Source organism: Sciurus carolinensis, chromosome 6 (assembly GCF_902686445.1).
Source record: "Sciurus carolinensis chromosome 6, mSciCar1.2, whole genome shotgun sequence".
NCBI lineage: Eukaryota > Metazoa > Chordata > Mammalia > Rodentia > Sciuridae > Sciurus > Sciurus carolinensis.
In genome coordinates this window covers 141,870,253-141,942,341 of record NC_062218.1, presented here as the reverse complement: position 1 = coordinate 141,942,341, position 72,089 = coordinate 141,870,253, and positions in this window count along the sequence as shown.

Below are 72,089 nucleotides of genomic sequence, written 5' to 3'. Positions count from 1 at the left end.
CTAAGAATAAATAAGATAACTAGTACCTGTGGGAAATCCTCAATAGTATGGAAAGAGTAGTAATTTCATATCACATTCAGGGGAGAGTTAGGGAAGTCTTCACAGAGGAGGGCAATTCTGCACCTTGTCTTCTACTCAGACAAGGGGGCTGTGAAGGGGTGTTGTCCTGCTGGGGACTGCTCCGTGACTATGCTGTTATTGAAGACAGTGACACAACACAAGGTGCCTTTAAGGAGATAGAGAACAAAATCAGGTACAGGTGGGAAGGAACCACACTGTGGAGGTTTCTGAATGTCCATGAAAATGGAATTTTGTTTTTGGGCAATGGAGGGTCATAGAAGGTGCAGAAACCATAGCTGAGCATCATGGAGAGCGTGGAAAGACAGTGCCTGAGTTGGTGTCCATGAGAACAAAGCCCTTGCCACTAGAAACCTCAGTTTACTCACTTGTGAATTAGTGATAATTTGTATTGTTATTGTAAGTTGCAAACTAATGTGAAGCTCTATGCACAGTGCTTGGCATATAGTAAATTTTCTTTAAATGTTTTATTAGTGCATTGTAGTTGTACATAATAGTTGGGTTCATTTTAACCTCCTCATACATACTTGGAATTTAATTTGTTCCATTTCCCTCCACTCCTCCCTCCCTCACTCCCCCTTCCTCTACTCTACTAGTGTATTTATTTATTTTGCTGGTTTCATACATATATAATATATATATTATTTATAATTATATTATGTATTATATATATTATACAAAATGTGTAATGGTGGAATTCACTTTGGAATATATGTATACATGTACATAGTGTAATTTTGTCAAATTCATTCTGTATTTATTCCCCTTTCCCATCCCTTCTCCTTCCCCCTAAATCTCCTTCCACTTCATTGACCTGATGGGGACAATGACCTGAGTGCAGGAAGATAACCCTGGTTATTGAGGTGCAATGCAATGGGATTGAAGAGATGGAATTTCAAGGAAGTACAAAGACTATGAGCATCCTTCTCATGTCTGGGCTCACAGGAGCCTTGATACTGCCATTCATGAACCTCAAATTTAATGGTTAGCAGAAATAGTTTTGCATTCTTCTTGTGATATATCTTCCCCAAGGACTCATTAGATGTGGCCACATGATCGAGTTCAGATTTAAGTGATGAAATCTGTTTCATTACATTAAGAAAACAAGCTATATATTTATAACCTCAGGAACTCTGAATTCATGGTAATGATAGCTTACAGAGCACGTGGATTTAGATGTAGAGGGCTATTTTCCTAAGAATTAAGCAGAAACAGAAGGAAATTTCTGGAGTGAATTGAGACAACCACCCTGAGGATTCTACAGAGATACTTCCTGGTGTCAAAATCTCAGTGTTTCCTAGCTGGGGTTTGGATGGTGTTAGGTTAGTCTTCCACACAAGCAGAACTGTGTTAAGCACTGAGGTTGTTTTCATCCTCTGTATACGCATTGAAAGCTAGAATCACTTTTGATTCACCCCTATTTTTTTTTTTTTTTTTGTGGTACCAGGATTGAACCCAGAGGCACTCAAAAACTGAGCCACATCCCTTGCCTTTTTTTTTTTTTTTTTTAAATCTACATTTAGAGACAGGGTCTCACCAAGTGGTTTAGGGCCTTGCTAAGTTGCTAAGGTCAGCAGTGAACTCAAGATTCTCCTGCCTCAGCCTTCTAAACCACTGGGATTAGAGGTGTGCACAACTATTCCTGGAACTTCTGAGCCCTTTTAATGACCAAATGCAAAACCCTGCTGTACACCCACTGCAGCACCAACACAGATCACATTTCCAAACCTTCCTAAAGGGTAGCAGGTAGTTGTACCCCAAATTGAGAACTATAATGAAGATGCCACCTATTAAAGAAAAGGCTAGTTGGGTGTCAGTGCTACCAAGCCAAGGCTTAATAGGTAAAGGATGAAGCTTACCAGTGCAACCTTGAATCAGAAAGTTACACATTCTGATACTTAGTCTCCTTTTCTACAAAATGAAAAACTACTGAACACAAATGTACTGAGCTATTACCAGGTAGGGGGAAATCACAGTGTTACCTGTTTGAATTTATCTGAGGACTGGCACTGTGGCATCATCTCTGCTGCTATGTAAGTGCTCAAAAGTAGCACTTTTTTTTTTTCCCACTATAATGTAGTTCGAGATTCGGATATTGCCCAGTGCCCCATCACTTTATATACACTATGGGAGAAAAAAAAAAAAAAAAAAAACATGCTGCTCATTAAATGGTGACCCTCTTGCCATGCAGAATTCCATGTGGAATATCCAGATAACTTTCTTTTGCTTTTTTGTGGTGCTGGGCATCAAACCCAGGGCCTTAAATACTAAGTGCTTGCTCTACCACTGAGCTCTGTCCCCAGAACTATCTTTATATATAATTCAAATTCACTGTAGAGACATTCTTATCCTATATTATTTTTATGCACATATGGACAACAAATATGAAACATATAAATTAAACTTTTCCTAAAACTTCCCGTTCCAAAACCAACCCTAATGAGTCACATTTCACTTCGTCACAAACACCCATTTTTACTAAATGTGAATATTCCTCTGCCACCAAGGGCAAATTTTTAAAAATATATACAGGAGTAAGAGCCATAGGTTCTAGACTTTGGCAGCAACCTTCTGATCATAGGGAACAAATCTTCACACAAGGATGACTTCAAGGACGCTTCACTCCTCGATCCCTTAGCCAAGTGTTTCTGTGGCTTAAAGAATGTGACTGCGGCCCTGAGGATTTTCTTCTAGGTCATTGATGCTCATTCTGCCATTCTGATGCTCAATTTTGATGTTTCCACATGTCCTGGCAATGAGAACTTCAGTGCAAGTGTGGCCTGGCTTGGCTAAGCACATCTTGATTTCAGGGATCTTAAAAGACACAAAGTTTCACTCCTGAAAAGCCCAAAACTGTGGCACTAAAAATGCATTGTTTTAGTCCAAGAAAATTACATTTGTCTGTAAAATAATCTCATTGTGTATCCTCCTTCAAGTGAGAATTCGCTGTATAATTCCGTTATTCATAGCATCATTCACAATACTGGGAACTTGTTAGAAAGGTAGATTCTGGATCTCTATCACAGATGACTAAATGAGAGTCTACATTTTGAAAAGATCTCAAATTAATTGTTAATGTGCATCCAAAAATACTGGTCTTATTAACTATATCAAATGTAATACTTGGCTGCTTGGATTTAAGGGGAGTTTCCCTGAATCAATAGGAAGCACTCCCCACTCCAGTCCTGCTGTACTTATTCAGGTCACACTGAGAACCATGCTAGAAGGTCTTTTTCTAGTTTCTTCCTGCCCAAAGAGCTGCCCTTTTTATCTTTTTTTTAATTTACTTACTTATTTATTTATTTATTTACTTATCAGTGATCACAAACCTGTTCCATACTCAAATCCTAAAGATGCTGGAACCTGGAACTATCCCTTCCTGGTCCGACTTTTTAAAACTCAATAGTTGAGTTGGCTTCTAAAACCTGAAGTTTGGGAAGGAGCTCAAAGGATCTGCAGAGCAATGCCTAGAGGCATCATTCCAGAAAGAACCTATGTCTCCACCTCATTTAGCACCTTGTGTTGGAGAGTCACTATCTGCCCAGAAAACAGAGCACAGCCTCAGCTTTTGCTCCTGTTCCTGCCTCAAGGCCAGACTTTAGCTATATTAATAGAATCAGAAGATTCAAAACTTACATATTGAATAGACATAGTGTCAGCTAGTGACCCACTAAAAAAAGGTTCACCACAGATGGGACCAGAAAGAGGCTTTGTTTGGGGGTGGAGGGAACAGTCTCAGCTTCTGTGTTTCCCTGTGGGTCTATCTGTCTGAGTCTAAAACATTGACCCTGAGATGTTGATCTTATGATGACATTTCTAGCATTACCAACTTTGACTTTGCTAGAAAATCATTCTCTCCTTTTGCTGGTTCCATTGGAACCCTGCTCCTGTGCCTCTGCCATTTACCACCTCGAGACTTCTTCATCTTATTCTTTCAGTCATTCACCTTATTCTTGGCACCCAAGTACCTCTTAGCACCTAGCACTGGGTCTGCAGAGAATGAGGGTGTTTGGACTAATGACACGTTAACTAACTCAGGCTGACTCCTTACTCCCTGGCGAGTGAGCAAGATCAAGGCTCAAAGGCGGTTTCAAAGATTCATGACAATAAATCCGACCACTGTCAGGGATTGGTTAACAACAGTTCCACGAACATGAGCTCGTGCTTGCCCTATAGTCCTATGGGACTCTCGCCTGCGTGAACCTCCCATGCCTTGCTGACCTTTAAGCTGATTGGTTCCCGCCTAGCCCCCACCCCACATAAAAGCTGTGTGATGTCGCCGCCTGGGGCAACAATTGCGCGGGTATTTATTGGAGGTGAACTGGGAATTAACTACTTTTCCAATATTCACTAATTTATAGAGGAAGAGATACTTTGAGAGAAAGATAGGCCTTGCTTATAGAGAAAGTTTTAGAGAAAGAGAGACGTGCTATGCTTATCAGAGATCTATTTCTTCTTAGAGTTCTGCTGCTTCTTCTTAGAGGTAGGTTCCACATCCTGTGAACTAAAGGTGCATACTAGTGGTGCGTGCTAAAGGTGCTATCTATCTACGGCCTAAAGGTGTGTTCTCAGTTCTCCACACTACGACCGCCTTCTGCTGCTGCCTGCTGCTGTTTACTGCTTGCTGCTGCTTCTCTCTGCTAGCTGCTTCTTTTTTCCTTCTACCTACTGCCCACTTATATTCCCTCCAGGAGGCGGAGGACAGGGCCACGCCAGTTGAGATCAGGCGAGGAGCCAGCTGCCCTATCACGGCAAAGGTTGAAATGAGCAGGCCCGAGCAGGAGCACTCAGGAACACCCGTGCACGTGTTGTGTGCAAAGACTCATTTGAATATGGCCAATGATAAAGCACCTGAGTGTGTTTGCTAACTGACTTCCTCACTGCCGATGTGATCAAAACAACTTCTGGCTGGCTGCCAGACGCCATCTTGGTGTAGTCCGCATGGCATAGCCCCCAACAGTGTGACTTTCTCAATAAATGAGTTCCTGCTGTTACTGGTCTCCCTGACTCCTCTGATTGTCCTCGGCCCGGAGGGCTGGGAGTGGGCGGTCAGTTGGCCCTACCTATCCCGGTCTGACCTTGGTGGGGAGTGTCCCCTTCCTTTGTTGCTGGTTGAGAAGAGCAAGGGGGCTTAAGACCCTGACATGAGGGTAACTGAGCTCTGACCCTCAAGGGTTAGTAATCAAAGATGATAATAAAGGAAGCAGGCAGAAGAAACTACACACGGAATTTGGTGAACATAGGACTTCCATGATGTCATAAGTGCACCCAATGTAAATATTTAAAAGGGAAGAATAATTGTTCAAAGATATGGAACAGAACTGAGAAGCATTTAAAGATACAGGAATATTAATGTGGGCTGCCCCTCTCGACATGTACAAATGCTACAAGAATTTTCATTTCTGTGGTTCCTGACCCCTACATGCCAGGAGATGACCCCTTCTTTGTAACCTGCTCCTAGGTGGAAGGGAAGGCTTCTAGGGAAACATGATTCCAGCTGAGAACTGGAGGGTAAAGGGCAGCTCCAGAAGAAAGTTGCAAGGAGCAGGAAGAATGACCGGGAACCAATGATTGAAAGGAAGGGAGAAAATTCCACAGTCATTTTCAAAAACTGCCACTAGCATGATATTCTCCAATTTCATCCATTTGGCTGCAAATGCCATAATTTTATTATTCTTTATGGCTGAGTAATAGTCTGATAAGCGGATGATGATACATAATGGGGGGTGGGAGGGAGGCAAGAATGGAGGAAGGAGGGACTGAATAGAGGGAAAAGAGAGGTGGGAAGGGTAGAGGGGAAGGAGAAATAACAGAATGAATCAAACACCATTACTCTGTGTAAATGTATGATTACACAAATGGTATGCCTCTACTTCATGTACAACCAGAGATACAAGTTGTACCCCATTTGTTTGCAATAAAAAAAAAATACCAATGGTAAGAATCAAAAAAAAAAAAAACCAAAAAACCTGCCGCTAGCAGCAGTTTAAATTGCAATCGACAGGCACCTTGGTATCTGCAGGCGCCACCACAAACTGAATAACTTATAACAGAAACTTTTACTCATTGTAATGAATGTCTGAAGACCCAAATCTGGCTCCCTCTCCCAGCTCCTGGTTTTACTCTCAGCCCTTAGCTTTTCCTGGCTTGCAGCTGTATAACTCCTGTCTCTGCCTCTCATCACCTGCCATCTTCCTTCTGCATGTCCATGTCATCTTGTGACATTCTCCTTTCTGTGTGTGTCTGTCTCAACTCTCATAAAGACACAAACCCTATAGGATTAAGGACTCATCTTACTCCAGGATGACCTTATCTTTTGTCTGAAAAGGCCCTCTTTCAAAACCAGGTCATGTTCACAGGACCAGGGTTTAGAATTTCTACTTCTGGGGGACACAGTTCTACCACAACCTTAAGCTTCTGCTTAGACCTCGTAGGTCAGTAGTTCTGCTAAGGACTCAGGGATGACGTCAGTATTAGGCACATGACCTGTGCTTAAAAAGAGGTAGGAGAAAGTGTAATGAGAGTTCAAATAAATCAATCCAGCACTTGCCAGCTGTATCTCCTCAGGCCTGTCACTTGACTCTGTGCCCTAATTTCATCCTAAGTAAAATGGAAATAACACCACCTGTCTCCTATCTGAGAGTCTCATAATCCAACACAAAGATAATTACAAATGTTTAGCTCACCATTTGGTGCTCTGTAAACATTCTGATCATTGGTAATTTATTAGTTTTACTATAGACACTCATGCCTTTCCCTGGATCTCAGTTTCCTCATTTGAAGAGAAGTTTATTAAATCTCCTCTAGGTGAGCAAAGTGCTCCAAGATAGATGCTAGAATGCCCAGGAAGAGGAATATCACATGACCCTGGCTTGTGAATTTTAGAGCCAAAAGGAAAATAGGAGAAAGTAGACACTGGACAGAGTGACAACATTCCTATTGCTATTTCCAAGGATTATACCTGCTAGATAGGACTAGAAGAAATCAAGGTGATTTGCTGTTCCCAAACATGGCTGTAGGTAATGTTAAACTACCCAGTAATGTCAAGGCTGATTATCATTCTGGACACCCCTGGATATATACTGGAAATTGGCAAGAACAGGACACCAATGGTTCAACCTCAAACTGATTTATCAGAAACTCATTTTGCAAAAACAAACTAGTAAATAAAAACTTAAGAAGCAAAGGAGATAGCTTAGACAGGGTGTGCAGGACGAGTAGTGGTGGGATTATTGCAGTTATGGCTTGGGGGACTTTTCAGTTTACTTGTGGGTTCCCTGGGGTTGACTGCCATCCCAGTGATGCTTCAGGATGTTCTCAGTTCCCTTTAATTAGTGAGTAGAAGTACTTCCTGCCTTAGTCAAACACCTGTGAACATAAAGTGCCTCCGAAATGGTGGTCTTCGAAAGGAAGGGCTCTGAACCCAGAAAGCAAAGGCACAGTCCATGGTAGAGATGGAAGTGAAGCTTAGCTGTCAAAGAAACCTTGGAATCCTAGACTCCTGGAGTTAGGTGCGTAGAGACAATAAGTACTATATTGTAAAAAACAAAATTTGAGGTGCTCCATTGACAACTTTGAGCCTTAAGGAACCCTAGAGACCTAGCTTTCTGGGTTCCTCTCTTCTCATCAGCTATGTCCCCACCTAGGTATGAGCCATGCTAGCCAGCACCCCACCTGGTCCTCAGCCCCCTGCAAAGTTATCCCAACAAGGCAGTTGGATCCTCCCACAGGAACCAGGGGCCACCTCATCCTGTCACCGTAAGGTCCCCTCTAGCTCACCATGCTCCTGAGTACAGTCCCCTGTGGCACTGCATGGTGTGTGGTGTCTTCCTCCCCTGGGCTGCTGCGTATGTGACTAATAGGCTGCAGTTCATCTCATCTGTCCAGTGACAGGTGTTACCTTCTGCCACTCCCAGAATTCTGGGACAAGACTCTTCAACAGCGAGTTAAAGAAGAGGTGAAAAAACTACCTTCACCTTCCTGCTTTAGAAGTTGAAATTGAGGGGCAGGAGGGATTTGGCCAAGATCTTTATAGTGAGGATGGTGCTAACATAAGAAATTACAACTAACACACCTATTCGGTACTAAGCAGTATTTTAAGCATTTGCTGTACATGTATTTAGTTTAATAGGTACAATAAACCTGATAGAACCCACATCGTTATTAATATTGTGATAAAAATCAACAGAGAAGCCCTGTGTGAAGGTCAAACAGCTGGTACTTTAATCAAATTCAAATTTAGTGCCTGGGATGACTTAACAATATCTTTAGCACTATGATAAATTCCTTATGTGGATCATCACTTGAAAGATGTTTATCTCATTCTACAAATCCTGGTCTCACTATCTTGGTCAAGATTACGAAGATAGTAAATTATGAACTTTAGCTTCAATTCAAGCACCCTAATATCTATGTCCATCTTTTTAACTACCCTACTCTAGAATCCAACGTCTCTCACTCTCAATCTGTTCTTTTAAACATGCTATGGTTAGATGAGTACTATATGGATTAAATGGAAAGAGAGAGTGGAATGCATTTGGTTGGACAGTAAAAGGAGTTATGATTTTGCCGCCCTTTTCCTTTCCTCCCTTTCATGTGCATGGTTTTCAAGGTTAAAGGCTCTATCCACACCTATGCTTATGTTTTACCATACTATTTTATACAATAAGTATTGTATCTATACCAGACGCAGTGCTTCATATTTTATGAAAGCTCTTATCCCCTTTTCCAGATATGGAAATGGGTATCATAAGCTCTTTATCAAATCTGGCAAAAATAATTTGCTACAGTATTTTAAGGCTCCAAATTTTAGTTAAGAAAAACTGTTTTAAATCTGGACTCTGACAGCAAGTTTATACTTGAACTCCTATTTTTAACCCTTCTGAGGTCATTTCATACAGATGGTGACAAATAACAATAGTAGCCATCTGAAAGGATAGTTGGGAAGATTGCATGAGAAACTAATTGTAAGCATTTCAGTAATGCCTGATGTGCAATGTATACTTGAAAATTGATGGCCATAGTTCCTGGCTCTTTGGAGATAGGTGGAACCTTTAAGGACCATTCATTTCAATTTTATTTTCTAGATCTCAGTAGAAAAGAAACTGGTTCATAGTCCTGCAGCAACTAGGTATTGCAATCTAGACTGTGCAGAGTTGATCTCAGGTGTGGTAGACATCTTGATTTAGAGCAATTAATACTTTTTTTCATTTTAAATTATGTAGAAGTAGTGAAGTGAAAAGACTGAGTCAGAGTCTTAGTTGACAGTCACCTTTAAGTTATGGCCAGAAGTTATGGGTTTTCTGTCTCTAGGAAAGAATAATTCTAGTCTTTAAAGAAGGATGATTAACCCAGCAATTCTGGAGGCTGAAGCAGGAGGATCACAAGTTCAAGGCCAGTCTCATAAACTTGGTGAGGCCCTAAGTAACTTGGTGAGACCCTGTCTAAAAATAAAAAAGGGGAGGCCTGGGGGGCTGGGGATGTGGCTCAGTGGTAAAGCATCCAGTACTGAAAAACAAAATTAGTGATTAAGAATTACACCAGGAGGAACCAATGAACTTAAGAATAGGAGTCCTAACACTTTTAGATAAACCTGTTTGACAAACTATATGTCTATTAAGAGCTATTGAGAATATTTCAATAATGTCACTAATACTTATGGAGGAGGTGATAACATATTGGAATGGGACTTTGTATTTTATCTGGAGCATTTCTACTCATTATGTTATTTAAGACACTGGTTCTTATATTCGGATTTCAGGAATGAAATTTTAAAAAGAAATCTCTGATGTGCAAAAATCAAATATCATCCACTCAATTAACATTTCAAACAACAGGAGCAAAACATACTAGCATCTGCAATCACTGCGATTTTAGAAGGGAAATGATATTTGAACGCCACAAATGTAGGAAGTACATGAACTCAGAATGGAAGGTATTGATTTAAAGGGAACATTTTGTTTTATGAAAAAGTCTGCCATTATTTTTCTAGCTTTCCTCTTGGTTGTGAAAGTGAGAGAAATAACCAACACCGTCCCAGATTAACCTTTAGGAACCAATAGACTAGAATTCGGAGTCTCAGCAGGCATGGGTGAGGTTTGCATGCCCCAATCCCAGGGGAGTGTTTTACAGTACTCTGGGAGCTTTTCCCTAAGACATATATACCCCTTCTTCCTTGGAGGTCCTACTATGTATGCTTCCTTGCTTTTCCGTCTATCTATATTCTATAAATCTCATGCCTTAGGTGAACTACTGTAACTGATAGGAATGTGTCAAATCTCCAGAGTAACATGTTACAGGGAAAACAAAACTCCAGAATAAATCTGTTGCCAATCTAATCGGGTGTTTCAGATGAAAGTTCATCCCAATGGCATCAATGATTTCTTTTCCCTAGAATTTACCTGGCATATTTGTTTGCTATTCTAATGGGAGCAGAGTGACAGGTGGGGAAGAAAAGCATCAGGATTCCTCTGCAGCCTTCCTCCCATGGACTTGCTGCTTCTCCATCTTCAGGAACTAGGCAGAATCACGGACTCTGGCTATTGTGACTTACTGAGTAGATGTTTGTGCCAAATGCTGTGCTAGGCACGTCCTGTGTGCTCTGCTTGAGTACCTACTGTCCAGCTCCCTCTCCCACATGAGCACCAAGGCTGTGACAGGCTCAGTGCTGGTGTCAGCCAGCAGCCACAGCATGTTCTTGGCCTGCATTTTTCCTGTGGGGATGTTTTGTGTTCCTGGGACCATTTTAGCATCTCACTGTGTGTCTTTTGTTTGTGCTCAGGTCTGTTCATTCTTTCAAAATGACACTTCCTCCCAATTCTATAATAAATGCATAGCACCGTGGTGGCAAGCTTAGACCCATATCACAGTGGTTGATGAGGAAGGTTCTGGAGTGACCTGTCTCTCTGCCCTCATTTCCTGACTGTAAAATGAGCGCGATAATAGCACCTAGCTCACAGTTTTCTTGTGAAGCAAAACAAGGATAAGCCCTGTTCATAACTTGAGAGCATCTTTAGAGTTCTTAGGGTTATTCTTATAATACAAACTTACCTAATAATTTATATATTTATAAATTAATTTAATATGCTTATTTGTTACATATCACATATTACTTCTCAAATGCATACAGCAGCCTGTCATCCAGTCACCTAGGAGATAACGAGGTGTTGACCTGGTCTGGGCTTGTGTGCTCATTATCCCACAGGATGGCCCAGCCCCTTTGTTCTTGTCATTCTTTGTCTATAGTAGAAACCTTCAGACCCAGTCTTTACCCTAGGACTTAAGGTGAATCAAAAACATACCTTTACTCCATGTACAGAGAAACAACATGTATCCCATTTGTTTACAAAAAAAAAAAAAAAAAACCAAAACAACAACAACAAAAAAACATTCCCATTAACCGCAGGTCTTAGGCTGGATGGCAAATATTTGCCATTAATTACCATGTAAACTGTGACCTAAAGAAGAAAGTGAACTGATTTTCTGGACCTTAACTTACCTGAAACTTCTGGAAGCATGTGCTATTGAGTTTCCCCTTCCACTTTCTGTGTCACATGGAGATTTTGTAGCTGAGAACACAGTTTGTGTGGGACCAGTCTGAGTGATTTCATGGCTTTCCTTAGATGTGGTTCTGGTCCAGCTGCAGAGGACAGAGGCAAAGAAGGGCATGGGGCACATGGCTTCCACACTGGGAATCTGCAGTTCTTCAGTGCCTTGGGAGGGAACAGTCACTTGTCTTTTGTGGAATGAATGGTTGGAAAAAGATGGTCATTCATGAAGATGTCCGGTTCAGTGCATTTTAAGCAAATATGTGCAACACGACATTTCTATTAGAACATATTATGGTTTGTTGGTTAAACTGTTTAATGAGTGAATTAAGGCAGCCAGGAGCATGGTACCACTCTCTTTATATTCAGGGTAGCAAAAGGTAGCAGATTCTTGGGATTTCTTTTCACTCTATACATAAATATTGCTTCTTCCACTTAAAGCAATACATGCTTGTGTAAATGAGATATTATAGAAAACATATTTGTACCTGTCTAAACCACTTTCATTGGCTGATCTTTCAAGATCATGGAAGCTCTTTTGTTTTACTCCACAGCCTCCAAAATAGATCTGGGCTCACCTTAACACATTTGTACCTTAATGCATTATGTAACTTAACACATGAATACAGGGAATTTTTTAAAAGTGACTGTCCAACTGAGAGACTGCATCAAATTCATGAAAACTGAATAATATTCCATTGTGTATATAGACCACAGTTTCTTTATCCATTCATTTATGGAAGGGCATCTAGGTTAGTTCCACAATCTAGCTATTGTGAATTGAGCTGCTATAAACATTGAGGTGACTGTGTTACTGTAGTATGCTAATTTTAAGTCCTTTGGATATAAACTGAGTGTTTTCCCTGCTAAGTGGATGATGATATATAATGGGGGAGGGGGCTGGGGGTGAGAGAAAATTGGAAGAATTTTAGATTGCGTAGAGGGAAATGAGAGGGATGGGGGTATGAAAAATGGTGGAATGAGACAGACATCATGACCCTATGTACATATATGATTACACAAATGGTATGAATCCACATCATGCACAACCATAGAAACAAAAAGATGTACCCCATTTGTGTATAATGAATCAAAATGTAGACTGTAAAATTAAAAAAAAAAAAAATTAAAAATTTCATGAAAACTGCAGGCTTTGGATGATAGGACAGAAGTTCTTGTCTGATGGTGGTGATTGTGATTATGAGCAAATTAACTCTGTAAGGGTATTTGGCCTCATTTATATGGGATATGAAGATTATTTAAAGTACTAGTACAAAGCCAGACACTAGTAAAATCTAACTACTCAAGAGCAGCTGGTTAAAAAGGTATTTGCCCATCTTGTAGATAAAGTCTTGTTCCTCTGAATACATAACCATGAATAGTGACATTTAATGAGTCTTAGCTCATCCTGTCTGAACTAGAGGCTTTAATGCTTAATGGCCCACAAATCTTGTAGGAATACTTTAGACAAAATGTAGTATTATGCAGAAGAGTGAAGTTAATTTGGAAATAATTTAGAAGTGTATCCCAAATCACACTTCTATGTGACATTTATTCTGTATCAATGTAAAAATCTCAAAATTCCTTTCTTAGCTGTAAATTCATTTTGACTATATCCTTATTAGATGGAAATTAAGTTAAATGAAGGCACAGAAACTAGGAAAGACAGAAAATAGGTTTCTAGAACTGATGTTCATTGGCAAAAACATTTGGGTTTGGTTTAAAATTGGCAGAAGAGGTTTTTTTTTTGGATTGTGTAACATTGCTAATGGCTGTATCATATGAATGGATGAGTAAAAAGAGTTTTGCTGAGCTTGGACCACTCGAGGTCTCTTCCAAATATGAGAAACAAAGAATCTATAAGTCTCAATTTTTCTCCTTAAAATATTTATTTAAATAACTGTAAAAAAATGTATGTCAAGAGAAGAAGAAAAAAACGTGATTAACTTTCCTTCCTCTGAAAGGCAGGGGTGATGTTTTTCCCCTTACACCTGAAAGAAAAAAAAAAAAGCACACACACACACACACACACACACACACACACAGGGAAAAGAAGTAGATCTCTGCGGGGCAAATTGACTGCACTTTTCTCTGCCAATGCACATTAATCTCCCACAGAGGAACTCTGTGATTTTTCCAGTGGTGTACATTTGCACATTCAGGCTCATGTTTTGCACTCAAGTGCAATGGTGCTCACACCAGCAGTTCATAAAATAGAGCTGGAAAGGACATGTTGCTTCCTGGAACTTTATTCCTGAATTCTTGGCAGTTACTTTCAGGGCTCTCAACCTGTTGCTAAAGAGACACAGAAGAACACTGTGCACATGGCTTACCAAAGGATGCTTATATGTGAAAAAAAAAATGACCCTTGAGATTGTTTCTTATTTTAAGAGATGATTAAATTCAACCCTGTCTTTTGAGTTTTAAATCCCTGTTTGCTGGAACAAGTTAGGATTGAGTTTTCGGTTACTTGCAATCAAAGTTTTCTAACAGAAGTGACATCAATGTGTTGGACCTTGGTTGAGGCTCTAGGTAGTTCACAGAAAGCAACCATGGATGCCTGTTCATATGGAATGGACGATTTAGAGGCACAGCTGCATCAATTTTGAAGTACCTATTACATGTTTCCAAAAGAGATATACTCAGAAAAATGGTGCACAATTTAATGAGAATATATAATGGTTGGGAAGACAGCAGCTTCCAAAAAAAGGTTGTCTGAGTTGAAATTTTAAAGATGTCTAAGAATTAAATTGAATAGAAAAGGTAAAAAAAATTCAAACAAAAGGAACATCTCAGGTGGGAGGAGATGTGATACAAATGTCCTGTGGTAGGAAGAAAATGAGGGAGGCATGCTTGAAAAAGACCTGCACTGTAGTCTATGAGAGTAAAAATGAGGTAGGGGGATGTAGGGTAAAGAGACAAGTAGGACAGATAGAACAGGCCTCAAAGGTCATTTTAAGAACACATCTTTAAGAGTAATTAAGTCATGGAATCCATGCCTTCATACTGTAAGTCACAGACAAATTTTTCTTAGATTTCATATTCTTCTTTGGCAAAGTTGGATCCAGAACCCATGGCTCTGGGTAAACTATAGAGAGAATGTTAGTTACTCAATTTCATTCAGGTCATTCTAACTAGACAGAGACATTAAATGGACATGGAAAATCACACAGTGGACTGCCATGTACATTCTTAACACAAAGTAAACGTCAAGATTCTACACATGAACTTGTTAATCATGCATGTAATGTTACGACTCCTAAAAACCTTCCAACAAAGAGTTCAAAAATACTGCCCTTACCACTTCACACACATTAGGATAGTTATAACAAAAACAAAGTAAGAAAAGAACAAGTGTGGATGAGGATGTGGAGACTTTGCAACTGTCTCTGGTTGGGAATGTAAAATGAGTTACTGGAAACCATGACAATTCCCCCCAAACATGGAACCTGAGACTAGCATCAGATCCATAAATGCCATCTATGTAAGTACCACAGGAACTGAAAGTAGAGATTGTATCTCTACATTTGAATCAGTATTACAGTGGCCAAAAGGTGGAACAACCCAAATGTCCAAAAGTGGACAGACAGGCAGAAGTGCCATATACATACAGTGAGATTATCAGACATATAAAGAAATGGAACTTTGAGGGATCTTGGGAACATAATACCAAGTGAAGTAAGCCAGACACAGAAGGACAGATATTATATGATTCCACTTATTTGAGTAAAGTCATCAAATTCATAGAACCAGGAATAGAATAGTGGTTGGCAGGGGTTCGGGGGTTATTTAATGGACACAACATTTCAGTTTGGGATGAAGATTTCTAGATAGAGACTTTGGGTTGCTCAGCAAGGTGAATGGAATCAATGCCACCAAGCTGCACATGTAAAATTGGTTCAAGTGGTAAATTGTATGTTAGGTATGTTATAACACATAAAAAAATCTTGAAGTAATGTCTTCTGTGAAGTCTCTATTCAGTTCCTTTGCCCATTTATTGATTGGGTTGTTTGTTTTGTGGTGTTAAGTTTTTTGAGTTCTTTATACATCCTGGAGATTAATTCTCTATCCGAGATGTGTGTTGTAAAGATTTTCTCCCACTCCACAGGTTTTCTCTTCACAGTATTGTTTTCTTTGCTGAGAAGAAACCTTTTAGTTTGAATCTATTGCATTTATTGATTCTTGATTTTATTTCTTGGGTTTTAGGGGGCCTGTTAAGGAAGTCAGATCCTAAACTGACATGGGGAAGATGTGGGCCTACTTTTTCTTCTACTAGGTTCAGGGTCTGTTTCTAGTGCCTAAGTCTTTGACCCACTTTGAGTTGAATTTTGTGCAGGGTGAGGGATAGAGTTTGAATTTCATTTTGTTACATATGGATTTCCAGTTTGCCCAGCACACAAACATGAAAAAATGTTCAACATCTCAAGCAATCAGAGAAATGAAAATTAAAACTACACTGAGATTTCATCTCATTCCAGTTGGAATGACAATGATTGAGAATACAGGCAACAATAAGTATTGGCAAGGATGTGGGGAATAAAGCACATTCATTCATTGCTGGTGGGACTGCAAATTGGTGCAACCACTCTGGAGAGCAGTATGGAGATTCCTCAGAAAACTTGGAAGGAACTACCATCTGAACCAGTTATCCCGCTCCTTGGTCTATACCCAAAGGACTTAAAATCAGCATACTACAGTGATGCAACCACACCAATGTTTATAGCAGCTCAATTCACAATAGCTAAACTATGGAACCTAGATGCCCTTCAACAGATGAATGGATAATGAAAATGTGATATATTAATGCAATAGAATATTACTCAATTTTAAAGAATGAAATTATGGCATTTGCAGGTAAATGGATGGAGCTAGAGAATATCATGCTAAGCAAAATAAGTCAGACCCAAGAAACCAAAGGTCAAATGTTTTTTCTGATAAGTGGATCCTGATGCATAATGTGGGGAGGGGTGGGCAGTAGGGAAGAATGAAATAACTTTGGATTGGGCAAGGAGACTGAGGGAAGGGGGTTTAGGGGTGGAAAGGATGGTGGAATAGAAGGACATTATTATCAATATTCATATATATATATATATATATATATATATATGACTACACTACTGATGTGACTCTGCACCATGTACAGCCAGAGAAATGAGAAGTTATGTTCCATTTGTGTACAATGTGTCAAAGTGCATTCTACCATGATGTATAACTAATTATAACAAATTTTGAAAATAATTTAAAATTCACATATAAAATAGAAGTAATGTCATAATATTATTTTTGTATTTTATATGCCTTGTTATAAAGAAACATGATTTGCTATGTTATAAAGAAAATAATTTATTACTTAATAAAAATATAAAGAACAATTATGTATCTTTTTTTCTACAACTTTTCTGTGTGGGATGAGTGTCCTCTTCTGTATGAAAGGCAGTCCTGTTAGAAGGTGTTTGTTAATATCACAATGACTTAAAGGAATGAAATCAGTCATGAATTTCCATTTTATATGTTTAACACAAGTTTTATATACTTACCACAAATTTTATTGCTTCCACAAAAAGTATTTCTGCCCAAAGAATGTTTTTTGGTAGTCCTTTTCATTCTATTCTTTGATCCAGAGTAAGCATATGGTTTAGGATATCCATACTCTGAAATTACCTCTAGACTTAAAACTCAGTCTTTTGTTTGAACTTTCTTGTTCCTCTACTTGAGGGTGGGGCTCTGGAGAGGAATCCACCAGTAGAAGCAGTAACTTGCACCCATTTTATTTCTGGTGGAGTATCTGCCTCAGACACGCCTGCCCTGGGAGATGCTCAGCCAATCACTCTGTTCCTGGAACTCCTGATCCTGTGCTTTCTGCTGTGAGTTCAACGGTTTCTGACAGGACCTAGGCTCCAGGCCTCTCACCACACAGGAAGCCCCAGAGACTCACCTGACCACCAAGCAGCTTGGAAGTAAATGCAATGCTCCCATTATAATTGTGTAAGCCTGGGACACAGGAGGGTCTTGCCTCCTGTGTTCTAATCATTGTTCTCAACATCGCTTTCAGCTTTGTTGAACACCCTTGTCAATTCTGCTTAAAATTCTCACTTAAAAATTTTGATCTTCTCCCTTTCCTGATGAAATTCCTTTTGTGTATGTGTATTTAGGGGAAAAAATTACAAAAATTTTAATGTGGGCTGTAGAGGAAAAGGCTGGGATAATAAAACGATGGTCCCTGGTTTTTAAATCCCTTTTGCCCTCCCTCACTGACACAAGGTTTTTGGCTTCTTTCAGCCTTCATTGCTCTTCCTAATACCCAGCCCATTAAGCGACTGAAAATGTACATTTGAATCAAAATAAAAATACACCTAACGAAGCATTTTCAGAGTTTAATTTTTCCCTCTGGGGGACATTCCACCTCTGTAAGTTAATTCTATGTCTTGAGATTTTTATGTCTGGTAACAAATAGGATGTTTGAGCCAAGTACTTTATCCTCCTTCCCCTCTCCCCTCCTTCCCTTAATAACAGTCATACCCATTATTGTCTCTGGGGACATCTCTCTGATAATAAACACCCAGGGTAATGAAAGGATTATGTAACCTCCCAGAGGAAGACATACAATTTTGAAATTTTGAATGCAAGTATTCATTTGTTTTCACAGACATTATTGCTTAGCCCTCTGCTAGATTTAGCAGTGGGATAGAGCTTCCCAAACTATTCCTGCTCCCAAGTAATAAGTGTCGCTGTTGTGTAACAGCAGTACTGTCCCCAGTTTGTATATGGTTGAACAAGTTCTCTGATGTATATGAGCTCACTAATCCCTGCAATGATTCTTTGCAAACCTTTAGGAATCTGCACCCCCATTTTACAGCTGGTGAATCCTTGCCTTAGAGAAATTAAGTGGCTTGTTGAAGGTTTCACACTAGTATGAATATGAGTTCTAGATCTTTGGACTTCTGGTCTACTGTGGTTTTGGGAATAGTGTTTAATACTTTATTTAAATTTAATACTTTATTTTCTTGATTATAAAAGTACCATGCTTATTGTAGAAAAAAGAGGAAATAGAAATATATAAAAATGAAATTAGAAATGTGTTCATTCTCACCATTCAGGGAATCCTTGCTAATATTTTAGCTTCCAGGTTTGTGTATACATGTATGTGTGGTAATGTGTTAGGCATGTGAATTATCACAAAATTTTTTATTGTGTCACATTACTATTGAAGGAGAACAGGTGGGTGGCAATGATAATGGAACTATCTCAGCATGTGTAGTGTCACCTGGGCCTCATTTTCTTCCCTTATATCTGTTAAGAATGAAAGATTCAAATAGGACCAGAAGAAGGGTCAGCTGTGAGTCAACCCCTATTTATTCCCTTTCTATTTGAGAAAATATATTCTGAGAACTGGAAGCTGAACAGAGAGAAATATCTGAACTATCAGGGTCAAGTAGTTATAATAAAAATCAGACAGATAGACATGGCTTAGGACTGAAATGTCATGGGATGTACTTTCATATAGTCTGCCAGACATCACGGGGTCTCCTGGTCAGCTCAGGAGAAGATCACACAATGCCAGCTGAACCATTGATAGGGAGGTGCAAACAGGAGTATTGTGTGAGGCTTCAACCATTGGTTTTGGAAACAGAAGAGGGTGTGAAGCTCTGGTCTGCAGCTCAACTAGCTACGTCATGTTAGGGGAGTCTTTGATCTAAGTTATCTCCTCTGTACGATGGGGAGGAAGGGATAATTCATGAACACCCCTGTTGTGGTAGTTGGTATACAGAAAGCAAATGAATGCTTTACAAAATTCAGGATCATCGAACTGCCTGGTAATGTGCATGTTCTGACTCTCTTTTGTTGCACTTGGCAGAAGCTTTTCTACAGCCTTGGTTTGTTAGTGAAAGCTCTTTATTCTGGCAGAGCTTGCTCTGATGCACACTCTGCTACCTTGCATTGAGCCTCTGCCCCGACCACTCCCATATCCACCTGGCTAGATCTGCTTATTCAACTCAGAGAAGTTTTATTAGGAGCCTGTGGTGTGTCATCTGCTCTGGCAGGCAGTCTAGGTTTAAAAGGACAAATAAGAACATGGTTCTTCTGCCCCAGAATGCAAGTAGAGAAATAAAAAGACAATATGATCTAGCACCTACGTCTGGTACCATCTCACAAGATCATATGAACACTTAAACCTCATCACACAAGGGGCAGGGATTGGAGCATCCCTTCATATCTCTTCAGAAAGATTTAGAGAAGGGGAAACAGGCATGCCATATATTAGAAACATACCAAATGTCTGCGCATGGTTTTTTCTCTCTGATAAGTTTTTTCTTAAATAAAGTTTAGTCTTGAGCACTCAGAATAGTGCCAACTAGGAAGTGGGGCTAGTGGCATCACTTTAGGATGAGGGTGTGTCTGCAGAATGGCTGCAGGATGCCCCCTCCTGGCTGCTCCTTTTGTCTGTTTTTGCGTTGTTTCTTCCTCCCACATTAGAACTTATATGAAGAAGATTCTGGAGCCACAACACTGCAGGCAGCACACTTCCTGCCCTCATGCAGCTTCCGGTCTGATTAGATATAGAAGAATCAGTACAATCTTGTCTTGATGAAAATAAATACCAAGTCCTATGAGAGAGCACAGAAGGGTCACCACACCCAATTGGTGGGGTTTGTTGGGAGATTCCTGGAAATTAGGAGTGTTAGTCTGTGTTTTGCTGCAGTGACTAAAAGACCTGACAGAAACAATTAGAGGAGTAAAAGTTTATTAGGGGGCTCATGGTTTCAAATGTCACAGTCTATAGACAGCGGGTGCCATTCCTCAGGGTTGGAGGAGAGGCAGAACAAAATGGAGTGTGGGCTGGAAGGGAGCCAAAGGGCGTGCTTGGTATGCCTGGAGAAAAACTGGAAGCTGTTACGATTGGCTACATGTATGCTTGAGCTCGTGATTGCTTGACCTTTAACAGGATTGGGTGGACATATCTGACCGAAATTGCTTATGCATGAGACTGCTTATATATTGAGGGTGAGACTGCTTTTTGGGGGTTGTTGTTTTTGGGATCTGAATAAAGAAGAAGCTCCTTCATGACAATCTGAGGTGCAGGTGTCTTTATGTCCCGCTGGACGGCGACAATGGAGGAAGGGTGTGGTGGAGGGAAGTGGCTCACATCATGATCAGAAAGCAGAGAGAGAGACTCCACTCACCAGATACCAAACACATACCCCAAAGGCAAGCACCCAGGGACCAACCTCCTCCAGCCACACCCTACTCTCCTTCAGCTTCCACTCAGTTAATCCCATGGTGGGGGGATTAATTCGCTGATTGGGTTAAAGCTTTCATAACCCAATCATTTTTCCTCTAAACCTTTTTGAGTTGTCTCACATGAACTTTTGGGGAGCACATCACATCTAAAACATTACAAGACATCTAAGCAGAGGCTGAGCAGTGAGTAGGGTTTACCTGCAGTGGGAGCAGGAAAGAGGTTATCCCAGCCCTAGAGCAGCTTCATTCATGAACCATCAAGGTGGTTGGAGAATGAGATGCTTTCAGCACAGTGGTTTTGGAATGGATGGAGCATGCTCAGATTTGGTTCAGTGCTAGGATCCAGGTGAGATACACATTCAGACTGGTTGTTCTTTACACGGAGAGTATGGCTGACCCCTCCAGTTGTATTAACGTTCCAGTAGAAAATGAGCAGCATCAAGAACAGAAAGAAGAGAGTCCACAGAAAGACTTGGGAATAAACCTCTTTTGGTAAATAAGTATCAGGGGCTTCATTCTTATTCCAATGTGGGCACTTACCTTTCTCTGAAGCTATTAAAAAAAGATATGCCTTGTCTCCATTTCTCTGTGATGGTGAAGAGGAGATTAATTTCTTCATTGGATAGGATTAGTTCCAGATTCAGTGGTGAATTAGCCATTGTGTCTGGAAGCGTGGTTCCAACTTTTGATAGAGTGGACTATGGAGACTGAATCCAGATTATAACCCCATCTGAGAGTGTGACTTGAGACAAGTTATCCAGTCCTCCTGAGCCATTCTGTGAACAGTGACTCCCTCCTTGTCTATAATGCAGGTTTGTTGGGAGGTTTCATGATGGTACATATAGGTGCCTAGAGCAGTGTGAAGTATGTAAGAAGCCCTAGAGAGAGGTTTTTGTGGTGGAGGTGATTATTCAACTCCATTGACTAAAAAATCAAAATAATCAAAATTTCATCAGTGGGAGAATTTATGGGCATGAGGCTTTAGGCTGTTGTGCAATGGAGCATTTGAGGGTCTCAGTCCTCTGATTAAGGGCTGAGGAAGATTTTCTTCTTTTACATGACATTCATTTTCCTCTGTGATTCAAAAATGAAAAGCACCTCCTTGAAGCTGCACAATAAGCGTATCTTGGTCCTTGGAAATCTGTGAAAATCCGCCCCCCATACCGTTTTTAAAAGCAGGGTCTTCCTATCAAGATGCGTAGCCAAGCAGTTTTTAAAGTGTGGTTCCTAATAACACCAAGACTTTGGTGTGTGTGTGTGTGTGTGTTTATTTTAACTATGTTGACAATTGACTAATAGTGCAAAAACAACAAGAATGGGGAAAAATAATTGTTTGCTTAGCACACAATATGCAGCAGGGGCAACGCTGCCCCACTGGTGCACACCCGCAGTGTATTAACAAGGAAAGGAAGTCAGTTAAATGTAAGAATGTCCCACATGAAGCAGTAAAACTTATTAATGTTATTAAATCTAAACCTTGGAGTACACATCTGTGGAACATCCTGTGTGATGGACTGAGAAGTTATTTAAGGCACTACTAAAATGTGATGGCGGCTTCAGGGAAAAGCGTGCATATTCGTGTTTGAAGTATAGGCTGGGTTAGCAGCTTTTGAATGGAATTCCATTTTTTAAGGAAAGAAAAAAAAACTGACAGATAAATTATGGTCATATAAATTTGGGTTGTTGGCCAACATTTTCTGAAAGAAACCAAATATCAAAGTGAGCCTGTCTCTTCAAGGAAAACAACTTGATAGTCTTTGTTGCCACTGATAAAATTTTGAGCTTCAGGCAAAATTTAGAATTTCAGTAAACTCATTTGCCTCTGCAGTGTGCTTAACAGCTTCTCAAAACTCAGACTGTTCTGACAAGATTGGAGGTCATATTAACAAATGTGAATTTCAATATTTTATAATGAAGTATGTTGACATTTGGAAGATCTGCTTCTGTCAGATAAATATTATTTCTTAATGAGTAATGCAGTGCTAGAAAACCATTCATAGATAAGACACAAGTTTCAGATGACCAGTGGATTAATCTTATGTAGTACAAAATTTTTTAATATACGTTTGGATTCCACATTGCAATTATCTCTTAAAAATCTACCACTGCCTAGGAAACGATTTTTTCCATTGAATTTTAGTGTAATAGCAAAGAACATCTATCTTGAAAAGACTATTACAATACTTTCCCTATGCATCTTTGTGAGATGAGATTTTCTTTATATATTTCAACCAAAACACATCACAGAAGATATGGGCTTCAGCTCTTTTTATTAAAACAAATATTAAAGAGATTCATAAAATGTACAATACTGCCACACTGTTACCTTTCTGTCACTGTGACAAAATATGAGGAAAAATCAATTTAAAGGAGGAAAGATTTATTTTGATCACAATTTCAGATATTTCAGGTCAATGGTCACTCGGATCCTGTTTCAGGTCCTGGGAAGATGCAGAACATCATGGCAGAGAGCATGTGGTGCAGCTCACTTCATGGCTACTGAGAAGCAGAGAGAGAAGGAAGGTGTTGGAGACACAATATATTCTTCCTGGGTATAACCCCCCAAGTACCAACTTCTTCCACCCAGGCCCCTCCCATTTCTACCACTTCCCTATAGTACATTATATTATGAATCCATCAATGAATTAGTGCATCGATGTGTCAGAACCTATCACCTCCCAAAGGCCCCCCCTCTGAACACTGTTACTTTGGGGACCAAGTCTTCAACACATGAGTTCTTTGGGGACAAAATCATAACATGCCCTCGCTAACTAATTATTTAGAAGGTTTAAAAATTTTAGTTCAGAAGATCCATTTTAACATAATAGATTCAACATAATTTTAAACAAATTGACACATTTTTTTTTCTGCTTTAATTTCTAATATGGGTATGTTGCTATAGCATACTTCCCTAAACAAAAGACATTTGGAGTCCATAATGACTTTTGAGTGTAAGGTAATTCTGAATAAAAAAGTTTAAAAATTATTTGAGGATCTGTTATGGTTTAGATATTAGATATATCCAAAAAGTTCATGGGTAAGACAATGCAAGAAGGTTTAGAAGTGAAATGATTGGGTTATAAAAAGGTTTAACCTAATCAGTGTATTAATCCCCTTATATGAGTTAACTTGGTGGAGGTGGGTCCCAGGGGAAATGCCTTTGGGAGGGGGGTATCTACTTTGTTGAAAATTGCACACACGTTTTCTCTCTCTCCCTCTCTCCCTCTCTCTCTCTCTCTCTCTCTCTCTCTCTCTCTCTCTCTCTCTCTCTCTGTCTCTCTCTCTCTGTCTCTAGGAGCCATGCCCCACCCCTGCTTTCTTCTGCTGTACCCTTCTACCATGATGTTCTGTCTCACCTCAGGTCCTAAGGAATGGAACCAGCCATCTGTAGATTGAGACCTCTGAAACCATGAGCCCCAAAATAAACTTTTCCCCCTATAATTGTCCTTGTCAGGTCTTTTGGTCACAGCAACAAAAAAGCTGACTAAAACAAGAGCCAAGCTGGGTGGCAGAAGAGTAGTTATTTTTGTTAAAGGCAACAAAGAGAGGACAGGAGAGTTCCTGATAAATTTGTCTGTTCCTTCTTTGAACTTTTAAGTATCCTTCCAAATTTGACACTCTTGCAATTCTAAGTATTTTTCTTTGTACTTAAATGCATAAATCTGTGGAAGAAACAAAAATTGACAGACTTGAAGAGAATGAGTGAGCACTCCTGCATGTTTACATAATAGACTGGAGGGTTTTTATCTTGGGTAAATCGTGTCATTTCCCTGAACAATTTTTTATTTTTAATTTTTAAAGTGGTTTAATGTGAATGTTTATTATTCTCTTCCCTTGCTTCTGAAATTCCTTAGGTTAATGGGATTATTAATCTAAGGAGGAAACCCTAAATGGGATGACCTAATAATTACCTTTGGGAAAATTGGAAAAGAAAAATTTAACACCTATACTAAAGCTTAGAAAAATCCGTTTTTTGTTTATGAGCTTGGACTTAAGCACTTAGTTCACCAGTTAATTTAAAAATTTGATGAGCTTTCCTGTTGAAAGGATCCTTCTTGATAGAATCCTGTCTGAATGAACCAAATGATGTTTTGAACCTCTTAAGAATCCAAACCTGGACAATGGCTGTTTTTATTCTTACGTTTGGGTGGTGTTCTAAACTCTCACATTCAGTGTCCATTCTTGTGCCCATAAAGACTGTTTTGAAGTCCATATGACTGTGTCTTGAAGAGCTTTACCACTCCACATTACACTTGAAGACCCTGTGGTATAGGGGCGTGAGTGATTTGTTCAAGGTCTCAGTGTGGCCTAATAGCCTCTTGAGTTCTGTGTTCCCAGACTTTGTGAGCCTGTATTTTCATTGCAGAAATGAACATTGCACTTAGGAGCCTATTTGACAATATGTCAGAAAAAAATGGAGTATAAAGGACAAACTGCTTATTACTCTCGGAGTTGTCACGTAATTGGTACACATCACTTAACTGCATTCAGGGTTTTTCTTTTCTTTTCATCATTCAATAATTCCATCCCTCAGGTTGAAAGGTAAGAAAATAAAAGGCAAATAAGGTGCATGCCTGGCTCCTAAAGTTACTTATTGTGCTTTTCTGTTGTAACCAGTAAGGGAGTCAGGGGTTGGAAGGATCATTGTGTTCTGATACTGTCCAATCTTCTTCCTGTTCTTAAAGTATGCATAGATTTTAGGTTTGCAAAATGCATAAATGTTCTGGGTAGGTACATATTTTAGATATCAGGTCCCAGATGAACAAAGATAAGGTTAAAATATGTTGCACAGCATACATACCAGAGGAGTTTGACCTGCTGTAAGCCCTGACAACTGTTAGGTTGGTATTTCTCAGTAGGCCGGTCTTCTGGTTCTGTCCACCATCTCTACAACAGTTCACATGAACAGTTGACCTAGCCACCTGTGGGCTGCCTCCCAAGTTTATAGCTCCCAGCAGTCCTCTCCCTGAAACTCAAGACCTGTGAATCCATTTGCTTTCTTGGCATTTATTTCCATGTGAAAACCCAGTGAAAACCTTGACTTTAATATATGAAAAAGGAAGGTTTTTGACCCTGCCTTGCAAGTCTCCTACTCTGTTTCAGTAAACGGCATTCAACGGTCTTCTATTCTGCATCCAGTCAGCAAGTTCTCACAGCATAACTTCCAAAATATGTCCACTTTTCTTTCTCTGTAATTGTTATGTAGTTCGGGCTCTGTAGTCCTTACTAGTACTATTTTGTAATAGTCTCCCAAACTTTCCTGTCTCAATGCTCTCTTGCCTTGACCTTGTCTTTTTTCTACTCATCTGTCAGAACATGCATTTGAAATAAAAAACACATCATGTCATCCCCATACTTAGAATTCCAGAGACTTCCCAATGAATTTGAAATAACTCTCCCCTCCTGGATTACCTTCTTCCCTGTTCCTGCCTTTCTCTAGATCACATCTCATGATAGAACACAGACCCCCTTACTTTACTGCTCTCCAGCCTCACTGACTTTCTCTCCATTCCTGAGATATGGCCAAGATTAACCCTACCTTGTCACCTGTGGGTTGGTGCTACCTCCACCTGAAATGTTCTTCTCACAGTTCATCCCATGGATGGTTCCATGAGAAACATGCTCATCTGTCCAAACCCAAACAGTGGACTGAGAGATTAAAGGTACAGAGAAAGCAAGGCTTTTAAGGACAGTCTTCCCAGCTCAGGTGTCTGGGTGAGTTTGCACATTCAAAACTCAACATTTTACTCCCTGTTTCCTTATTGGCTCAGCACTATGGGATGCACAGTTCACCCAAGCGTTGCCTAGGTTTTATGTCTCCTGTTGGGTTATTTAAATATGTGTATCTCTGGTTGTCCCCACCTCCCTTTGTTCTGTGGTGGGGAGGCCTTCTAGGGTTGAATGCATCTTGCATTTTTCTCTGTTGGTCAGACCAGCCCCTTACCCCCAACCGCCTGTTTGTCAAGGGGCTGGGAATTTGTCACTTTCTGGTATTAACCACTTTTCACTTTCCACTTTGTGCTCCCTTCCAACTGCTTTTCTTACAACCCAAGTCATTTTATGTTTAAGGCTAAACATTGTGCTTTGAAAATGGAACACTGGACTTCTTATTTCTATCAGTTCCTAATCAATAATGTCCTCCTTCACCTCTGAGAGTCACTTTTTTTTTTTTTTGTTAACAAATGGGATACATGTTGTTTCTGTTTGTACATGGCGTAAAGGCGTACCATTTGTGTAATCATACATTTACATAGGGTAATGTTGTTTGATTCATTCTGTTATTTTTTCCCCTTCCCCCCACCCCTCCCACCCCTCTTGAGAGTCACTTTCTAGGCTCTGTGTCTGCTACGATTTTCTTTAGGTATATCATCTCTCTCCTTATGGACCATATTGTAACAATGATTGGGAAAGCTCTGTTTCACGTGGATCCCAGGCAGTCCCCATTGTTGACAACTGCTTCTTTCATCAGCTTCCCCCCAGAGCATCCTAGCTCTGAATCAGTGCATGTACCCACATCTCTCTTGCATTTCCAGGAGGCTAGGACTTGTCGGTTCAGTATCTCATAGCTGTGGGTACCAACCCTCTTGCAAACTCATAACCTCTCTTCTGAAATCAACCATAGGTTGTGCTAAGAAATTCTTATGTTCTTTGTTTTCATTTTCAACTCTTACACACTCCCACCTCTTAGCTGAAGGTCCCCATTTGGTGCTCACTTTCTTTGCTCTCTTCTGATGATCTTGCTTCATTGGTCATCAAAGAGCTGAGGCCCTCAGAAGCATCTGTCTTCCCTTTCTCCTCCTCACTTAACTACACCCAGTTCCTTTGGCACCTCCTTGAATGAAGCATCCCTTCTGCTGTGGCTATAACTTCTTTCATCCTTTTTATATCACTGTTCTAACTTATCTTTAGGAATTTTGACTCACTAGTCACCCATATCTAGCCGTTGAGATTTTTAAATAAGGTGCTAGTGGGTGCTTTACATGCACTGTCTCATTTAATGGCCATGTACCCTAAGGTGTGGGTATTGTGACACTCCTCATTTTCCAAGTGTGCCCAAGTCCACACAACTAATAGAGTAGCAGAGTCATAATTTAAACCCACATCTATCTTATTGTGAAGCATATTTTAATACCAGACCTAATATACTTATGAAGTAAAACACTTTCATAGGTAAGATCCCAAATCTATTATTCCTTTTATTAAAGTTTTCCTCCATGTCTACGGCTTAAGTAATCATATTAATTAGATGCAGCATAAAAGATTGTTTTCATAGGGAGGGGCAAAAGACCTTCATATTCCACATCTTCCTATTTTGTCCCCCTTTGGGCTGCCTGGTGCTAACTGGTTTTTAAATAGCAATTTTACCACCCACAGAGAGACCTCGGTTTATAAATTTTCTTAGCTTACATGAATACTGTTACTCTTTCTCTGGTTTTAGAGGTTTGGTTTAATTCTTGCTTAAAATAATGGATGGGTGCAATTTGGAAGCACAAGACTAGTACTAAATTTGAAAAGGAAAATGTGTTTTTATACATATTTTCCTTTCAGTCTGTTTTTGGGGAGATTAAAAAATATGTATATCTGGCACCTGAAGCTGCAGTTCCAAGAAAGCAAAGTCTTTTAGAACACATAAAACCTCTGAATTTTACCACTGGAAGGGATACTGTTGGGAGTAGGTGGCAGAGAGTATAGTCTGATGCTGGTCTCTGATTATGGAGCAGGGGAGTGGTATGGGACCTGTTGTGAATCACAGGCTCTTCAGCCTTGGGGGGGGGGGAGGGTGCTAATTCCAGGCCTAATCTACCACCATTTATAAAGTGCTGGCAGTATTAGTGCTGACCTCAGAGGGTAGTGGTCCTGTATCACACATAAACCACCTGTGACTTTTGGTCCCTATGTACTGACACATGCCAACTGCCTTTTCTTTTTTCTTCTGTGTAATTAAACTTTCACTTTTACAAAGTCTTTTGGGTTTGCATGCTACTTTCTCAATGCTAGAGAGTTCCACTTTTTGTTTGGGAAATAAATGATATGTTTTTTCAATTTCCTGGTTTTCAAGAATGTCCCATTTTCCCCCTGGGCTTTCAAATGAGGCTTAGTTCTGATATCTTCGTGAATATTTAGATTTTTCCTCCCCCATCATTCCCTAAGAACACCATGGTGTTTACCAGAGGTTGCTAACTGAGCAAGATGTTTATATACACAAAATTATTTTATTCATCTCACACAGAAAAGGCAAGGTCAATATTTTCTCCATTTTTTTTTTCACTTGAGTAGATTAACCAAGAGAGGTTAACTAACTTATTCCAAGTCCAATGACTTAGGCAGAGGATTTGAAGTATAGGCCATTTTTATACAAAGCAAAATATGTACCAACAATATGCCATAATGCCAAGAGGGACCAATGATACATAGTCTTGTGTTATAACTCTACAGAGTAGGTGACTTATTTTATGACAGATTCAAAATCCATGATTAAGAGTTGAGCATCAGAGCCAATGGAGAAGATGCAAACTCAACAGCTACTGAGCCTTCACCCAGAGATGTCTACTAGAGCTGTGGGAAAGTCCATCATAACCTGAGTTTAAATTTTTGATCAAACCCACATATCATTTATTCTTGGATTCTGCCTCATAAGGAAATACTGTTGGGTAGTGGCTTCCTTAGTGTCAGTCTCAAATGGTAGACATGCCCTATGAGTTGTAGAATACCCAAGGTTTTTTTTATCACTTGCAATGAGCAGAAATTCTACATTATGAAAGGAAAAAAATTTTTTCCTCGTGTGAATATCTCTAGTGTTCTTGCTTGGTTAGGCAGATCATCCCTTTGGGCTATTCTTGTTACTGTTCATTATTTAAAAAAATCAGTCATCTTCCATAGTATCCCATTATGTCTATGTCATCCATGAACTTATTTCACAGAACTTACATTTTGTTATCTGCATATCTTGTTCCGATGTATCATCTGTCTACAATAAATGCATTATCTTTGTCAACTACAGTTTTACCCATTGTTCAGATTTTATTTTAAAAGCTGTCTTGGACACTTTTAGTCAGCTTTTTCACTGTTGTGGCTAAAACCCCTAACAAGAACAATTTTAGAGAAAGAAATATTTCTTTGGCACTCATTTTCAGGGGTCTCAGGCCATTGATGGTGGACTCCATTGCTCTGGGCCTGAAGTGAGGAGGCAGAGTATCAGGACAGAAGAATGTGGTGTAGAAAAGCAAAGAAAATCAGGACATAGATTCCAGGAAGCAGAGAGCTCCACTCACTGGGGACAAAATATAAATCCCAAAGGCACATCCCTAGTGACCTACTTCCTCCAGCCACATTCCACCTGCCTACAGTTACTGTCCAGTTAATCCATATCAGTGGATTAACCTGCTGATTAGGCGAAGAGTCTTATTACCCAATCATTTCACCTCTGAAAATTCTTGCTTTTCTAATGTATGAACTTTTGGGAGATATATCATATCTAAACCATAATAAACACAGTTTACTAGATGCATTTATTAGAATCTTATTATCTACTCTTCCCCAACCAAAGAAACAAAACAAACTATTCCTGAACTTCCACAGCATTGTAGCTTTACCTATCCTGTGATGTTTTTAACTTTTAAAATATTCTCTCTGTACCTGTGTTCTATCCTCTATACTCAGAGATTTAGCAAGATAGTGATTATTTTATCAACTAGAAGATTTTGAGTTTCCAAGGAGCAGAGAGCCAACTGAAATTAACACATGCAAGAAATAAAAAATTTGATCACATTAAATAGACATTTTTGAGCTAATGCAAATTTCCAGGGTTAGCTTGTTCATTGGATCAAAAATTATGTACCTGTGGATATTTTTTTCTGGGAGGCTCTTGGTTTTCACTTCCTGGACCTACGATACCTGCCACAGTCATAGATACCCTCTACAGAGGCAATAGTAATTTAAGAAAAGAACATTTAGCAATTATAAGTGACCATTTGAGGATGAAAGTACAAAGGAGGAGCAGGCCTACTCCCTCTAAAAATCTGTGTATTTTCTGGAAAAACTCACCCAAAAGTTCACCAACAGAGTTCCTCTAAAGTTTCCTTAGCTGGAACTGATTCATATTCCTACCCCAAACCAACCACTGGCAATGAGGATGGGATTATCACCATTGGCTTGGAGCACTCATAGTTTAAACCAATCAAATGAATCCCTTAAGACTGAGGGAGGGGGCTGTCTTCGCTGAACACACTGCCATCTGCATGACTGCAGCACAAAACAGGAGTTCTATTAGCAATCAAGGAGGAAATGACTCTATTAAACCAAGTCAAGAATATTTGAATATATGGAATCTATATTCAGGAGGTGAAATATTTGCAACAGCTTTGACTCTGCTGTCTCTGCATTTCTCACAATGGCCGCTAAGAGCTCAATCGAGGAGAATTGCTTATTGGGCAGAATTAATTTATTTAGCAAATATTAAATGTCTATTCTGATAGGCATCATTCTAGAGGTTAGCTATGCAATGCAAAGTAAATGCACATGGAGTACCTGCCATTAACTTGATAATAGTTCAGGTTATTATATAGCAGGTGGAACAGTAAAAACATGACAGGTATTATCTTAACCTATAAACCACCCTATGGAATAGGTTCTATTAGAATCAACATTTTTCTAATGAGAAAAGTTGTGAACTCACAGTTAAGAATCAAGACAAAGGTAACAAAGGTGAAATTCAAGCCAAGTTTTTTTTAGACTTTTTAATTGTCTTATTCTAATTGGTTTTACATGACAGAATACATTAATGCATTTTGATAAGTCATATATAAATAGAGTATGATTTCTCATTTTTCTGATTGTAAAAATTGTAGGATCACATCGGTTATGCAGTCACATATGTACGTGAGGAAATAATGTCTGTTTCACTCTGCTATCATTCCTACCGGCAAGTCCCTTCTCCTCCCTTCACTCCCCTCTACCTAATATAAAGTAACTTTATTCTTCCCTAACCCCCCTTTATTGTTAATTAGCATCTGCATATTAAGCCAAGTTTTGAACCCTTTTGAAATGGTGTGTGTGTGCATGTGTGATAGAAATAGACTTCATTCTTGGAGTAGTAAGTGCTCTGACTACTCTGCTTTGAAAGTCATCTTTTATATATTATCGGCCTTTCCTAATGCTCCATGAAAGTCCTCTGGGCTCATCTTCAATATAGAGGGGACAAGTCTGTTTATATGCATGACATTTTAGATGACAATTTTCTCCTCTTATGGCTTTACTACTAAAGATGTAAGCCTTTGTAAGAAGTGTTCTTTGAGTAACCCATTTGTATACTGGGAAAATACAAGCTAGCAGTCACTTCAATGCCTCCGAGTTCTGAACCATCAACGAGAAACAATGCCAGAAAATAAATCACATGGTTATTGATAAGCACTATCTAGTCAAAAGAGATATTTTGTTTTCCTTGTGTAACATCTTTTATAAAAAGTTACTCATGTCCCAAAATAGGAATAGTCCACATGAAAATCTGGATTTTTTACCTAGTGTTAAAATAATTAGTAGCACTGATAGTAAACACTGGCCTGTGTTGTGTGTTCACAGGGCCACAGGGGCCAGAAAATGAGTAGCTGCTGCCTGCTCTGGGTGGGGAATGGACTCTCCAGTTCATTGCAATAATACATTCTTATAGCTGATGCTTTATTCATTTTGGGTATCTGTTGTGTTGGTCTGCATCTGCTATAGTGAGGAACTCTAAAATTTTAGTAGTTTACACCAGCAAACATTTCTTTCTTTCTTTCTTTCTTTTTTTTTCACAAGAAATCTGCTCAGATTGATCTCAACACAGGGCTGCCCTTATAGGTCTGTGACCTGGACTGACATATGGAACCCTGTGCTAAGAGGAGTCTTGCATTTGTTATAATGTTCTGTTATCACTATCTTCAGATTCTTAATTTTTGAACAGATTTTCATTTTTTTCTCCAGATCCTATGCATGATGTAGCCAGTTCTGTGGCCAGGTTCTGTGTGCCTTCTCATTTAGAGCTGCTCAGGCAGAAGTAGCAGTCACAGCCAGGACATGCTGTTCTGGGAAAGGGCAGAAGGTCATGGGACTGGGCTAAGACCACAGGAGCTGGCACATGGCCACTTTCCACAAGTCAGGGTAGTCACATGGTCTACCCCAAACTCAGACTTGTGGAGAAGTGTGCTTCCTCTCAAGAAAGCATTTATCATGTTGATCTAATCTGACACGGGAATTTGTCACCCTTGAGGCAATGACAAGTTCCATCTGAATGTATCTGATATCCTATTACAGTAAATGTTGTAGTCTCAGTTGGGCAGGTTGGCCCAGTTGGTAATGTCATGGGATGTATAAGATAACATCAAATGACAAGAAATCGGCTTACCAAGAGTCAAGAATTTAGTTTTTAAAAGGCAAATAAAAAACCCCGAACACACTAGCTATATATATTTTGTAGCAAATTTTCCCTGTTCAAATTAAAGCTCAATTTGAGTCTTTTTCAGAATGTGCCTTGAGTCATTTTACTGTGTTTAAGTATTAATTTGTCTTCATCATGGGTGCATTTTTTTTTTTTTCCCAACTTGGTTTTTCAAGCAAAGATGATAAAATTAAATACATCAACACACTCTTCAGCTTTAATATTAGGGTGGATATTATTGCTCCCTGATTAATTCTGTATTTAATTCTCTGACTTAGAGAAGTTTTCATCATGACATATAACCCATCTGCAATATCAGTACCTAATTTCAGGCTTCATTATTATGATGAAGATGAGGATTATGGCTTCATGAATCTTTGTAAAAGGAACATAAACTGTTCTGAAATTCTGTACCTGTTACATAAGGTGTCTTTGTATGTACAGAAGTTCCTGTGTTTCTAAGAAATCTAGAGTTCACACAGAAGATACTGCTATGCATCTGAATAGAGGTCACAGATTCTCGATCACCAAGCATACACATGGAAACAGCTATTCTAGGCACGTTTGTAATTATTTGATCACAAGTCAAATGGATACTGATGGGACTGAGGCCATGAGGAAGATGATACAAGAGCAGGATTTGGGGTAAAAAAATCTCATTAAGAATTTGTGTTTATAGCAGCTCAGTTCACCATAGCTAGACTATGAAACCCACCTAGATGCCCTACAACAGATGAATGGCTAAAGAAAATGTGGTACACATATACGATGGAATATTACTCAGCTTTAAAGAAGACTGAAATTCTGGCATTTGCTGTTAAATGGATGGAGTTATAGAAAATCATGCTAAGTGAAATAAGCTAAACCCAAAAACCCAAAGGCTGAATGTTTACTCTGATATGTAGAAGCTAATTCACAATAAGGGAGGAGATAGGGAAGAATAGAATTACTTTATAATAGGTAGAGGGGAGTGAAGGGAGAGAAAGAGGTATGGGGAAAAGAATGATAGCAGAGTGAAACAGACATTATGACCTCATATATATATATATATATATATATATATATATATACACATATATATGACTACATGACAGATGTGATGCTGTAATATGTATAATCAGAAAAATGAGAGATTATACTCCATTTATGTATGATCTATCAAAATGTATAAATGCATTCTACTGTCATGTACAACTAATTAGAACACGTGATCCTTAAAATCTCAAGGACGTGTTGTGATAGTTCTGATCTAGTCCATCGGTGCCACACCAGCAAGTCTTCAGAGCATCTGCACCCCACCTCATGTGCCCAGGTGCCCGAGGCAGCCTCAGTGTTATACAATAAATGAATCATCAGAAGTCATGAAGGCAAAGAACCAACAACAAAAAAGAGATTTCCTGAACACTGGACATCACTTTGGTTCTGCTGGGGTCTAAGTTTTCTCTGATAGGAACTACAGATTTACATTCGTGAGTAATCTGTGTGCAAGTAACTCAGTGAAGCATGAAGTTTTAGACTTAGATCTGGGTTTGACTGCTATATTATCAGTTCTGGTTGCTCCAATAAAATACCACAGAGTGTGTGGTTTATAAATAACATTTCTCAGAGTTCTGTAATTCAGGAAGTCCAAGATCAATTCAGTGTCTGATGAGGGCCCTCTTTCTCGTTCATAGATGTTTGCCTTCTTCTTATGTAGCATAGCAAGAGAGAGGGGAATCTGTCTCAAACTAAAAGAGTGTTAATCCTGTCATGAAGATTTTTCATCATGACTTCATCTAAGCTTCTCAAAGGCATCCACCTCCAAATACCATCACATTAATGGTGAGAGATTTAATATGAATTTTGGGGAGGGGCACAAATAATTCATAACAACTTCTAAATCTGCCACTTACTAGCTGAGAGATCATAGGTAAATTACAGGAATTACCTCAATTTCTTTAATCATGTGGACCATAGTAATTACATCAAATAAGATATAAAAGTATTTAACATGGTCCTCAAACCATACTACTCATAAAGACATTTGTAATTACCATCTTATGTTATTTTGAATGAATTGAGAAATAAATTAAAAGCCAAAGAATCACCTAGTTTGCTTGTAGGTGCCAGGTCGGAGAATGTGGCTTTATGTCCAATCACCAAATGAGATTGCTAATAAGCCAAACCAAAACTGATATTTGTCCAAAACTCCCTTGGAAGGGAAGTTCCCAATACTGTGGAGAAGGCGAACTGCAGAGAAGAATTGGTGTAGACATGAATGGAATGTTGTTAATCTAGCCAAATCCACCTAGAGGAAAGACTTGTCAACTGTTTAAGGACAAAGTGAACAAAGAGTGGAGGGTTAGTATTCCTGATTTCTCTTAGAGCTGATTCATCATTGGTGAACTACACATGCTAATTTTATTTTCTGCTACTGTGAGAAGTCATCCTTATCTGGGAGAATCAGATGAGGTTGAGTCTTCTGATACAGAGGCCTGACTTCTCGGAACTGGCAGACATGGAGGTCTGTCCCAGATTGCCAGGGGTATGTGGCACTGTGAGAGTGGGTCCTTGCTTAATTATATGATAGTCTCCCTGAGCAAATTGACTCCCCTAACTCCACCTCATCCTGTTCAACACAGAATTCCCATTCCAGCCCCCTTTACCTGTGCAACTATAAACAAAAAAGAATTGGGTTACTCCATGTTGTTAGAGGCCAGACCTGGTATGGCCAGACTCGTCACACCCCTCTCATTTAAAATGAGTATTGGCTCTTGTGTGTTTATTGATTAGATAAATTTAGGGGTAACTGATTTATAGCCAATTTTGTCATCTGGCAGTTAATCCTTTTCTCACCCATGCAGGACGGACATGGCAGAAACCCCTACACTGCTATTTTGCTGAATTTGTCTGATTTCAAGGAGCTTTCTGGTAAAGATTTTTTGGAACTTCTAAATATAGAATTATGTCATTGGCAAATAGGTATGGTTTGAGTTCTTCTTTTTGTATCTATATCCCTTCCATTTCTTTCTGTTGTCTAATTGCTCTGTCTCGGGTTTCAAGAACTGTGTTAAATAGGAGTAGTAAAAGAAGGCATCCCTGTCTTCTTCCAGATTTGAGAGGGAATGCTTTTAATTTTTCACTGTTTAGAATGATGTTGGACTTGGGGTTAGTTAGCATAGATAGATAGTTTTTAAAATGTTGCAGTATGTTATTACTATCTCTAGCGTTTTGAACACAAATGGATGTTGAATTTTGTCTGCATCTTTTGAGATAAGCATGTGGTTCTTGTCTATCGATGTGATGACTTACTTTTATTGATTTATGTATGTATGTTGAACCAATCTTGCATCCCTGGAATGAATCCCACTTAACCATCTGGAAAACTATCTTATTTACAATAGCCTCAAAAAAAAAAAAAAACTTTTGAATCAACCTAACAAAAGAGGTGAAATACCTGTACAATTAAAACTATAGAACACTAAAGAAAGAAATTGAAGAAGACCTTAGAAAATAGAAAGATTTCCATGCACATGGATAGGCAGAATTAATATTGTCAAAATGGTCATACTAACAAAAGTGCTATACAGATTTAATGCAATTCCCATTAAACGTCCAATAACATTCTTCACAGAAATAGAAAAAGCAGTCATAAAATTCATTTGGAAAAATAAGAGGCCCAGAATAGATAATCCTTAGTGAGAAAAATAATGCAGGAGGCATCACAATATCAGACCTTACATTATACTACAGAGATATATAGTAACAAGATTGGCATGGTACTGGCACAAAAATAGAATTGAAGCCTAATGTAACAAAAGACAGAGATTACCCACATATAGTTATCTCATACTAGACAAAGGCACCATGAACATACATTGGAGGCTATCTTTATAGCCTCTTCAACAAATGGTGCTGGGAAAACTGGAAATCCATATGTAATAGATTGAAATTCAACACATAGATCTCACCCTGCACAAAACTCAAAGTGGATCAAGGACTATAGACCTTGGGAAAAAGGATCACTCATACATTGTTTGTGGGACTGTAAATTGGTGCCACCACTTTGGAAAGCAGTATAGAGATTGCTCAGAAAACTTGTAGTGGAGCCACCATTTGACCCAGTTATCCCACTCCTTGACTTTTATCCAAAGGACATAAAATCAGCATACTACAGTGACACAGCCACAGTAATGTTTATAGCAGCTCCATTCACAATATCCAAGCTATGGAACCACCTAAGTGCCCTTCAAGAGATAAATAGATAAAGTAAATATAGTATATATATACAATGGAATATTAGCCATAAAGAAGAATGGAATTTTGGCATTTTCCAGTAAATGGATGGAACCAGAGAATATCATGCTAAGTGAAATAACCCAGTCCCAAAAAACCAAATCTTTCTGAGATGTGGATGCTAATCCATGTCATGGGAGGGCAGGGAGGGGAAGTATAGAAGTTCATTGGATTAGACTAAAGGAAATTAAGGGAGGGGAGATAAGATAAGAAGAGCAAAGACCGTAGAATGAATCAACATAACTTTCCTGTGTCCACAAATGAAGACATGACCATGGAAACTCTACATCATGTGCAACCACAAGTAATGGACCCACACTGGAATGGGTATGTATAATATGTATACATATGTATAATATGTCAAAATACACCCTACTGTCATGTATATCTAAAAAAGTAGATGAGTTCTATTAATTGAGTATCCATCACAAGAAATGCATATCAGGAGTGGAGAAATACTCACCATTAGCATAATTTATCCTTACATCTTACTAATCTCAGTAGTGTTTAAGAAATAAATTCAACAGTATGGTGACACATGATTATAATGTCCCTGATGTTACACAAAGCCCCAAATCCTCCCTTAGATAACCAGTACTCTTTGATGATGCTCATTTTTTATTAGGGTTTTTAAAAAAATCTTACTCTCAGTAAGGGTTACATGAACAAACTTATCCATGTCCATGACTTATCTTTATTGAGCTGCAGATTGCTTCAGAAACAAAAATACTTTGCCTTATGTGTCTTTACCCATAATTATTACACTGATTGCTCATCTAGCTACGAATTTTACAGCTTACAAAGCACTGTGGTGTTAGTGATCTCATTTGGTCTTCTCACCAGTCCTGAGAGAAAGGGAGAGAGGAAATGGAGAGGTTCTTCACCTCGTTTCACATCTGAGGATATTGAAGCTCAGAACAGCTGTTTGTGACTTGTCCAGCTAATGAAGCAGAATGCCAAAATTTGATTTTAGAACTGGAATGTAGGTCACTGACTCTTAATGCAGTGTTCCTTCCAGTAAAATATTTTATCTGAATGGAACTGATTGCACTAGATCTGGTTGATCTAATATGTGCCATTCTGGGAGTCCCAGCAATATTCAGAACAAAGTAAACTCCTCAGACTTGGCTAGTTTTGAGGCTCACTTAGGGTTTCTGCTGATACCTCTGCCACTTGCAGTGGGAAGTGGGTTTTCATGATAATGGAAGCAAGTGGACTAAGCTGGAAAACAATTACAAAAATATCTGAGGGGATAGTACCCATAGTAGAAGTTCATATGAATATATTCTGGTTTCAGTGATGAAAACTAAAATTACTTATTTTTTGATATGGTCATTATTCATTATAACTGTATCACTGTGTCATTAACCCTAATCATGCCCCTTAACAAAATGGGAAAGATGGTAGGGACAGCAATCCTCACCTGAAATAAGTCCAGATCCTCACCCATGGAGAATGCATGTCAACTCCCTACTGCAAGAGAGATTTGTAAATTAAGGATCACTGAGAGAGGGAGCTTAGATGAGTCTGATGTAACAACAGGAATCTTTATAAATGGAAGAGGCAGGCAGGAATGCAATGACATCAGAGTGGTATCACTGCTGCCTAGGGGCCATAAGTAAGGAAGGCAGGGAGCTCTAGAGGCTGGAAAAGACCAGGAATCAGATTCTCCCATAGTCTCCAGAAGCAGTGCCCAGTCCTACTATTACCCTGATTTTAGCCCTGAGATGTGCATTTTGGATTCCTAATACCTAGAATGATACTAAATGTCTGTTGTTTTATGACACACCAAGTTTGGTGTTTTGCTTTTAACAGCTGCAACAGGAAAGTGATAGAGTGAAGTTTCCATTTTGATTTCTATGATCTCATCTCTGATTCCCTCCATTGGGTGTGGAATCATGAGGGGCATAAAGGCAGTGAGACACCACCTTCTGGAAGAAGGTGGAATTTGCTCTGTAAGTAATTAGCTTCATCAATTGAGCGTTTGAATATGCAAGTGGATGGTGTTCTATGGGGTTGCTTTCATGGAGACTGATTACTAAGGAAACAGGGAAGCCTGGTGTGACTTGAGGCAAAGTATTTCAATTAGATGGTAGAGGGAGGTAATGAGAAATAAGATTGTTGAGTATTTTAGAGCTTCTTCCAGCACCTGCTGAGATGGAGGCTTGATTCTGATGACAGAAAGCCATCAGTTTTGTAAACAGAGTATTTCCATAGCATACAAAAATTAAAAATGGAATAGAGGGATCTCAAAACTGTTGCTTCCTACCAGGCAGAACCTCAAATTATGATCCTACCAACATCTTCCTGTCCTGATTAGAGGGTAGAAAAATCCCATGAGTTTTTCTTTTCTTTTTTTCTTTTTCTTTTTTTTTTTTTTTGGCAAGAATTTTATTTTGTATTTTATTTTGATGAAAACTAAAATTACTTATTTTTTGATATTGTAGAGAAGTTTTAGAGTCACAATAAAATCAAACAGAAGGTACAGCTGGTTGCTCTGTGCCTCCTGCTTCCATACCTGTGTAACCTCTTCCATTTCCAGTGTCCTTCACTAGAGTCATTTGTTACAATGGACACATCATTTTCACCCAAAGTTCATGCCTTAAGTTAGCGTTTACTTTTGTGTGTGTGTGGTGCTGGGGATTGAACCCAGGGCCCTGTGCATGCAAGGCAAGCACTCTACCAACTGAGCTATATCCCCAGCCCTAGGGTTTACATTTGGTGTTGTACGTTATGTGGGTTTGGACAAGTATATGATGACATTTTTCCACCTATGTAATATCATACAGAATAATTTTACTGGTCAAAAAAATCCTCTGCTCTGCCTATTCATCCCTCCCCACATAACTACTGAGAACTACTGAAATTTTTTTACTATCTACAAATTTTGATTATTACAAAAAAGGAGTGAAGAGAGGGGGCATTCTTGACTTGTCTTTAACCTTAATGGGAAAGATTCGAGTTTCTCACCATTAAGCATGATGCCAAATGTAGGTCTTTTGTAGATATTATTTATCAAGTTGAGAAACTTCTCTGTTCATACTTAACTCTACGTTTTTATCATGAATGGGCACTGTAATTTCTCAAATGATTATTCTTCATCTATGGGTATTATCATATAATCTTATTATTGCTCTTCAGCATATCAATATGATGAATTACATTAAGCAATTTTAGAATGTTAAACCAGCTGTGCATACCTGGGATTTGTCCCACTTGATCATGGTGTATAATTATTTTATTCATTGTTTGAATCAATTTGCCAGTACTTCATTGAAGATTTTTGCATCCATATTCATAGAGTATTTGCCTGTAGTTTTCTTGTAATGTCTTTGCATGGCTTTGGTACTAAGGAGATGTTGGCCTCATAGCATGAGTTAAGTATTCCCTCTGCTTTTGACTTCTGGAAGAGACTTAGAGATTTGATATAATTTCTTTCTTAAGCATTTCTTTTAAATGCTTGGTAGAAGTCACCAGTGAACCTGTTTGGTCCTGGTGCTTTCTATTTTGGAAGATTATTAATTATTGATTGAATTTGATTGAATTTCTTTAATAAGGTCTGATTCAGGTTGACCATTTCTTCTGTAAGCTTTGGTAGATTGTGTCTTTCAAAAAATTAGTCCATTTCATCTTGATTATTAAATTTGGAGCATTGAGTTGTTAAAAATTCCTTTATTATTATTTTCACATCTATAAGATCTATAGTGATGACCCCTCTTTCATTTCTGATATGTTCTTTTAATTGGTTGACTAGAAACTTATGTTTTCAAAGAAATAACTTTGGGTTTCATTGATTCCCTGTATTCAATGTATGACTTCCATTTTTAATCCACATATTGGAATTTGTATTTCTGTGTATACATGCTTCTATTGTTTGGTGATATCTTCGTGGTAGGAAACATAATTGCAATATTTTAACTAAATTCCTATCTGTGTTATATCATTATTATAAAGCATAGAGGCATAATATACAAATTTTTCTTTATTGTGTAAGGTATCCATGTTTAAAGTATACAATTGAGTTTTGTTCTGTGTATGTACCTGTGAAATTTTCCCCTCAAAATTTGCCTCATGCAAACTTATAATCTCTCCCTTCTTTCCCACCCTTTTTCCTAGCTCCAAGCAGTTTGTTCATCCATTCACCTTTTGAAGCACATTTGGTTTCTCTGTAGTTTCTTTAAAAAATTACAAATTCATTGGCGCTTTTGAATTTTAGTAGGAACACTTAATATTAGTAGGAATTTGGATTTTAGTAGGAACACTTAATATTAAAAACCTTAAAATTTTAGGTATGCAATGCAATACTAGTTACATGTAAAATTGTGCACAGCAGATCTCTGGATCTTATTCATCTTGCTTAACTAAAACTTTATGCTCATTGATTACCAACTGCCCTCCTTTCTCCTTTCACCTAGCTTGACTATTTTAGATCCATCATATAAGTGGAATCATGCAGAATTTGTCATTTCTTGAATGGATTATTTTATTTAGCAAAATGTTTCCAAGATGATCCAAAAAGTGTCTTTTTTAAGGCAACATAATATTTCATTGCATATACAGATGGTCTCTATTTACAATAATTTAATATATAATTTGACTGTACAGTTGTGCAAAATACACATTTAGTAGAAAACATACTTTGAAATTTTTTTCAGGGCCAAGGACTGAACTCAGGGCCTTGCATTTCCTAGGCAAGTGCTAGGCAAGTGCTCTGCCACTGAGCTAAGTCCCCAACCCATGAAATTTTAATTTTGATATTGTCCAAGTCTATTGATAAATCATATTACAGTTGTCCATGATTCTAGGCAACCACAGTAGACAAAATGTCCCAGTCAATTACATGATCACAGGGATAAACACTGATATCTTTAGTGTACTGTGTTAAGCTATAATGTTCAGTAGGTCAGGTGTATTGAAAGTCTTTTTTTACTTACAGTATTTTCAACTTATAATGGTTTTATCAGGTGAGGAATGTAGGTTCATATGTATGTATATGTATAAAATTTTCTCTATCCATTTTACTGTCAATGGAAATTTAGGTTGCTTCTACATTTTGATATATAGTGTTCCATTGAACATACAAGTGCTTTTTGAGACCATGATTTCAATTATTTTGGATAAATACCTAGAAATGGGATTACTAGTTCATATGTACGTATATTTTAAAAAATGTTTGAAGAATTTCCATTCTGATTACCATAGAGGCTGCATTATGTATTTAATTGACAAAATTTATACAGGTATAAATATATATATAAATATATACATATTTATATATATATATTTGCATATACATTATGTATATATGTATAATTAAATCAAGCTACTTAACATATCTATCACCTCACATCTTTATAGGAGATTTAAAATATTTTCAACTATATTCATGTATTCAACACATTATTAATTATACTCACCAGGATGCTCAAAGGATCTCCAGAACTTATTCTTTCTTTCTGAAATTTCATGCCCTTTGACCAACATCCCAACAATTGCACCTGCCCATCCCATCCCATCCCATCCCTAGTGCTACAAGTCTAATCTGTTTCCATGAATTTTGCTTTTGTAGATTCCTCATATGTGAGATAATGCAGTATTTTCTGTGCCTGGTTTACTTCATTTAGCCTAGTGTCTTCCAGTTTCATTCATGTTGTTAAAAATGTCACAATTTCCTTCCTTTAGTAAGGCTGAATAGTATGCCTTTGTGTATATATACCATATTGTATTTATCCATTTGTTCATTGATGGACATTTAGTAGATCCTATACCTGGGCTATATTGAATATTGCTGAATGAATGTAGAAGTGCAGATATGTCAATATGCTGGTTCCATTTATCCAGGTCATCTGGTGTTGGCTTGTGATTGTTAATCATAGTGTCTTAGGATCTCGAGTAGTTCTGTGGTGTCATTTGTAATGTTCTTTCATTTCTGGATTTTGAGTCTTATAACTTTTTCCCTTGGTCTAGTTAAATTTTGTCAATTTCGCTTTTCTTTTCAAAATATCCAACTCTTAGTTTTTAAATTTTTTTTGGTTTTTCTATTTTATTTCTGGTTTTATCTTTATTTTTTTTTCCCTCCACTTTGGGTTTAGTTTATTATTTTTTCCTAGTTCCTTACATTAAATATTGGGTTGTTTATTTGGAACCCACCCTCTTTTTTAATGTACAGTCATTTATACCTAGAAGATTTAATTTCAGAACTGATTTTGCTACATCCATTAGTTTTGTTATGCTGGGGTTACAGTTTCATGTCTTACATATCAAGTCTTTAATCCATTTGGAGTTATTTTTGTGTATGATATGAGAAGGGTCAAATGTTGTTCCTTCTGTTGATACATTTTCCTAACATCATTTGTTGAAGATATTAAGTTTTTTCTATTGTGCTTTCTTGACACCTTCATTGAAAATCAGACTAGGCCTGAAATTAATTCTTTACTATCTATTCTTGTTCAACTATATATATACATGGTATATGTATATATATGATAATTATTATATATTATATTTGTATATATATCATATAGATCATAACTGTATAATGATATATATATATATGTATATATATACATTACCTAACAATATGCTTAATATCCTGTTGGTTTCTTATTGGACCCAGTGATTATCAGGAACATGTTATTTAACTTACATGTATTTGTAAGTTTTCCATGTGTTCTACTACTGTTGATTTCTCATTTCATAGTATTATGATGAGACAAGATAAGATTTCAGTCTTCTTAAATTTTCTTATCCTGTGGCTTAATATGTAATCAATTCTAGAGAATACTGTGTATGTCCTTAGAATATGTGTTCTGTTGCTATTGAATGGAATCTATTGTATATCTGTGAGGTCTGTTTGGTTCTAGACCAAGTCTAGTGTTGTCTTTGGTTTTCTATTTGGATTATTTATTCATGTTTCAAAGTAAGGTATTGAAGTTCCCTGCTATTGCTATATTACTATCTATTCTGCTCCATTGGTAAACGCTTGATATATGTACTCCAATGCTAGAAAGATATAGATTTTCTAAGGTACATCTGCTTGATGAACTGACCCCTTTATCGCTATATAACCATCCCTCTTCTAAGCAGCCTGTAGTGGTGTCTTGTAAGTCACTTTGTCTTTGGAGAATTTAGTTCATTTATATTTGAGGTAATTATTGATAGGTAAAGATTTAGTACTGCCATTTTATTGGTTTTTGTTATTTTATAGATATTTTGACCATTTTTTCTTGCTGTTTCTTTGGTGATTTGAGGAATTTTTATACTGATATACCTTGATTCCTCTCCTTTTGTCTATAAACTACAAGCTTTTTTCATTATTACCATGAGAGTAACATAAAACATCTTAGAGTTGTAATAGGCTATATTTACCTGATGACAACTTACCTCTGCATACAAAAATCTCTACACTTTCACTCTTCCCCCAAATTTTATGTATTTGATGTCACAATTTTTATCTTTTTATATTTTGTATCACTTAAAAGTTATTGTAGCTCCAGTCATTTTAATAGTTTTGCCCTTTACCTTTGTACTAGACATATGAATGATTTATATACTCTCATTACAATGCTTTTACATTTTGAATTTGACCATGTATTTTCTTTTATCAGTGAATTTTATGCTTTTATGTATTCTCATGTTACTAAAAAGCATCTTTCCATTCATCAAAAAAACAAACAAACAAACAAAAAACCTTCCTTCTAGCATATCATGTAAGTCCAAGGGCACAGAGATGAATATTTTTATCTTTTGTTTATTTGAGAAAGTCTTTATTTATCTTGCCTTGATTTTGTAAGGACAGTGTTATATAGTGTTCTTGGCTTTCTCAAAATTTTGGCTTTTCTTCAGGCACTTCATGGATCTACCTTTTTTTTTTTTTTTTGGAGTTTGCTACTTGATGAAGATTGTATTATGTTGCCTTATTGTTTCGTAGTTTGGTATTATGTTGCCTTATTGTTTCATAGTTTGTATTGTCTTGCATTTCTCTGCATTTGATGGAGCAGTCACCTCTTTGCAACTTTACATACTGATTTTGGTGTAGGAAGTCCTTTCCCTGTGAGTGAGTGTAAGGTGCAGTGAGTGCAGTGCAATGGTTGCTGATCCTGCAGCAGTGTAGTCCACACAGTGCTGGCAGCCGAGATCTGCACTGGTGAAGATCATGGGGATACTTAGAGGCTAAGACTGTGGATGCTCTCAGTGGCATCAAGAGTCTTTGGAGCCTTTGGTGGAAAAGGCTACTAGGATGCTCCCAATCTCTTTTTCTTCCACCACAGAGGCTGAGATCAAGGGCATCCTTCATGGTCCTGGGTCCTGGGCACACTTGTAGTAGCACCAGTTTCTGATGCATGGTATCTGTTGAGATACTGTGTGGGTGAAGCCAGAAGCTTGGGCACCCAAGAAGGGGCTGAGGATCTGTGGTCCAGAGTAGAAGTGGTACCAGTTCCTGGGATATAGATGTCCCTGCTGTCACATTCGTACTGGTGTGCCAGCTGTATCTATTAATGAATGGAGCAGCTTGCTAATCACATTCTGGAGTGCAAATGTGTGGAACTGCAGTACCTCCAGGACCCAGTGTGATAACTGGTTTATATCAATGGTTTCTCCAGGGTCTGAGGCACAAATGCACAAAATTGTCACCATTTTGAAATCCGACCTACAGTATGTAGGTTTTTACTTTCTCCAAATCCTTGTCAGTACTTATTGCCTTTGGGGTATGAAGTGATATCTCATTGTGATTTTGATTTGCATTTCCTTGATTTGTGAACAGTTTTCACACAACTATTAGCCATTCATATGTCTAACATATGTCATATGTCATTTGGAAATACCCAAATGAAGGTCTTTGGTTCACTTCAAATTGTTATTAGTTTTTTCTGTAACTATTGAGGTAGAGGAATGTCAAAAATATTTTAAAGATTAATGTCTCATTAGTTGTGTGGTTTGCAAATACTTTTCCTACTTCATAGGTTGCCCTTTTGCTGTGCAGAAGTTTTTGTTTGATGTCGTCCCACATGTTGATTTTGTTTCTCTGACTTGTGCTTTTAGTACCATATCATTGCCAAGACCAATGCTACAACTGTATTTTTCCCCAGGAGTTTTAAAGTATCAGTTCTTACATTTAAGTCTTTAATCCATTTGAAGGGTTTGTGTGTGTGTGTGTGACAAATGAGGAGAGTAAAATGTTGTCCTTCCTCACATTGATATCATTTTCCTAATATCATTTGTAGAAGAGACTAAACTTCTGCTATAGTGTATACTTGACACCTTCATTGAAAACCGGTCAACCACATATACATGAATTTAATTCCTTAGTTTTCTATTCTTGCTCTTTTAAAGCTTATTGAGTCATGATGAATTCCACTTTGGGTAGAATTTTATGGGATCTGTCTGTTTCTTGTAGTTGAACATTCACTTCTTTGTTCAGATTAGGGAATTGTTTTTATCCATTATTTATTTAAATGAGCCATCTGGTCCCTTTTCTCCTCCTCATTTTAATACCTACTAAGCCTAGGTTAGGTCTCTTGATGGGTCCCAAAGTTCTTGCAAACTTTTTTCATTCTTTTTATTTCCTTTGGTTCTTGGATAATTTCAAATGTTTTTTCTTTAGTCTTATTCATTTTTCAGTTTGATCAAGCTAGGTATTGAAGCTTACTAAATTGCATTTTTATGTTATTGTATTCTTCATATCTAGGATTTCTACCTATTTATGTACTGTCTCTTTTTATTCCTGGGTTGTCCAAATTTTAATTTTTCTGTCCATATATTCTTGAATTTCACTGGACATTTGAAAGAATGTGAATCTGTGTTATTTTTCTAAAATTCCATACGTATCTCTCTTTGGGGTCCATTTTTGGAGTTTGTTTCATTGCTTTCTCATGTGCCATGATTTCCTGAGCTTTTTTAATCCTTGTGTCCTTGTGTTAGTATTTGTGCATTGGTGGAAACACCCACTTTTTCTTGTGCATTTTCAGGAAGAGAATTTTACTATGTAGTTTATACTGTGATTTGGATGAACCAGCTGGTAATGATCTGGGCATACAAAGCTTATTTCAGGGTCTTTAAGTGATTGGACTACCACCTTGCCACTAAATTTGCATGGGACATCTGCCTCGGTTCTGTTGTCTGACTAGACCACTAGCTAAGTTCTGCAATTGAGTTGGATGCTGAATAAGAACAAAAATCATATTTAGGCAGATTGAGCCACAGAATGTATTCCTTGGATAGATGGTAGGTACCTTTATTTGATTTCAGTAGTTGAACAGGTTTACAGGAAGGGCACCAAAGTCAGGTGGGATCAGGATGAACAGACCAAATGCTGTGCTGAGTACAGATGCAAAGTGAAGATTCTCCTTCCTCCCTGGATGGGATGCAGAGAAGACCTTGAGGTCATGTGTTGCACTTATTAAATTCCCTGCTGTGGGGAAAAAAAAAAAAGTGCCTTCTTTTCAAAATTCTCTTAGGATCTACTGTGTGACAGAGTGGTGTGCTCATTTTAGAGTCTCTGAATAAATCAGTAGTTCTGTACCTGGACAAGATTACTCCTGGACTGCAGTAGAGAGGGGTTATAACCAGCAAAGAACGGTTTCAGAATCCACTTCAGAATGGAGACCAACAACTTTGCCCAGTTGCTAACAGAGACTCCCTGCATTTCTCTGTGCCTTTGGGGTAGTTCCTTGACTAAACACAGCAAGAGTGGTTGGTGTTGAGTTAGTGTATTCAGGATATGCTGTGTGAAAGGAGCTGGCAAATCTGTCTTGGTGGCTTTTTTGAGCAAAACTCCCAGACAGTTTCTATACAGTTAGCCGAAAGGGGCTAGAGCTGAGACAGTCCCTTTCAGAATCTGCTTTGGGACAGAGACTGACATTCTTCTCCCAGTAGCTAAAATGGGTGTGTCTGCTGGCAATTCTCTGTACAGGTGGGATATCTCAGGCTACAATACAGAAAAACTGAAGTGAAATTGGGCCCCTTTAGTACCAGAGGTTAGCAAAGTTGTCATGGAGGCTTGGAAGGGCAAGTCTTCTTCTGGGTTCCTGCGTAAGCAATAGTAAACTGGGACCATGGATGAGGGGAACTGGAGATTAATCCCATGGTAAATTTGGGGTCCATTGCTGAGATCTCTGTCAGTGAGTGGATAAATCTTTCTGCTGAAGAACTAGTTTTTATGACTTCTCTTGGACCTCTTGGCAGGTGGTTTTGATAACAGGCTCAAGGACAAAGGGTTGAAGCTAAGTATATTGTGGAATGAGGTCATTATGGGTTTGAATCTAGGAGCATGATTGGCATGTCTGTCAACTGGGTACATGGTCTGCACTTTGTAAATAACCCTGTTAGGACTTAGGCTCTTCTGGGATTTCACAACATCCTACCTGAATTCCAAGGCTCCCACAAAGAGTAGTTGAGTGCAGAGTTCTTATTGTTGTGGGGACATACAAACAGGCAATCTTCTGTTCTACCATATTGCAGATATCACTCTCCCATTCAGCTTTTGATAAGAATTATATTGAATCTGTAGATTACTTTGGGTATTACAGACATTTTCACATTATTATGTCTTCCAGACCATGAATACAGATGTTTCTCTCTGCATCTTATTTTAATTTCTTTTACAAATGTTTTGTAGTTTTCATTATACAAATCTTTCATATCTTTAAGCTTATTGCTCGGTGTTTTATTCTTTTTGATGCTACTAAAAATAGGATTATTTCTTGATCTCACTTACAGGTAGTGTATTGCTGGCATACAGAACACAAATGAGTTTCATATGATAATTTTGTATCTTGCAAATTTACTGAATTTATTCAAAAGTTCTCATAGATCTTTTATGGCTATTGCATGTTTATGTTTCTACATGGAAAATTATGTCATCTGCAAACAGATATTTTTGCTTATCTCTTTATTGTTTTGGGAGATATTTAATAATTAAATGATTATTTGCTTAATTTTTTTAAGTTAGGGCTTCCAGTTTTATAGGGAAAAAGAATTGGCAAGAACTGTCATTCTTGTCTTGTTGCTGGTATTAGAGGAAAATCTTTGAACTTGTGTCCATTGAATATGGTATTAGCTGTGGGCTTTTCATATCTGGCCTTTATTGTATAAAGGTAACATTTTTCAGTTTCTAGTTTCTTGAGATTTTTTTTTTTTTTTTGTAGCACTAGGAAGTGAACACAGGGATCCTCTACCACTTGAGTTACGTCCTCAGTCCTCAGTTTTTTGCTTTGGACATGATCAACTCATAAAATAAGTTTGAACATGTTTGATCCTTTTGGGTTTTCTGAAAGAGTTTATGACAGATTGGCATTAATTTTTTTTTTAAATGCTTGGTACAGTTGACCAATGAGGCATCTGTACTGGGCTTTTTATTTGGAAGCTGGGAGAAGAGTTCAATTACTAATTCTATCTCCAGACTAGTTTTATGTCTGTTCAGGTTCTCCATTTCCTCATATTTTGGTCTTGGAAGGTTACATGTTTGGGGAATTTCTGCATTCATGTGTCAGCATATAATTTCCATAGTAGTCTCTTGAGATCCTTGTTATTTCCATGCCATCAGTTGTAATGTCTCCTCTTTCATCTACAATTTTGAGGCCTCTCTTTTTTTTTTTTTTTTTAGGTTAGCTAAGTAATTGTCAATTTTCCTTTCATAAAGCAAACTTAGATTTACTGATTTTTGGTATAATTTTATGTTTTATTTTGTCTTCGCTGTAATCTTCACAATTTAACATATAGACCATCCTGGACAAAGAACAATGTAGATTTAAGAATAATGTATGCTAGACTGCTGTTGCATGGAATGTTCCAGATATATCTGTTAGGTTCTTTTGGTCTATAATGTTATTTTAGACCTATGTTTCTTCACTAATCTTCTGCCTAAAGTTTACATTATTGAAAGTGATTTATTGAACACCCCTAATTTTATTGTACTATTTTTCTGTTCAGTTCTGTTAATGTTTGCTTTATGTATTTAGATCCTCATGTGTGTGTCCAGACTTATCATAGTGTTATCCTCCTGATGGATTGCTCAGTTTATCATTATGCAATGCCTTTCTCTCCTAAGATAACTTTTGAATTAAAATCCATTTTGTAATGGAATATATATACTGTAATGTGTATTTTGTAATAAATGTAATGATTGATGATGTAACCATCATCACTTTGATTCTCTCTTTTGATTATTATTTGTGTGGAATATTTGTTCAAGTTGTTCACTTTCACTTTAATGTGAGTTTCTTATAAAAAGCATTTTCGTTTTTTTTTCAATTCCATTCAACCACTCAGTGTGTTTTGACTGCAGTTTAATTAATTTGCTTTTAAGTTTTGATAGAGAAGATGTACTGTTGCCACTTTGTTAGTTTTCTGTTAGTATTAGAGTTCTTTTGTATGTCCTTTCTGTTCTTTTTGTATTGTTGATTATTTTATTGATATATTTTGATCCCTTTTGTATAACTTCTATAGGACATTTTTGGGGGAGGGATACCTTGGGGTTTATAGAAAATATCTTACAATGCAAACAATACTTTAAACTGATAACAGCTTAAATTCAATCACATACAAAAACTGTTAACTTTTGCCTCATACACATTTTTTATTGTTACAAGGTACATATCGTGATTTTTAACATATTTTAGTTGCAATTATTTTAATATTGTGCTTTATTTTTTACATAAAAATGACTAATGCACTACTGTCTCAGTAATGAAGTCTTTGTGCTCACCTATGTATTTTACCAATGAGTTTCATAATTTCCTGTTATATTTTATTGCTGTTTAGTGCCCTGTCACTTAAATTTTAAGAACTCTGTTTAATTTTTCTTGTAAGGAAGATCTAGTTTTGATAAAATCCTTCATATTTGTGCAGAAAACCTTTATCCTTCACTTTTGAAATTCAGTTTTGCTGGGTATAATATTCTTGGGTAAGCATGTATTTCTTTCTACATTTGAATTATTTCACTCTACCTCTCTTCTGGCCTGCAGTTTCAGCTAAAAATTCTTCTAATATTCTTACAGAGTATCCTTTGTATGCAACAAGTTTTTCTCTGCTGCTTTCAAAATTCTTTGAGTTTCATCAATTTGATTATCATGTGCATTGATGTTGATTTCTTTCTGTTCATTTTTTTTTTTGCCTTTTTGTACTCTTTTTATCTCAGTATCTAATTCCTTCCCCAGATTTATAAAGTTCTCAACCACTATTTTTTTGAATAGACTTTCTTGTCCTTTATCTCTTCTCCTTCTTTAATCCACATAATTTATACATCAGTCCACTTTCTAACGTCATAGATTCTGTGTACTTTCTTCAGTTCCTTTGTTATTTTTCTGTTTACCCCTCAGACTGACTCATTTCCAGTGATCTATCTTTTAGATCACCAGTATTTTCTGCTTGATTAAGCCTATTGCTGAACACCTGGAGTGAATTTTTCAATTCGGTTATTGAGTTTGTCAACCCCACAATTTCAGTTCTTTTTATTATCTTCTAGCTCTTAGTTGGACTTATCATTGTGTCTCTGCATTGTCCTCTTGACCTCAATGAGCACCTTTATTAAATTTCTTGTAATTATCTGAAGTGATTCATAGAACTCTATTTCATTAGAATCAGCTCTGGGAGTTATTGCTTCTTGGTTTGAAATATCTTTAGCAGATCCTTCATTTATCTTAACTCTGTGCTTTTCTGTCTGCACAGGACTCAAAGCAGTCACCCCTTGAAGTATTCACAAATTGACCTCAGACAGGAGAAGACCCCACCTATTCTAGAAACCTCTTCCAACTCTTTTCCTCTCCATGGAGAAGAAAGCAGCTGTACTTTTTGTCTTCTCATTCTGTGATAAGTGGGAGGTGGTGGAAGAAGCTATGATATCTATCTCTACTATCTTTATTTTCTTACTAGTGGGTAGATTATACTAGATCCATCAAAGTCTCCTGATGATGAAATAGATGTTAGTTCTTTGGGTAGTCCTAGATGAGTTAGGTCCAGAATATACAACTTAGCTCTTTCCCTCCTCACAGTGAATTTTAAAGTTTGAGTTTTCCATCTGGTTACTCTGTATTGAAGAGGGGGCAGGATCAATGTCATCTATCAGCTCAAATTGCTGCTTCAATTCTTCCCTTGAGTCAGCTAGACTGTGCTAGATGCATCAGAGCTCTAGGATTAGTGAGTTAGATGTTAGTCTTCCCAGAAGCAATCTTAGAAAAATTGGGGCACTGAATATACAAACCAACCTATTCATTTCCCCTAGATGTGGGAACTAGAGGATTCTGATTTTATGTTTCTGTGCTAAGGAAGGGTCTCTGGTGAAAGTGTCCCAGACGTGGCTTCAGTGTTTCTGGTTTCTGATTCTCTCATTGTACAGGAGATTTTTGGTTAGTTTCTGGTTTCTTTTAAAGGAAAAAATTTAGTAAAATATTGCTTAATTATTGTATTCATTGAGAAAAGGAAGGTCTGTGGTTTCCTGCTTCATCATTTTGCTGATGTAACATTGTTCCCAGTTTGGGGGCATTTTAAATCAGTTGCTAAGAACATTTTAATGTAAGTTGGTGTGTAGTCATAAGCTTTCATTTCTCACGGACCCTTATTTTCACTGTTTTCACTAATTGTCTTTCATTTACTCTAGAGTACAACTGTAGTAGATAAGCAAAAAAAAAGGCAGGTAGGGTATTGGATTATATGTTTCTGAAAGTTTTTCTTCCTGATCAATTTTAGTTACAGAAAGAGGCCATCAGGAATTTGCTGGAATGTTGTGGAAGTTCAACACCATGAAACAAAGTCATGATACTTATGATATATGAAACTAAATGTGACAGTGAGGAAGAACTAAGTGTTTGAACTATTGAAGAATGGATTGCGATTTCATTAGGAGAAATAAGCTTCAAGTTAGAAAATGGCATGCAACATGAACCTGGAAAGTACTCATAAGGGGTATTTATCTTGAATTCATTTTGGACCATAAATATGTATTGAAAGTGTACTGTGTTCCAAAACTAGGGCTGTGGTGACAGATAAATCATAACAAGCTCACAGTCTAGCAGGGGAGAGTAGCAAGCAAACAGGCAATTACAATACTCTATAATAAGCATTTGTTCTCAGTGCATGCAGAGTGCCATTGGGGCATGTTCTCAGGGACATCTGGCCCGTGTAGGGGGACAGAACACTCAACTGAGGTTTCCAGCAGATTACTCCCACTCTAAATGAGGGAGGGCTAAGAAAGAGAGTGTTGGAGGACCATGGAGACCAGATGGGACAGGCAATTTGAACCTACAAAGGTCTGAATTTCCAAAAAAGCATGAAATTGTGGGGAAATATATACTCAGAGTGGTGAGAATATGATATGAAATGATTTGTGTGCCAGCAGTGAAAATATGAAGAGTCAGTGTGTCATGCTTAGGAATTTGGTAATGAGAATTCATTGAAAAAACTGTAAGGTAGAAACCTACCAAGAGTCGTAGGAAAGGAAATCCCTGATGGTGGTGAGGTGTATTGTATAAGTATGGAAGGAACCACAAGAAGAAAGGTGATAAGGGAGACTGAACTAAGCTAAAGTTAACAGGATAGGGGAACATTGCAATTTCAAGACATCTCTGACATTGTTAGCATATTTGATAATCTTAAGTCTTTCACCCAGAGATTTAAGAAGCTCATAAAAATTTAGCCACAAAAATACCCCGAGAACTAATGATGAGTTACTTCACTCCACATAAATAAAGGGGGACCTTAGCCATCAAGGCATTTGCAGACTAAAATAAGCTGTACTTGGAACTTCCAGTTGAGCCTCAAGGAGTCTGGGAGGTAGCTTCCTCTCAAGAAATTCTTGATGAATGTCAATCCCCATGGTTTACTTTCCATTTTTCTATCTTTGATGTAGCATACATAGATTTTTATGTGCCCCTATTTCATCCACATAACTCTTTTGTTGCCATGGAAATCAGTTTCAATTTTCTTCCATTCTGGCAATTGTGTTTTTATAGTCTCCTCCTTTCAGGAAGATAAGTTGCCTTATATTTATTTCACATGGATGCCAAAAGTTGACCTCGTTCAAGACACAGCCAACCTTTACTTCAAGACAATGCTGCAGTTATTTATTATAGCTGATGTCATTATGATTTCTGCTTGTGAAATCAGTTTCCTATAAAATTCCTTTTGGCTTTTACATACTGCTGGTATCTGGGGGCTACAGCTTGGCAAACTTGCAAGATTAAATTGTAGGTGGGCTCAGGGGCTAAGTGCACTGAGATGGAACTGGAAAATGTCTATTAAAGATGAAGGAAATCGGTTTTGATCAAAGAAGGAAGTGGAAAGCAGTGTGTTCTAATCACAACTCAGCTTCTAATTGACATTCTGATCTTGATCAAATTACTTCTAGCACACATTATATATACATATTGAATTACCATAATGTAATTCCAAGATATGCAAAATATATAAGCAAATAAATACCTAGCTATCAAAATACACTAATACACATTATCTTCCCTAAAACCAGGAGAGAGATGGTCTTTATTAGAAAATCTTTTGGAGGCAGAATGTGAAAAAGATAAAAGTAAAACTTGGTTCAAGTAGGGAGGAGAGAATTATTTTTATTGCTGATATTATTTTTTATCTTTTGCATTCATAACTATAAAAAGCCTGCAATTATGAAAATTGTTTTTATTATCTGATATCTGGTTGTCACACTAACAATTAAAATATATGTAATCATCTCAACTTTACAGGCTTTCTCTGATTTGTTATATGCACATGTCTGTTTTTTATCACGTGTGTACATGTGGTCACTTTACCTACCAATTCTGTCTGTATCTTTTGAGTTTAGGACCTCAGGGCATATAAATATATCAGGTTGGTAAAGTTTTTATTGTTCTGGGCATTTTCTTGGGTATTTCAAGCAATGAAATGCAATCTAAGACTCCATAGAGCCTGAATATGACTACGGTAATTCATTAGTAAGTAATGAACAGCAATTACGTTAGAACTGCTAACCATGTTAGGCACTGATTGTAAAACCACAAATAGGAAAGGATTCCATCAACAAGATTTCTGCAGCTTAGTAGGAGAGTCAAACGTAGAAGACCAGTGTGTTATGGTGTGGTAAGTGCCCTACGTACAGAGAGGCACACACTGGGGCCTTCACCCAGGCATCATCCTGGTGGTAGCTGCAAAGGCTATGCAGAGATTTTCCAAAGAAATTAATACTGAACTAATCAATGTTAACTCAATGAAGAGGGATGCAATTAGGCCAAGGTTAAGAGGGAGCATGCAATGGTGGGGGAGGGCAGAGGATGCAGAGGCAGATGAGTGCCAGTTTTGAAAGGTCTTTAGAACTTGGTATATGGACAGTAATGTTTAGCCTGTATTACTGAGGCAATATGGAGATACATTATTCAGAGTTCTAAATGGCAGGTAGCAGAAACCAATTTGAAGTTCCTTATGCTAAATAGTTAGTTCATTGTAAAAGCTTATCTCCTAGGGCCCTAAGCCAGGAATGCAACTGACTCTCAACATGTAAACAGAAATTTAAAAATGCAGGAGCTCCAGATTGTTCCTTCTCTGTGCCTCTTAGGGCACCCTGTCTTCTTTCTGCCTCATCTTTCTTTCTAAGTCATTAGCTTGTTTTGCTATTCAGGGTCCATAATGGATATCCATCATTTACAAATGCACACCTTAGGATTCTATCCAGCAGAGTCTAAACTGTAATCCCTTGGGCCCTTACAAGCTCACTTTTACGTGGAAGAGAATCGTCCTAACGTCAAGCATCTACCTCTGGTCACATCAGCTATAGCAAAGGTTAGTCCCAAAGTATAAGCTGGATAATAGAGAGGCCACTCTGTGTCTCTTCGTGGCTTAGAGAGGGGAAGGTGAGGAGACAGAACAGTTACCAGGGAATGGAGAACTTCATGATGGTATTGAGTGGGGCTCAGCAGCTTTGAAGGATAAAAAGGGGTATAATTTTTCAGATATATTTTGTTCTAAATGATTATATCCATAAGAGCAAATAGTAAATCATATAAGATATGAAGAAAAGTCTCCAGATAGTTCTATAGTCTCATTTTTCATTCACTTTCTTATTCATTCATTTGTTCAGTCAACATATATTGAAAGAATATGTAATGTGTGAACGATAACACTAAGAACAACAGAGAGTAGGAATAATACACTTGTGCCTTTAGGAAGCTGTGGTTTACAGTATTTTAAAATACTTTTCTGTGTATCTTTCCAGAAATAACATATGTATTTATAAGTAGAATGTATAGATATATTTTAACATACAGATCATTTTAAGTGTGTCTTAGTCTATTTGTGATGCTATAACAAGCATAGTGTAATTTTAAAGCAGAAATGTATTTACCACAGTTCAGGAGGCTGGGAAGTTCAGTGTCATGGTGCTAAGAGGCTTGGCAATTCTGATGAATCCTGTATCCTCCTGGGGGAGAAAAGTTTTGCTTTCACATAAGGAAGGCAAAAAGGCAACCCCATCTCACAGGGTGGAGTCTGTGCCCATCATTCTCCCAGGTCGCTGTTGCCCTCTGGTGGTTCTAGTTCTGGGAATGCAAGGAAACCTGCCCTTTTGTACTACTAGGCCCAGGGGAGGCTCTCTGCAGTCTCTGAAGCATTCTTTAAAATCTACATGAAGGTGGACATACAGCTTGTATGCTCTGTGTGATTCCAGAATTACCACCATGTGAATGGTTGTGCATCCTAGAATGGTGGACAGCAACAACTGGGCCCACTAGACCAGAAGTGGAACAGCCAGGGGATTCTCTGTTAGTATGCGGCAGCAGACTCAAGGCCATGCAGGGTAGTAGATGCTGAGGTCCTGCAGGAGAACTGGGACCTGCTTTCCATCAGGTTTTTTTTGTCTTTTGTTTTGTTTTGATTTTTGCCATTGTGACCCAATGACATTGTTATGGGGCGCAATTTAATAACAGACCGATCACCACTGAGAAGTCCAAATTTGAGAGTCTTTATTAAGCTGGCCAGCTGACTGTCTCACACAATGCGCAAAAAGAATGGCTATTGGGAGAACAGCCCGACCACAGGGTTGTAGGGGTTCTTATACCAAAAATCACATTATTCATAAGTGTCTGTTGCTATGATTCGAAATTACACATTAACATCATGAAATCATCGACAGAGGGGTAAGTGGGTCAAAATGACCCTTACCTAGGTACAAACTAAAGAATGGTTACTAACATCCACACAATCACTGTTCACATGGTACATTGTTTAGGAGCAATAGGAATCCAAAGAGAGCAATTCTTCACTACATAGGAGTTGCCATCGTATATTATTAAACATGTCACACTAAGTAACTGATGATGGGCACAGAGGTGGGGTGTTCCCATGGGAGAAACTTATTTCCTACATAACATGGAGTCTCAGAGCAAAATGGAGTCTGTTTAGTCATTTCCCTTAGAATCTGGCCTATAACATTCTCATGGAGCCAGATCTGTCAGCCCATCACAACATGACAAGAACAATTTTAGAGGAGGTAAAGTTTATTTGGGGCTCACACTTTCAGAGGTTTCAGTTCCTAGACAGCTGATGCCATTTCTTTTGGGTCTGAGATGAGGCAGAACATGGAACCAGGAAGGGAGATGGGGAGAGTGAGAGAGAGGGAGAGGAAGAGTTAGTTCTACTCAACAAGGATAAAATATAAACTCAGAAGGCACACCCCCAATAAACTACCTCCCTACCTATCTACAGTCACCACCCATATAATCCCTTTCAGTGGATTAATGTGGTTAAGGTTTTCATATCCCAACTTTTCACCTCTGAAAATTCTTGCATTTTCTAACACATGAGTTTTGGGGGAAAACCACATAACAGCCCCTATCTGAATTATTTTTGTCCATAGCATTCTGGGCTTTAGTGGAGCTGACAGCCTTGGAGATCTCTGAAATGCCTTTAAGGTAATTCTCCCATTATCATGATGGATAGCGTCTTCCTTCTATAGATACTAACCTTCTTATCAAATTGTTACAGAGTAAGAGTCCACCACAAAGCTGAGGCAGTCGAGGTCCTCCGTTATTTGTTCTTAAAATCCAAGAGATTTCAGACATTTCAGACTTGAGGTTATTAGAAGACACAGGGAATAGGAAAAAGGTGGTACTCTCAAGGGAGAGGGTTCTCAGAGGAGAGGGACAGTGTGCCTCTCCAGTTTTATTCTGAGTTCCAAGGAAGTTTCCATAAAGCCCTGCACAAACCCATTCCTTGACTTAAATGACATCAGGATTTCATCAGACTTTCAAGTACCCACTATATATGGTAAAACTTGAAGGAGACTCTGGGTCATTAACCCATGCTGATCAGTACTAATTGAAACTTGCTCTTATAGATACTTGTGGTTGGGGAGATCATCCTTGTCTGCCTGAGTTCTGGAATCTCCTCTTGTGTAAGGGACACAAAGATCCCTCACTTCAGGTTAATTTATGTTCTTATCAGTTGGGAGCAGTGCCTATTTAGTGCCTATTTTCTCTTGCAGATAACAGGTCATTTGCTGATGAATGTAACATATCCTATTGACTTAATCCAGGAAGACCTACAGATAAATTGCTTTTTTTTTATGTTTTAGAAACAAATTTACTAATAAAAGTTTTAGTAAGATAAAATAAAATCACAAAATGTTATTCAGGGTTCTTACATTTTCAGAGGGTTCATTTTTTATAAATATTGATAGGTAAATTGCTTTTTTAAAGAAAGAATGTTTGTGTTGGCATACAGGAGGCCCAGTTTATAGAATTATCCTTTTAATGTCATGTTCCTGCAGCTCTTCTGTGTTACCTATTGAATGGTTGCTTAGCCATACCCTTGATTTTTCTCTCCTAAACATACATTCTTTTCTCTTTATGTGGCTAACTGAAAATTTTCCAAATACTTATGTTCTATTTCCCTTTTGACTATAAATTTCATTTTCATATGACATCTCTCCTCACATTTTACTTTAAGCAATTGAGAGAAAACACACAGTCCTTGCATTACTTTCTTTAGCTATTTCTTCTGCCAGGTGTTCTTGTTCATCACTTCAATTCTGCCTTCCATAAAGCCCTTGAGCATGGACACAATGCAGCCAAGTTCTTTGCCACTTTATTAGGAGATGGTCCTTCCTTCAGTTTCTAATAAGATTGTCCTCATTCCACCTGAGGCCTCATCAGAACTGCCTTCACCACCCATAGTTCTACCAGCATGCTGATCATGGCCACCTCAGCGATCTCTAAGAAGTTTCAGACTTTTCCTTCAATTCTCCTCCTGTGAGGAGACATAACCAGATTCACTTAATACTCTTTTCATGCAATACAGACTTTATCCAGCCTGATCCTCCAAATTCTTCTAAACCTCTACTCATTACCCTGTTCTAAAACCACTTCCACATTTTTAGGTATTTATTATAGCAATACCACCCTCTTGGTACCAATTTCTATCTTCATTTTGGGTTTGCAAAAATAGAATAACTGAGACTGGGTAGTTTATAAGGAACAGAAATTTATTTTCTCACAGTTCTGAGAAGCTGGTAAGTCCAAGAACAAAGTGGTATCATTTGGTGGGGATGTTCTTGGTACATCTTAACTTGGTGAAAGGGCAGGGACGAAAAGTTGACTCCCTAAATTCTTGTTAAAATAGCATTGATACTTTTGGTCCAATGTTCAAAATTATTACATTGACAATTAAATTTCAACATGAGTTTGGGAGAAGATCAACATTCAAATGATAGTAACATGAATGACATACCATGTCCTATAACTGACTTTTTTATATTTAAAAATACATTTTGGACTTTTATATTTTAGCATATGTAGAACATCTTCTCTGCTTAATATCCTTCATAGTACTGTGGAAGAATCATACATGTTTTATGATACACACAAACGTGAATAATTGTAGTCATCTTTACTTTCCATAACTCTACTCATTCTTCCAGTAAGTCCTGTCCCCACTGTTGTTGGTGATAGAGCATTAGGGCAGGAGGAATGGAAATAAAACTTAAACAACTCAGATTTGTGGGCTCTTCTGATGCAAGAGGGTTCTTCCTGTTTCATGAAGTCTCTCTTGGGTGAGCTTCATTCATTTGGTTGGATGCTTGGTCTCTCACTTGTTTCTTGGGATGGCTTCTGGTGTATCAGAAGAGTCAGGATTTCCAGGTGGTAGGGAGGCATCTTTATGATACCTGTAGGTTTTCATGAGCCTCTGCTTTGAGGGATTAGGTTAGTCTAGACTCAGTATTGGGAACTATATGCTAGTGTTCAGTTTGGTTCATCTGACTGAGCTAGAAATTGGTATTTAAGTCCTTCAATACATTAGCCACTGCTGTAGAGCTTAAATATGGCCATATTCTCCTTGTAGCCCTTAAATTAGGTTGCCTGTCTACCGTCACCTACTTGGCTTCTGTAATCAGGTTCTTCTCTACTCTTCTTTAAAAGGCCCTGTGGAAGAGATTGGAGAGATTGGCTATCTCTAAGATTAGCAGTGTCCTATATTCCTATGAGCTATGTGGAAATGTGTTGCTCTTTTCTGTTCTGCAATTGATTCTCCTTATTTACTGTAGTTATGTTCCATAAAGTCACTGCAAATGATGACTTAGAAAATGCAGAACCACTGCACATTGGGAGAATAGTCAGGTTTGTGCAAGCCTCTGATTATAACCTTTTTGTCAATTGATCAATACACAACCTTGCTTTATGGGTATTTCTGTTCAAGGACTCTGTATTTAACATACCTGGTTAATTCCTGAACATTGAATTTACAGTTTATATTACTATAACTCATGTCTAAATGAAGTTCATCTAATGAATCTAGCACATGTATTTTTTTGCTAAAGTATATAGTATAGCCTCCTAGTGTTTAGGAACACTACTCCTAATGCTGGACAGTACTCCAGCATTATGCTAAGGGCCCATTTAAACAGTGAATTTGCCAAAAAAACATAAAAATGTAGAAAATTTGGCACCAAATAGACTGTGGAAGACAGACTTGTTTACAGTATAAGAGCAGAAACAAGGCAGAGCATCACCTGTTTCACCTCAGTTGAAAACCTGCATGTTGGGTGGCTTAATTTTTCTTGTTTTACCTCTGTGGACTTGTCATCAAATTACTGCAAACACATAATAAGTATTAATTTGGGGATTACAGATACAGTTTATTAATTAGCAAATTAGCACATGTGGAATCCAGAATAGTTAGCTGCATTGGGGAGCTGAGGTAGCACGGGAGGAGTCGAGTGCTCAGCAGCTCCTTAGTCCTATCTGTCCAGCACCATCCTTTTTATTTTCATTAAGGCATTCCCATTTCTATGGTCCTGACCAAAATGAAAATCTATCTGGATTCCAAATGGAGAACTGGTCACAAGATACCTCGGTTGGTTTTTCCACATTTATTTAGTTAGTTAGTTTCCAGAGATTGAACCCAGGGGCGCTTAAACAACCGAGACACATACCCAGTCTTTTTTTTATTTTGAAACGGGGTCTCACACAGTTACTTAGGCTCTTGATAATTGCTGAGGCTGTCTTTGAACTCGGCAATCCTCCTGCCTCAGCCTCTGGAGTGCCTGGGATTACAGACATGTGCCACCATGCCTGACATCTTACCCATTTCTAATGCCCTCTTCTTTGGGATTTCTACCCAGACATAGGAGAAAAATAGTCCACTTGTCTGCTTGCTCTCCAAACCTCCACTTTTCAACCCATCCACTCTTAGGCCTAGAAGATTCTGGTCCTTTTCTCATTTTGGAAGGGTTTTTTCCTCTCTTTTTCCTCTTTTAGTACATTGTCTTATTTCTGAAAAGGGAAAGAATAAATTTCTGGAAAACACACTGAGGTGTGTGTGTGTATGTGTGTGTGTGTGTGTGTGTGGGTTCACTGCTTTAACATTTTCACAGCTTAAAGATCAGGGATTGGAAAACTATGGACTTTGAGCCAAATCTGCCCTCCCACCTGTTTTTGTGAATAAAGTTTGGAAGACAATTGAGTCCATTGTACTTACATAATGTTTATGTCCCCTTTTGTGTACAATTGAGTGATTGTGACAGATCGGGCTTGAAAGTTTCCTTACTCTTTGGCAGTTTGTGGTAAATGTCTACCAACTCTTGAACTAGATACACTACAGTATTTTTGGTTATGTGTAGATAGATTTATAGATTTATTTAGATTATTTCCAATTTTAAGCCATTAAAACAGTTTTTAAGTGCACATTCTTTCATATTGAGCACCTCTGTGTTAGGAAATCCATAGGAGAATTGCTAGGGCTGTAACTACTGAATTAAATAATGTCTCCATTTAAAATTTTGATGAATATTGTAGCATTGTCCTCCAAAATATCATATTAATGTTTTATATTAGGCTGAAAATACAAAATGCAAAAATACAGTCTTATAAACTACGATTTATACTAACATATATTCTGAGGAGTAAGTATACCAGTGATATCACAGTTTTGCCAATAGTAGTTATTACAAAATTCTAAAGTATTTAACAATTGAGTGGAAAATGTCAAACTATTGTTAAATTTACTTTTATTCAGATAAAGTTGAGACTCAGTGTCCCTTCATGTTATTTGACATTTTTAAAAATACTTTTTTAGTTGTTAATGGATATTTGTTTTATTTATTTATATGTGGTGCTGAGTGTTGAACCTAGGGCCTCACACATACCAGGCAAGTGATCTACCACTGAGCCACAACTCCAGCCCCTATTTGACATTTTCAAATGACCTTTGCCCATTTTCTTATTTGGTCAATTGTTTCATTAATATGAGACAAAAAATATATATATATATTTCTTTTTATCTGACATCTCCACTGTACATTTGATTAGCATGCCCCTTTCTTTAAGACATCTTCCCCCGCCAACAGGAAATTTTAGATACATAGTTGAACTTATTGAGATATTCTTGATGGTTTCTGGACTACTTATATTTTAATTCATTCCTGTGGTATGTGGAGAATGGATGGAAACCTAATGTTATAATAAATTCAGAGTTGAGTTTAGAGACTGCTGTATTTATATAAGTCAAAAATTGAAATCTTAATTTCTGCTGTCAGGGAATTTCCAATTTAAGAACTGAATTTTTAAAATGAACACATGGGAAAAATTCCAAAAACATAAGATAATGAATACAGATGCTAATGAGTGGTAGAGACAAAAATAATTCTAGAAATTCTAGGGAAGCTTTGTCATTGGGGCAGAATCTGAAACCATAACTCATGCCACTTTGTATGGCTGAAATTTGTGTACACCATATTCTTAGATTAACAGACTTATTGCTATATTATTCTAACACTGAATAACTACCTCACTCATGTACATCTCAAGTTTTGCCATCTGGTGTGTGCAGAAGCAGGAAACACAGTATAGTCAAACCAAATTAAATGTCACACCACAACTGCTGCTTTTCATGGATACAATTCAGACCACTGAGAGTGCACTCTTATCCTCACCATGTAGCCACAGATCAGGTAGATGGCCTTATTATTATTACTATTGAAATGCCCAATGAGCTGAAGAGAAATGAGTTAAAGTGGAATAGACTGAGTAGTAGAAGAGGTGATATAAGTGATGAATAGGGGGCAGGCTTTCCCGAAGCTGAGAAACGGCTAATGTACAAGGAATGTAAAGTGAACAGAGGCAGTATGAGAGTGATAATCTGGATTGTGGCAGGTTATGGTGAGATTGTAGAGCATTTGCTTCTCAGTCTACATATATGGGAATCCATATAGGAGCTCTTGAGGTTTTTGCAAGGTAGTGGAGGCCATTACTGTGGGGCACAGTATAAAGTGGTCATCAGCATCCAGGTACTGGAGCATTTCTCTGGGAATGGGTAGGAAAGATGCAACTCATAGACTAGGTTGCTGTATGTGATTTCTTTACTCTCTCAGAGTTGATTTCCTTGTCTATAAAACTGGAACAACAAGGGTACTAGCATCAGATTATTTGAGAATTATGGAAAATATTGTATATAAAGCCCTTATTTAATTCTTAACAAGTCCTCAGTAAATGTTAGTTGTTATTGATGATAACAATTATCAGTACCCTTTTTTAGAAAGAAAACTATATTGAGAAACTATATTTTACCATATTATTCTTTTACCACATGGTATTGTTTTTTTCAGATAGCTAAAATTGTATCACTTGCTAACATAGCCTGAAGCCTCAAATATAATAAATGAATGCTACTTAAAATATTTAAAAGCTAAACAACAGACCCCACATGTACAACAAGAAACGTCTTTTCCATAACAATGAGGAATAAAAATAGCCTCTCTGGACAGTCTCATAGAGAGAGGTTGGTTTTTGCGTTCGTTGCTAAAGTTTAGAAAAGTGGTAAATTTAATCCACTGTGGCTGTGGAAATAGACAGAAATAGTCCTTCTGTAAAGTACTGTGCTGGTTCCACCAGCAAGAGGTGATCTCATAATGTTGACTCAAATGTTGTGACAATGAAAACTATATAAAGTGTAAGCTCTACCTTCAGAGAATTTATAAATGTGGTTATGTAGATCAGATGCTATTCACATAACGTGAGTCTCAACTGCTTCCAAATGAGACTTTATACACTCTCCTCCCTCTTTGCATTTTTTCATCTATTATAGAGATAAAAACCCTTTATGGAAGAGTGGTGATAATTAAATAATGCATAGCATGCAGTCAGCTCTCCATAGCCAAAGGTTCTACATCAGTGAGTTTAAACAACTTCAGATGACAATGGCATTTTAAAAAATGAGCATCCTTGCTGAAGTCATCCAGACTTTTTTCTCTTGTTATTCCCTAAACAATACAGTATAACTATTTATGTGTACTGTTGGTATATCAGGTATCATAAGTAATCTAGAGATGATCGAAACTACATGGGAGGATGTGTGGAGGTTTTGTGTACATTCTTTCACATGCCTTTTATTATATGTAAATACTAAGCTATTTTATAAATGAGACTTGAACATCTTCAAGTTATGTTATCGGTAAGGGGTCCTGGATCCAACACCAGGTCGGTACCAAGGTAGGAGTGTATTGTAGAGTTCGTATTCTATAAAAGACAGATGCAATAACACTTGAAGTCAGGACTTCATTCTTAGCTCTTCTTGCCACTCAATAACAGCACATTTTCTTCCCCGTGTCTTAGCTTCTTCATTAGTAAAACAAGATGGGACTGCATAAATGGTTCTCATACTGTAGCATGCATCAAAATCACCTGGGAAGTTAATTAAAACATTTATGAGCTCTACTAGAATTTCTGACACAGTAACCTGAGAATTTGCATTTCTAACAAGTTTCAGCAAACTTTGGTGTTCTGAGAACCACTGGACTAAAACATTTGTTGCTAACCTTTTCAAGAAGGATCTTTTTCACACATTAACAATAATAGTAATAATAATAATTACTTTTATTATTTTATTCTTTGCTCAAGTAAACCTATAATTAAACCAATAGTAAACCTATATTTAAAAATTAAATTATTTCAATTTTTTATTAATTTCAATACAATGTACATTCATGTTAAAGAGTTGCCATGTCTTTGCCTTTGTAATAGCTTCTTGCTGATTATTGCATGTTTAAATGTCAGACAATACAGTGGAGGCTCATTAAAAATTAATTGCAAAACAAAATTACAAGTCTGGCAAAAGAGGCAGAATTTTATAAAGTCAAAGTTTTGCTAGAATGTTTTATAAAATCATTGACAAGTGAGGCTCTGTCAGGGTGAGGCCAATCTTTTGAGAATGATTGAATGACCAGATACAATGGAACAATGTAGACTTCAATTAATGATGTTAATGATGATTTGAATATTGAAGTAAAATGTGGCCTTGAATTAATTGACCAGGCTCGTAAATACTGTTACAAAACCTTGATTCACTACAGTACTGCAAATATGAAGTAAAGGTAGTATTTTCATGCCTATTTTTTTCCAGAAAAAAAATGTATAACATTTTTATTTCTAAACTTTGATTCATTCCTTGGTCATTCTAAATATTAATTCATAGCTACAATGACCTAAATCTTGTTAAATACATAAAATAGTAATTTTCAAAATAAAATCACAGTTAAATATATTTTCATGTATACGTTACTCTGAAACTTTAATCCTCATTTTAAGTGGAGCCACATTAACCTTTTTTATTAATTTTTAAATTTATTCTAATTGGTTATACATGACAATAGAATACATTTATGCATTTTGATAACTCATGCATAAATGGGGTATAATTTCTCATTTTTATGATTGTACATGTTGTAGGATCACATAGGTCATGCAGTCACACATATAATAATGTCTGTTTCACTCTACTATCATTCCTACCCCCATCTCCTTCCCTGCCCTTCACTCCCCTCTACCTAATATAAAATAACTCTATTCTTACATATTCCCTATTTCCCTATTGTGAATTAGCATCTGCATATCAGAGAAAACATTCAGCCTTTGGTTTGTTTCGGTAAAGAACTTAAAATCAGCATACTACAGTGAAGTAGCCACATCAATGTTTATAAAAGCTCAACTCAAAATGGCTAAACTGTGGAACCAACCTAGGTGTCCTTCAACAGATGAATGCATAAAGAAAATGTGATACAAATATACACACATTTGCTCAATATTACTCAACTTTAAAGAAGAATGAAATTATGGCATTTGTTGCTAAATGGATGGAGCTGGAAAATATCATGCTAAGTAAAACTATCCTTTTTTTCTAATAATAAATTTTGTCAATGGCAAAGATTTTCAATGCATGATTAATTAATCCTCAAACAATTTAGAGGCATGAAGATAGAATCTGCTATTAAGCTAGGTAGACAGGAAAAAGAAATGTATCAGTAGAATGTGGAGTGGACCTTGAAGGATGAAATTCAAGGGAAGAGAATAAGGCACATGGTGGGTGGTTCATTAGGAGTGGTAGCTTGGGAGGTGTCCTGTGACTAAAATGGAATATTGTTCCAGCATCACTGACTCCAGTGGGAATGTGTTAAGACAGAACAAAATGAATTGCACGTTTAGTGATAGATATCCAAAGACCAGTCAAACTGTCCGAATTGCCCAGTTTACTTAGACAGCAGGTGATTCACACCAGTTCATTTATTGTATCGAAATATCATACCTCATTCTGTAAATATCTACAATTATGGCAACTAAAAATAAAAAAATATATATGTTAACAGTGTAATAGAATTACTATGAGTGTCTATGACTTGATGAAAAGCCTGAACTTTATCTTCTGATGGTTAGAATGTCAGGGAAAGACCTCTGTAAATATTCTTCAGAAATGCCACTTGGTAACATTTCCTGTAAACTTGTTTACAACAGATCTGTCACTGACTTCCTTGGTAACAAAGTGTCTCCTCAGTAGGGGACCTCTGAAAGACGGTCACATGTTATTTCTTTTACTGAGTAGGCAGAGCCAGTAGTATCTGCTCTGTGTAAGTGTTTTCTCTGGATTAATAAATGAAACCAATAAAACATGCTAATACTAATTAAAGATACTACGTAAAAATCACCAAGAAGCTTTAATCAGGAAATGTGAGTTACTGTAGGTTTGTTGTTATTCTGGATGTTGTAGAAAAACTTAACGTACACCAAATACATATAATAGTATTTTGTGAACACATAAATTGTGCTGGAATAGGGGGTGTTTAGCTCATTTTACTTACAAATGAGTCCAGGTTAATGAACTCCCAGATGTTCTGAGATCACATAGGTAAGGTAGACTTAATGTTCCACACATAGATCTGATAAGGACTGGAGTACTAAGTGTCCTGGAGTGACCAGGACCTTCCACACTGAGCAGCCACTACAGAACTTAGTTTATTATATGGGATTATAATTCAGAGCACCAGATCTTCCAGTTTTTAGGGGTGTGAGTGTGGACATGCCCTTCACATAAAAATCATTCATTTAAACATTTGGTTAATAATAATAATAGAAAAAAACCAGAATATCCATCATGCAAAATATTGTTTTTATTGACAATAATCCTGAGACAAGAAGGGGAGGAGGGACTTGTCCAGGATCAACTAAAGTTCAACTAAAGTTGGCATATCCAGAATTATAATGTGAAGTTCTAGGCTTCACTATTGCTGTCAAGAGAGCAAGAGTGTGTTCCCTTCTTTCCACTTCCCTATCCATAAGGGTGGGTAGTATCTAGGTTCCAGACAGGACCATTTAGAAAAACATCTGTGGTTCTAAAGTAACTGGTAGCAAACTGGTATTATAGTCACACACCTTTAAGCCTAAGAAATAGTTAACATTATTCCTAAAAGTCTCTTTCCAGAAAGGGTCCTACTACCAGTGCATAAATTTTTCAAGACACAGAATGTTCTGGAAGTTTGCTTATTAAAGTGAAGATTCTCATTCTCTGGATTGTCAGAGAGCACAGAGAGGTTCAGGAAAAATGCTTGTCCATCCTCCTGTTCAGGACAGTTATTTTCTGAGGCACTGGTTGAGTTCCGCAGTGCATTTCACTGGGAGAAACCAGCCCCAAGAAAGAAACACTTAAAGGCTTGAGCATCCTAAGTCCCAGGCACTGTCAGAGGTGACTCTGCTCACACTGCTGGTTAGCAGTCAGGTGTTGATACCAGACAAGAGACTTTGAAAGTTTGATCTGAACCTGCTAGATGAGGCCAACACCAGAGGAAACTGCTACTTATTCTGAGTGCCTTGTCCACACTTCTTTCTTTCTTTTCTCACAACTACCACTTCTGAATTAACAGCACAAAAATTCCCTATTGTCCAGTGGTGGAGAAGTAACTTGGGAAATAAAAATTATTTAGAAAATGCAAATTTGGAGACAGAAGGTCCAGGAGAAGAAATTCTGATTCTGGTCTTAGATCTGTGACTGCCAGGGCATGTGACCAGGGACATGTCAGTTCTCTGCAGATCTCAAGTGCTTCATTGAAAGAAAAGGAGATTGGAATAGGACATTCAAAGTTTTTTCTAACTCAAAATAAAGAAAATAATGTTTCTCTACCAAAATGAATGTGGAATGCCTAATGTGTATTGCCAAATTGTTTTAAGAAAATGACTCTGCCTGAACCAAAGAACCAGGGGTATTTTGGGGCATCAGTAGAGATATTGGTCTTAGCCAGAGAAGACCTTTCCCCCAAAGATCCCTGTATCTCTGGGAAAGGACACTTCTTCACTTGCCTCTGAAATTCATTGATTGGTCTCCTCCACATCACTGGTCCTAATTAGGTCACTGATTTTGGGGGAACTGTGTCAGCTGTTGTCATATGGGGGACTGGATATCTTTTGTACCAAAACTCCGCCAAGTCGTCACTGCATCCCTCCACGAGTGGAACACACAACACCTCGGGAAACAAACCCCTTTGTCATTGTTACATCTTGAAGGAAGGATGAGAGCTGTGGATGTCACAAGCTTGTGGCCAAAACTCTCCTGTACGGAGGGATCAAATCCAAGGGAATTCTGAATAAAATCCAGTTCTTAAACTTTAATAATTAACCCCAGAATTTTTCCTTATCTAAGACAGACATTTATAGGAGTTTTTTTCATCTTCCTTTAAGCAGCAAAACAAGATGTTGTAATGCTTTGCTTTGAATGGACAGAGCTGTTTTACCCTAGAGGCACATGCTACTACTATTGCAATTATTATAGCTGCTACAGTGATCTTATATTTATTGGTGACATATGAAGTGTTTTCTCTGTGTTAAGTGATTTAAATGCATTATCTTCCTTGTTCTTGGTCGAACGTAAGCCACACAGTCAGGGACTGTCTGTTGTCGCCACTCTAGGAGGTAACACTCACAGACCCTGGAGGAGAGTTGTTCCCAATCACTGTTCATCTTGAATGAGACCCCATCAGGTCCCTGATACATTTGTTCTCTGACATTCTTCATGTCATTCTTTGTTACTCTTATTTTTAAGATTTGAGCTTCAATGCCATTTCTTTTGAAAGCCACTCCCTGATTTCCCATTCCAAAGTAAGTTCTCCCTTTAGAGTCTCTGGTCATTCTCTTATAGTCCTTATTGTAACTAGTCATATTTATCCTTGGTTAATGTTTCTTTTTCCTTTAGCACCATTAAGTAAAGAGCTGCCCTATCATGATTTTTCATTGTATTCCTCATAATTAATTCAGTCCCTGGAACATAGAAGGGGCTCAGTAAATATTTGTTGAATAAATTCATGGGGTAGATCACATAAATCCTGTTTTTTTTAATGATGAATCAAAGACTCAACTAAATGACTCAGGGACATGTAAAAATTAGCCAGGTTTATTTAAAAACTCAGGGTACTAACCCAGTTATAACCTTATATTGATTACTAATTAAGGCTAGGTGTTGATATTTTTCATCTCTGAGCCTTGCTGCAACCCTCCCAGGTAGGTTATATTATCCCCATTTAAGTCATATTGGGGCCCAGTGACCATCATAGGCTCTGGAGAGTAGGGAGCGGTGGACCTGGGATACATTTGACCTCCAGCCCATGTTATATCTAGTGTAATAGGGGCCTGTTACACTGTGCGAGTTTGTGCATACATGTGACATATGCACCTGTGTGCACATATATATATTTAAGTTTCAGTCTGGAAGTTTGTCAGACCTCAGCTCTGCATGCCTTCTTTCTCCATACACCTGATCGGGGCAGTAGATGAACACAGGAGAGTAATTCTGCCGTATGTTTCAGTCCCAATTGCTTTTTCTAGACCATATGGCTGTTTAAAGAGTCACTTGAAAATATTACAGGAGACTTGAGAACAATAATTAAAACACATAGATCACAGGATAATTAATCCCTAGCTTCACTTCACCTAGCCACTGAAGCTTTCAACTCCCATGAATGACCTGCAAATCACAGGCCAAGTAAACAGCCACTAGACAGGCTTGCTTAGTTGAGTAGTAATTCTGCTCATCTGTACTACATGCAGAACAGTTTAGGTGATGGAAGTCACTTTGATATTGGTAATTTAAAAAGAAATTTGAACAGTTATATAGGGTGGCCGAGTAGGTATTAATATCTTTGATTTGATTTAATTTGGTGACATTTAATGACATTTTAATATATGCTACAGTTTTTTGCTGAGAACTTTATTTTTTCAATGTCATTTGGTTCTCATAGCTCTGAAAACTAGAAAACGGTATTGTTCTTGTTTAATAGAAGAAACAGTTGAGCTTTTGAAATGTCAATGCCTTGCACAGAGTCATCTGACTGAGAATATCCATTGCTAGAACCACTGCTACAGCACCCTCACAATATCGTTTTCTTTTATGGACAAATGCCATATAGTAGCACAGAGCCTCATGAATACTTGCACAGATTGCTCTAGTTCATTTAGTTCTCCCTAATTTGAATAAGATATATTCCATGCTTGTATAATTATATCAGAATGGATTCTGATGTTGTGCATAACTAAGAAGAACCAATAAAAATTTAAAATGTATATAAATATAAGTAAAAAAAGTAGGATATTATTATGAAATACTCAAACCTCCAAAAGTACATTTCATATTTTTAAATTCATAAATACATGATAAAGAATAAAACAAGTTAAAAACAATGAAACTAGTAAGAACCCTATGAGATAAGTAATATCATTGTCCCCACTTCATGGATGAAAAATTATAACTCAGACAGGTCA